Below are 71595 nucleotides of genomic sequence, written 5' to 3'. Positions count from 1 at the left end.
GCCCGCGTGGTCATCTATTGTGTTACTCACGATCTGCTCCTGCACAACTGGCAACCTTCGACACGGATAATGTCATTCTGAACCACATTGGCCACTCTCCACCTGATACGTAACCTCTGTGCTCGATTTCATTTCTCGTTCTGTGACGTTTGGTCGCCCCAACGCATGCAGGGTTCTTCCTGCACGAGGTATGGACTTTCCATGTTGTCAACGTGTTTTCTGCAATCGTGACTTTGCGACAGGTTGCATAGATCTGTTCTTCATCATAAGTCCATGGAGAGACCGAAATCACCTTCTACCGCCTGTTGTTTCTTCTGGTCACGATCCCGTTGACCGGAACCGCAAACCAGATGCCAGGACTGTAGCCTGGCTTAGACACAGGCGATCTTGCGATGTACTCTCGGTCCATAGACAACGCGGTTGAGTGATCAATAACTCCGCCAACGCCTATCCTTGGATCTTCCCCTCCAGATTTAACTCGACCGCCGAGATGACCGCAACCCACCTGGAATATTCGACCCCCTCGGATCCACAGGTTGCTTGTGATCGATTGAACAATTTTCTTCAACGCTTGCCAATTCTCCTCTACGACAACGGATTCCTACCACAAGCTTCGGGAGCATAATCTACAGGTCCATTTCTTCCCATATTTTTGTAGTATTATTATCTCTTTCAGTGCCGATCACCGATTGTTCTTTTGCCCCGAGTGAACTTAACTGTGTTAGACTTCACCATCATTCGCGTGTTAAGTAAATCTTCTTGGCGGTGTTGGACTAGTGTCACTCTCAGTGATAGTGTGGACGCTCATAGATGATGAACGTCCACTACACCATTGGCCTCAATCCGAACAACCGGATCATTGGGAGCCTGTCCGTATCATAACCTGTCCGATGTGATCCTACCGATTATGTCTCGGATCAACCGAAGACTGACATACTTCTCGTTGTTATTTTCTCAAATCATAAACATTATCTCACGACATTAACATCACATTTAGTGTGTATCCTCTGGACGTAACACGAATTGTCAATTCCGACCGTCGTGTTGTATCAAGTACCCTTTGAATGGGAATCTTTTAGAATATATTTAAAAACAAGTGATCACTATAAAAGGGTTGCATAATAATTAGTGTATTCACTAAAGTTGTTCACAAGGTACATCATAAGCATCACACATGCGTCATAACAAATATATTGTATTAATAAATATCACAATGAGATGCAGAATAAGTGTAAGGGTATAGAGGTTGATAATAGACTAATATTTAGATTAAAATCATCAATTTTACATATTTGAAATAAGATATCTATATATGAATTTTATCAAGCTTAAAATGGCTAATTCAATTTATAAAATGATCTTATGATTTTTATGAATTTTGGGTTTTTTCAAAACAAAAATTTCATGGTTAAAAAGAAAAATTATATATGTTAGACATAAATTTGTAAAAAATATCAACTTTGTAAGTCTGAATATAATACAAACATATTTTTATAATTGCATATATATTTTATATAATGATTTGACACAATTTTCTAGATTTATCAGGTTTATTCATGTGCCTCCACATGTAAAACTCTTGTGAATTTATATTGTGGCTAATTGTGGCCACAATCAATCATGGATGCAGAGAATGATTCACAATTCAAATATTCCAAAATTTTCATTATGGAATCAAAATCATGATGCCATAATTACTAATAAAGCTGACACTTTGTTCCCTTTTTCATTTGAAAAGAGAATGAGGACCAGTTAAAAATAACATGATTTAATTTGCATTTTAATGAAAATTTGTAATTTGAGAAAGTGTATATACGTGGGCACATGAAAGTTTTTATATTATAAATGATGATCAATATTTTTTTGAATCTTAGCACATACATGTGGCATTATTTGAGTTTTTAACAAGGGAATTATGCATATCATGATACAAACTTTCTCAGATTACAAGGATGTATTTTGTGGATGATATACGTGCATGATTCAATGATTAAAAATGAGGTCAAATGCATAAATTGACATAGAATCACTTTAAAATATTTTTTAATTACTTAAAATATTTTTTAACTTTAATTTACTCTCCATTACTTACTCTCCTCGTTCATTCAACCCCTACCCTATTCTAAGTAAGGGAAATTTATAAATATTTTTGCATAAATCAGAGCCTTAAAAGACTTATTTAACACAAATTCTGATTTATCAATATTATTGGGTTTTCCTATAAGTGTATCAATGAAAAATGATAAATATATTTTTACTGATAAGTAATGAAAGACACATGAAAGTTATGGTTGGTTTACAGGCCATACATAGTTTGATCATTTAATGTCATTTAATGATGAATATAATTTAATAATAACTTTCATTTAAGACTCATAAATGGAAAACCATTGAAAATATTCACAAATTAATGTTAATAAGATGTTCGCATAGGCACTCAAGGGATTGCATCATGAAAAACTATATATGTTATCACGACATATCATGTTAGTTCTATCATTGAAACAAATCCCTATCTCGCGGTAGAACTTAACCTTGTCAGCAAATGCCTATTCAAGATCCTCTGGATGATTTTTCCCCTTAACACATAGATCAACTAGGAAAATAATGGTTTTTTTAAAACTTTTTATTCAGCTTGAATAATTGATTTAAATCTTGGCACATAGGGATGATTTAGCGAACCCATTTCTGTTGTCTAAGTCCTTGCCAATGGCATTGTAACACTGCCTATTGTCCCTCTTGGAGACAAACCTTTGTCATGACCAGCAATCCAATGCACATGAGGGGTAGTTGTGCTTTCTTGTACATGATGATATCATTCACCTCAGAGAACAATTGTTACCTCGAAGCACTCACATTCACTTATAATAGCTCTCTTGTCATAAAGGAGAATACCAATATTAGGATGGATAGCAATATCAGATCAATGTTGTAGCAACAGATATCTGATATCATCATCTGATCTCTGAGGATTGATAACATGCATATTTAGTATGTTAATTTCATCGCATTTACATGTCTATTTGCATTAGATCACTCATATTTGGATGTTATCAAGCTTAAAATAGTTTAAGCTATTTTTAGAATGAATTCCTGAATTTTCTACATTTTGTGTATTTTTTGGGAATTTTCTAACAATAGATTCTAAAATAATATAATTTTTGAGGCAGAATATGATTTTTCTGGAATTTTTTGACTTTAAATTTGGAAAGATATGAATTTTCTAAGTCAAATATAATATATATATATATATTCATACATATTTTTGGGGATTTTATTTTATTTAATATGAATTTTCAAAGTATTTTTTAGCCTTTTTATCTGCGCTGCCACGTGTCTCCATTCGATTTGTCCAACAGCAATGAATCAAAGCACCCGATGATGATTGGCACCAGCTAATCATTAGCTAAGTTAATGATTGGCATTAGCCAATCATTAACCAAGCAATCAACGCTTTGTGATACGTGAAGGATTATTGCACAATCATTGCTTGGCGCAGGGTGACGTGGAGCGCTCGTGGCCACTCGTTTAAAACAAAAGAAAAAAGATGAAGAAGAAGAAGAAAGGAGACGTGGCGTGCTGACGCACTGCCACGTCAGCCTCAAGAAAGAAGGTTCTTTCTCATTTTTTATTACTTTGTCCCTTTCTTTATTTTTTGTCTTTTTGTCAGGTACACGTGGCATGGAAGATGAGAAGTCAAGCGCGGAAGGCGAGGAGATGCAGAAACCTTGAAGCGACGCAACAATTTAACCAAAAATGGAAAACGAGGAAGTGAATGATGAGGAGAGAGGAAAAAATCAAGGGATAGGATTGGCTCAACTTCAAACGGCCATAACTTTTGATCTACAACTCCGATTGACCTGAAGTTTTCAGCATTGCTTCATCTTCCCCTCCTCTTTCCATTGTGAAATCATCTTGAAATTGATTTGTACTGCGTGTGGGATGATTGAAAGATACTAAGTTTTGAGATCCATCGTGTTCTTGGTGTTTGGGTGTGTGGGGAGAATCATTGGAGAAGAGGGGGAGCTTACCAACACTCATAAATCACCGTGATCCTGGCGGAACATAAGGATCTAAGGTAAGTGTCTTCGCCTTACGTTGTTTCTTTTCCCAACATCATAGTTAGCTTAATTAGTGTTCTTCACTCACATGTTACTTCTTTATATACTCTTCTCTCGTCTCTCTATCCTCTCCATCATACTATTCTACATTCAAGTACTACCATCGACAATCATCGTATCCTTCACGTTCACTTACTCTTTTCTTTAAGTTAAATTAATATATGACTTACATCTTTTTACTCGATATCACTAGCTCACATTCTCTACTCTCGTCTTCATCTCTTTTCGCATTGATCATCGCTATCATAAGAAATTAATTCCTTAATCATTGTTCCTTGTGGAGACGATCCACACTCATCACTAACTAAATTTTCTTAAGTACAGTTAAATATATTTTATTGAATAATCTCAATTACAATCGACAAATTAGAACCCCTCAAATCGAGATTATCTAGGATCAATAAAGGCAGTTATCAGATTTCCCATTTCTGATACCCTGTTCAGCAATTACCTGATATCATTATCTAGATGGGTCAACCCCAAGAAATTTTTGGTGCATTACAAGACATTATTATTTCAGGACACAACAAATGAAGATCATATTCCCTTGTCCGGGCTGTAGATCTCTCATTAAAAAAACACTAAGCCAATTTTCATGTAAAAATTGGGGGGACTATATGGAATGACAACCACACAATTTTTTAATATTTTCTTAAGATTGATTACTCAGAAAAAAACAAGATGCTAAAAATCTCATTCAAACTTGAAACCATGAGAGGAAGATCTCAGCTGCACAAATTTCGCTGACCCTGATGATACATCTTTTGAAAGATCCAGGCCATCCAAATGCACACTTCCTCTATGGGACAAAAAATTCCAGGCAATATCTGTTTCCATAAAATTATCTTCCATGGGACAAAAAAATCACACAAATGAATACACAAGGTGTATGTTGTCACACCCACAGCTAGAATAAACAAGCTAATATCTCGAGCCAGCTTGGCCCTCCAGAGTTTATGTAGAGGGACATTAATGAAAATAAGGCAGTCTATTTCCTTGAAATTATCTTCTCTGGGGACTAAAGTATCTCACAAGACGCATGTTATCAATAACCGTTCAACTTTAATAAATAAGTTAACTTTCCAAGAAAAACCGCCCAAGGGGCGACGTGGAAAGATCCTGACCGTAGAATATCCTGACTGATCTTACCCATCCGATCCATTGCTCAGATCTTTATATCAGGGGAAAGAGAGTTCTAGTCTTAGTTCTTGACAAAAAAATCTGGCAAAATGGAGGCACAAGATGTATCTTATCATACCCCTTCAACTTTATTAAATAAGCCGATATTCCAAGCAAAACCACCCAAGGGGGGACATGGAAAGATCCAGACCGTACAATTTCTTGAAAGATCTGAACCGTCCGGTTTTTTTGTCCCCGGACAAAAAATCATCCTGTCGGCAAGGTTGGACGAAAACTGGGACGGAATTTCATCCCCAGATGAACGAACGGGATTGTTTTCGTCCACTCAGACGAAAAAACCGTCCATTGCCGTCCCATCCGCATCCCTGCACTGATTTCGGACGTCCGATGGGACGATCTTCGTCCCGTCCCGTTCATCGTTCACGTCCCGGAACTATAATTCATACCCCTTCAACTATATTAAATAGCCAAAATTCGAAGCAAACCACCCATGGGGGGACGTGGAAAGATCCTGACCGTACAATATCTTGAGAGATCTGAACCGTCCGGTCCACTGCTCGGATCGTTATACATAAGGGGAAAGAGAGCTCATGTAGCAGTTCTTGTTAATTCTTCTTCCCGATCGGCTGGGAAGAAGAGGAAGAAGGAGAGATTTCGCGCTAGGGTTTCCAATCTCCGCTTCGAGATGCCGAAGAACAAGGGAAAGGGAGGGAAGAACAGGAAGAGGGGCAAGAACGAGGCCGACGACGACAAGCGCGAGCTCGTCTTCAAGGAAGACGGCCAGGAATACGCGCAGGTTCTTCGCATGCTCGGTAATGGACGTTGCGAGGCGATGTGCATCGACGGCACCAAACGGCTGTGCCACATCCGAGGAAAGATGCACAAGAAGGTCTGGATCGCCGCCGGTGATATAGTTTTGGTCGGTCTTAGGGATTACCAGGATGATAAGGCCGATGTGATCTTGAAGTACATGCCGGATGAAGCTCGCCTTTTGAAGGCGTATGGCGAGCTCCCGGAAAGTACCAGGCTCAACGAAGGCATCGCCGGTGGCCTCGACGAGGAGGATGATGGTGCCGGCGATGATTACATCGAATTCGAGGACGAGGATATTGATAAGATCTGAGGTCGGAATCAGCGGCGATCCGGTCTTCAAGCTCCGGGCTTTTCTTTTTTTTTGCGGTATTTGTTGAGAATTGAGTCAATGACCTTGATCATTGACGAGATATGAGGTGGAAATCGCCGGTCGATTGACCTTCTACTGTTCGATCTATTCTCTTTTTGTTCCAACATTTTGTTGAGAATTGAGTAATTGAGTGATTGATCTTGATCATGGACGAAATATGAGGTGGAAATCACCTTCTACTATCCGATATTTTCTCTTTTTATTCCAATTTTTGTTGCGAATTGAGTAATTGAGTAATTGATCTTGATCATTGACGAAATATGAGGGGGAAATCGCCGGTCGATTGACCTTCTTCTATCCAATATTTTCTCTTTTATTCCTATTTTTTGTTGCGAATTGAGTAATTGAGCAATTGATCTTGATCATTGACGAAATATGAGGGGGAAATCGCCGGTCGATTGACGTTCTACTATCCAATATTTTCTCTTTTATTCCTATTTTTTGTTGCGAATTGAGTAATTGAGCGATTGATCTTGATCATTGACGAAATATGAGGGGGAAATCGCCGGTCGATTGACGTTCTACTATCCAATATTTTCTCTTTTATTCCTATTTTTTGATGAGAATTGAGTAATCGAGTGATCGATCTTGATCATTGACGAAATATGAGGGGGAAATCGCCGGTCGATTGACCTTCTAGTGTCCAATATTTTCTCTTTTTATTCCTTTTTTTTTTGAGAATTGAGTAATTGAGTGATCGATCTTGATCATTGGCGAAATATGAGGTGGAAATCGTCGGTCAATTGACCTTCTACTATCCAATATTTTCTCTTTTTATTCCTTGTTTTTTTGAGAATTGAGTAATTGCGTGATCGATCTTGATCATTGGCAAAATATGAGGTGGAAATCGCCGGTCGATTGACCTTCTACTGCTCGATCATTTCTTTATTTTTCAATTTATTTGTTGAGAATTGAGTAATCGATCTTGATCGTGGACGAAATACGAGATGGAAATCGCCGGTCGATTGACCTTCTACTATCCGATCTTTTCTCTTTTTAGTCCAATTTTTCGTTGAGAATTGAGTAATTAATCGTGATTTTTTTAAAAGATCTGAGCTTAGAAATCGCCGGTCATTAGCCCTTCTACCATCCGATCGTTTCTCTTTTTTTTGCGATATTTATTGAGAATTGAGTAATTGATCGCCATCATTGACAATATCTGAGTTTAGAAATCTCCCTTCGTTAGGCCTTCTACCATCCGATCGTTTCTCTTTTTTTGCCATTTTTATTAAGAATTGAGTAATTGATCCTCATCATTGACAATATCTGAGTTTAATAATCCCCGCTCGTTAGTCCTTCCACCATACGATCATTTCTCTTTTTTTGCCATATTTATTTAGAATTGAGTTATTTATCGTGATCATTGACAAGATCCGAGATCGAAGACCGGTAATCAGCCCTTGTACCGTCCAAACTTTTCATTTTTTGCGATATTTACTGAGAATTGACTGATATACTGTGAGCATTGACTAGATCTTTTCTTGTTTGTGCGACTTTTATTGATAGTTAAGTCATTAATCGTGGTTGTTTTGACTTTCTTGATCATTGACAAGATCTGTGTTTTAATTCGTCGGTTATCAGGTCTTCTACTTCCGATCACCACCTTCAACTATCCAGTCTTTTCTTGTTTCTACTACATTTGTTGGTAATTGTGTAATTAATCCTAATTATTAGGACGATCGCAATGGTTTCAAACTTCCTCTTCTCCGAACATATTTAGTCACGATTCAAATCTCCTCTTCTCAGATGGAATTCTCTGTTAGTACAATATTAAGTAGTGGGTTTATGTCCCCTATTCTACACTTTTTCTAGAGAATTTAGTAATCTGATTGGAATTCACCATCTTTATGAAAGGTCATCATTTTGAAGAACTAACTGTCTCAGAGTAGTGCGACGGCAGCGGTGGCAGCCAAGAACAGGGCGAATGCGACGGGGGAGGCGGCGGCGCCGCCAGCGCTGACGATTTGCACAGGGAAGAGGCAGGCGCCACGGGACGCGTTCTTGGTGGAGATCTTCGCCAGCCCCTGGAACTCGCACGCCCTCACATCCTGATCCTGCATCTGAAAATACATGTTGAAGGCGTACGACACGTTCCCCTTGGTGTCCAGCGCCCCGCACGAGGACCCGTACGCCAGCGCTGTGCAATCGCCCCGCGTGCAGGCGTAGTCCATGTTCCCCTCCAGCAGAGCCAAGTCCTTCGCCGCCTCGTCGAACACGCACCACTGCCCCGGCAGGTACTGCACCCCCTCCACCCCCTTCAGCCAATTGCCGTTCCCCGACAGGTCCACCTTGAACTTGGGCCGCCCGTCGTAGCCCAGTATCCCCCAGTGCCGCTCGAACCAGCCCGGCTCGATGCTCTTCATGTCCTCGTCTATCAAGCTGAACACGTACACCTCCAGCCTCCCCGGCCGCATCGGCGTGCCCACGCCTCCCGTGAGCTTCTTCATCAGCCCATTGTAGAACCTTTCCGCGAGGGCCGGGCTCGCGTTCTTGTCCCCGTCCGTCGGCCAGCCCACTTCCCCCACCACGATCTTCATATCCCCCGCCCCGGCCTTCTTCAACGACCACACCAGCGTGTCGAAATTCGCGTCGAACACGTTGCTGTATGCCCGCCCCCCGTCTTGGATCCCACCTCCCGTGGAGCCAAAGAAGGCGAAGTCGAAGGGGAAGTTCTCATTCTGGTAGAGGCTCAGAAAGGGGTATATGTTGACCAGGAATGGTGCGCCGTTGACTTTCAAGATGTTGACCAGGTCAACCATTAGGGATCTGATGTCGGCACGGAAGTTCCCTGCCGAGGGGACCGGGTTGTTGATCGGCGAGTCGTATACGTCTGCGTTGAGGGGCACCGTGGCTTTGACCCCGTGGACCCCGGCCTCGGTCAACGCCCTTTGGATGTTGGTCAATGCCGGGAGCGTGGTCTTGAGGTAGGAGCCATTGTAGCTCCTTAGGAAAGGCTCGTTCCCGACGGCCACATACTTGATGTTGACTTTGCCGGCATGGCGGGTGACGTTCTTGTTGACCCAGGCCTTGGCATGGCTGTAGTCGCCCATGCGATGGAGCTGGTCGTTGGGGATGGCGAGCATGACCTCGATGTCGCTCCTGGCGAGGGAATTGACCGTCCACTCGTCGGCGTCAAAGAGTTTGACTTTTTTTATGCCGTTGACCTTTAACATCTTGACCACATCGGAGGGCTGGATGGGGTGGGAGGTCATGGTGCCCCAATTGACCCCGGCCAGCGCGTCGGTCAACAGCGGCGCCGCCAGCCATATGATCATTGCCGCCACGCAGAGCCATTTCCCCCTCACCATCTCTTTGTCTGGGGAAAAGATAGAGAAAGTGAAGAAAACTGTAGGGAGAGATGCACAGGGTGGGGGAAGATGAGAGAAGAAATTCTAGAGAGAGAAGAGAGGAAAGGGTAGAGAGAGAACGCAGAGGACAATTGTAGGAGGGATGAACAGGACAGAGGAAGAGAGAGAGAGAGAGAGAAGAGGTGCGAGAAAGAGAACGCAGAGGACAATGGTAGAGAGAGATACACAGAGTGAAGGAAGAGAGAGAGAGAGAGAGAGAGAGGGAAGATGCCATTTTTAGAGGGGGGACGAGAGGCTGGGAGAAGAACAGCTAACGATGAAAGGGCACGTCGGACCTGTTTAATTTGGACGATGACGTACGACGTTAACGACTTTCTATCGGTCACCCTTTTCAGAGACGGCAGTTCCGCTCCGTTTCCGTCCCATAGCTGCACGGAACGGATGACGCGAGTGAGGACGGTTGCAAACTCTTAAAATCATAGGCACCGATGACGCTTCTCATTTCTCTCATATCTCTATCTCTCTCTCTCTCGTTTATCATCTCTCTATCTTTCTCTGTAGTTTCAAAGCTCTCTCTCGTTTCTCGTCTCTCTCTCTCTCTCTCTCTCTCTCTCTCTCTCTCTCTCTCTCTCTCTCTCTCTCTCTCTCTCTCTCTCTCTCTCTCTCTCTCTCTCTCTCTCTATGTCTCTGTAGTTTCATATCTCTCTCTCGTTTCTCGTCGCTCTCTCTATTTATCTGTTGTTTCATATCTTTTTCGTTTCTCGTCTCTCTCTCCTCTATTTATCTTTTGTTTCGTGTCTCTTTCGGTTCTCGTCTCTCTCTCCTCTATTTAGCTGTAGTATCATCTCTCTCGTTGGTCATCTCTCTCGTTGGTCATCTCTCTCTCTCTATTTATCTGTAGTCTCATATCTCTCTCTCGTTGGTCATCTCTCTCTCTATTTATCTGTAGTTTCATATCTATCTCTCTCGTTTCTCGTCTCTCTCTACTTATCTTTAGTTTCGTATCTCTCTCTTGGTCATCTCTCTCTCTCTCTCGTTGGTCTCATCCCTCTCTATCTCTCTGTAGTTTCATATCTCTCTCTCGTTGATCTCATCTCTCCCTATCTCTCTCTCTCTCTCTCTCCCTATCTCTCTCTCTCTCTCTCTCTCTCTCTCTCTCTCTCTCTCTCTCTCTCTCTCTCTCTCTCTCTCTCTCTCTCCCTCTCTCTCTCTCTCTCTCTCTCCCTCTCTCTCTCTCTCTCCCTCTCTCTCTCTCCCTATCTCTCTCTCTCTCTCTCCCTATCTCTCTCTCTCTCCCTCTCTCTCTCTCTCCCTATCTCTCTCTCTCTGTCCCTCTCTCTCTCCCTATCTCTCTCTCTCTCTCCCTCTCTCTCTCTCTCTCTCTCTCTCTCTCTCTCTCTCTCTCTCTCTCTCTCTCTCTCTCTCTCTCTCTCTCCCTCTCTCTCTCTCTCTTTCTCTCTGTCTCTCCCTCTCTCTCTCTCTCTCTCCCCTCTCTCTCTCTCCTATCTCTCTCTCTCTCTCCCTATCTCTGGCTCCTATCTCTCTCTCTCTCTCCTATCTCTCTCTCTCTCCCTATCTCTGGCTCCTATCTCTCTCTCTCTCCCTCTCTCTCTCTCCTATCTCTCTCTCTCTGTCCCTCTCTCTCTCCCTATCTCTCTCTCCCTATCTCTCTCTCTCTCTCCTATCTCTCTCTCTCTCCTATCTCTCTCTCTCTCCCTATCTCTCTCTCTCTCCTATCTCTCTCTCTCTCCTATCTCTCTCTCGCCCTCCCTCTCTCTCCTCCCTCTCTCTCCTATCTCTCTCTCTCTCCCTCTCTCTCCCTCCCTCTCTCTCCCTCCCTCTCTCTCCCTCTCTCTCTCTCTCTCTCTCCCTCTCTCTCTCTCCCTCTCTCTCTCTCTCTCCCGCTCTCTCTCCCTCTCTCTCTCTCTCTCTCTCTCCCTCTCTCTCTGTTGTTCCATCTCTCTCTCTCTCGTTTTTCGTCTCTCTTGATATCTCTCTGTAGTTCCATCTCTCTCTCTCTCTCTCATTTTTCGTCTCTCTTCATATCTCTCTGTAGTTCCATCTCTCTCTCTCTCGTTTTCATCTCTCTCCTTATCTCTCTGTAGCTCCATCTCTCTCTCTCTCTCGTTTTTCGTCTCTCTCCTTATCTCTCTGTAGCTCCATCTCTCTCTCTCTCTCTCTCTCTCTCTCTCTCTCTCTCTCTCTCTCTCTCTCTCTCTCTCTCTCTCTCTCTCTCTCTCTCTCTCTCTCTCTCTCTCTCTCTCTGTCCTTATCTCTCTAGTTCCATCTCTCTCTCTCTCTCGTTTTTCGTCTCTCTCCTTATCTGTCTGTAGTTCCATCTCTCTCTCTCTCTCTCGTTTTTCGTCTCTCTCCTTATCTGTCTGTAGTTCCATCTCTCTCTCTCGTTGGTCATCTTTCTCTCTCCCTATCTGTCTGTAGTTCCATCTCTCTCTCTCGTTGGTCATCTTTCTCTCTCCCTATCTGTCTGTAGTTCCATCTTTCTCTCTCGTTGATCTTCCTTCTCTCTCTATTTCACTGTAGTTTCATCTCTCTCTCTCTCTATCTCTCTGTAGTTTCATATCTTTATGTCTCTCTCTCTCGTTTCTCATCTCTCTCGTTTCTCATCTCTCTCGTTTCTCATCTCTCTCTCTCCTCATCTTTTTCTTATCTCTCTCTCCCTTTGCTTATCTCTCCCTTATCTCTCTCTCTATCTCTCCTCATCTCTCTCTCATCTATCTCTCTCTAGTTTCTCGTCTCTGTATCTCTCTTGTCGCTCATATCTCTCTCTCTTTCGTTTTCTCAGTCGTCCCTCGCGGGCGGTTTTGAGCGGTGCGCGGTTTGGATTTCCGCCCCTTAACCGCGCATCCCTTACTCCCGAAGCAGCACTAATGGGCCTGGCCCGCTGACTAATGGGCCTGCAGAAGATTACCCAACAAATAATTAAATCTAAAATAAAAAAATTATACGCGAAATTCATATCCAAACTTTATTTATTTTTTTCCATCTGTTATTATAAGAGAAGTAAATCGATGTTCTTCGTCTCGCTGCTCCGTCAAGCTTCGGCGATCGAGAGGGAGAGGGCAAGATGAGCGGTGGAGTGAAGAAGGTGGTCGATCTGGCCACGAAGGCGTCCAAATCGGTGATTGATTGGGACGGCATGGCCAAGATGCTCGTCTCTGATGAAGCTCGCAAAGAGTTCGCCAACCTCCGCCGCGCTTTCAACGAAGTCAATCAGACTCTGCAGACCAAGTACAGCCTGGTAATGCAATTCGAATCCTTGACTTTCTTTTTCTTTACCTTTGTTTGACGTCTGGATGGTGGATTTAGGGTTTTGATTAGGGTTATCGGTTGGCATCCGCCGGATTAATCGGTCTTTCTGTTTCTGTTGCTACTTGAATTCATGATTGATCCGTGGATGGATGGTTTTGTGGAATTTGTAACATTCCAAAAAAACATAAATTTCTTTTTTTGGGGGGCCTGCGTTTGAGTTTTTTGTTCGTTTTTAAGAAATAGTCACTTGAAACGCTGATTTTTCTTTGGTTTTTTATCTTTCTTGGGGAATTTTCCTGTTGGTACGGGATTCAAAAAGTTAGTACATCACTCAAGGCAGCATCAAAATATTTGTACTATTATACGCAATAATTATCTGTGTCTCGTTATTTCTGTCTTTAATACTAGTTTATTTTTCTTTGGTTTTTTACCTTTATTGGGGAATTATGCGTGTTGGTACCGGATTCAAAAAGTTTCTACACCACTCAAGGCAGCATAAAAACATTTTTATTTTTATTAGCAATGATGATCAATCTTTCTGTCTGGTTCTCTCTGTTTCTGTTACTGCTTGATTTCACGAGTAATCCATGTTTGGAATTCCAAAAAACTTGAAAATTTCTGACGGAGTCTTTATCTACGTGTGCATTTTGTTCATTTTTACTTGGAATAGGTCATGGAGAAATAGTCAATTGAAGCACTGATATTTTATCATCATAAGTAATAATTATCAGTCTTTCTGTCTCGGTCCTTCTGTTTCTATTATTCTTTGGATTCATGAATGCTCAATGTTTAGATTCTCTAGTGGAATTCGGAACATTCCAAAAACTTGAAAACCCAACTACTAATAGACAGGTAGCGTAATACGAATTACCTCTAGCATTTTTCGCCGGCATTTGCTGCATTTTGTTCATTTTTACATGTAATTGATCATGGAGAAATAGTCACTTGGAGCACTGATTTTTCTTTGGTTTTGTGTCTTTCTTTTTATTATTCTAACTATCATTTTTTTTCATTTCCGCAATGGATTTTAGGATCTATTGGCATAGGATCAGTTGATTCGGTGAAATTAGTTTTCTTTTCTGGTTTTTCCTGTATAATGCATTTCCTTCAACATAATCCCTGCGTTTTTAGCTTCAAATAGTGGGTATTGATAAGAGGAACTGGAAAGTAAGATGTGGAATATTGTAGGATGGTAGATTTAGTGAAAACTTAGATGGGTGCAATATATTTTGGTTTCTTTACCCGTGTTTCTACTTAGAACGTATGTACCAGCAAGAGCGATGTTCTCCGAGCACCTACCAGGTATCACTTATGTATCTTCTCTTTTTCCTGCACATGGGCGTGGACGTGTGGGATCCGAGTGTTATTGGGATATTTATGCTCGCTCCACGCCCATAAACAATCTACATATATAGAATCCCCCTGGGTATCATCCAGGGCACAGCTGGATCGGTCTAGGGGCACGACCGCAAGGTTGGACGTACCTGGCACCATGTTTTTTGCCAATCAAAAAAAAAAATTAGAATGTATGTAGGTTAACTTTTGGATCTCTAGGCATGGGATCAAATGTTAAAGATATATAGTTTTCTTCTTTTTCGGTGAAAGCTCAATGAATTTTGAGGTCTATAGTCATGGGATCAATTGATTCAGTTGAATTAGCTTTTTCTATTCTATTTCATCTTGCAGTATGATTTCCCCGACTTATTGCGCATTCTCTGCTTCAATTTAAACTTGGACGGGGTCAATGTATGTTGGGGTCTATATGCCTGGCATCAGTTGTTCAAAGATGCAATGAATCAGTAGATTCAGTATAATTAGGTTTTATTCATATTATTATATTTTCCTATTAAATCCCTGGAGTTTTAGCTTTTATCACTGCACATTCATCGCAGTTTGAAATTTTTTTGATGTGCTCTAGGAACCGGAGCCTATCGATTGGGAATATTATAGGAAAGGAATTGGCCCTCGCCTGGTGGATATGTACAAGGAGGCGTATGAAAGTATGTTCTGCGAAATTTAGTACTGTTCTTAGCGCCAGTTCTCTCCATAGCGCATCCGATTGTTTATACGTTAGTAAATTATACTTTCTAGTTTCTGCCCTTTTATTTTTTCTGGGTGAATCTTCTAGTTTTCATTTTTTCATTCATAGATTCATCCGAGTATCTTCTACTTCTTTTCATAGATTAAGGTTTTAATGACCCGTTTCTCGCTCTTCAAAGGCATCGAGGTTCCCAAATTCTTGGACACGGTGACCCCAGAATACAAACCTAAGTTCGAGGCCATGGTGAGGCTTCAATTTGATTGATTATTACGCTATATTATAACTCTATAATCTTGAGTTTTTTATGGGTCTTTCGTTTTCTGTCAGCTCGTCGAGCTAAAAGAAGCAGAGCAGAAGTCGCTGAAGGAGTCGGAGCGGTTGGAGAAGGAAATCGCCGAGGTTCAGGAAATGAAGGTGCAACAATCATTAAAAATAAATAAATATGAATTAAAGAATCTTGTCTAACAGTAAGATATGGGTCTTCCCTTGATTGAAAATTTGCTTTTTCCTTCATGGCAAGGAAAATTCTTATATTTATTTTGTCTGACATAAAATATTTTGCCCAAATTGTTTGATAATCATTAAATTTTACATGCTTTGTTTTCTCATGGTAAAATATTCGATTACCTGCTAAAAAATAAAGGAGAAGTTAAGAGCCTCATCTTAATATGAAAAAATTATATGCTTTGTTCGAGATGGGTTTTCCTTTTTTATGAAAAATTGGAGACTAATTCATTGAGAGGAAAAGGCCTGGCTTTATTTACTAGCTGAAAAAAATAAAACTTGAAATTAATGCCTGTTTATTTTCTTTTACTTTGCAGAAAAAGATCAGCACCATGACTGCAGACGAATACTTTGAGAAGCATCCGGAGCTCAGGAAGAAGTTCGACGATGAGATTAGAAACGACTTCTGGGGCTATTGAACTGGTGATTCAGATTTCCACCAGCCCTTTTAATTCCTGCTGTTTTTTGAGGTCTTTTGCCATTTCTTCTCTTTGAATAAAACAAAAGAAATTCGACACTTGGATTCTTGGGTCACATGACTAAACCCTATTTGGGAGCTTTAGTTAATATCCGAGATCATTTGTAGTTGAACAAATTTTAGTATTTTCTGAATAACTTAGTCAATCATTTGGCCAATCAAGTGTTTTATAGATTAAGGTCAAAGAACGTTAATAAAATTGTTAATCAGATCAGTTTTAACTATCTTCACATGTAACTCCGGGTGGATACTGCTCTGTCGGGTGACCGCCTTAAATAACTTTTCAAAAAAAAATCTGTTAATCAAATCAGGTTTCAGTCTCTGGTCTGACAATATTAATCTTGTGATTCATGTCTGAGATCCCCTGTAGTTAAATAAGTTTTACGAGAACAAATCAAAGCTAAAGAACATTTCGTCAAATTCTTGCAGCAGATCATGGTTCAAGTCCCTGCTGTGGACCTTTATTAAGGAGTTTTAATTTAATCCGTGCTCAGACTTACTGTTTTTTTAGATAATTAAAATTTATCATCAGTGGCCAGGTTTTACCCTACTCTGGGGTATTAATTCATATCTGAAATAGTTTAATCATATAAAAGCTACTTATCATTTTCAACAAACTTCATAAATAATTTACCAACCGAGCGTTTGACAAGAATATTTCTTCTAGAAATCTATTTACTGTTAACAAAATTATTGGCACAGAATAGAGAGAGAACCTCTATTGACTAGTACTCGCTCTTAACTTTCACCTCTCCATTAGTTAGCGAGCTGCCTTGTGCTTGTGATGGCTGCTTCCTCGTTTCCTGAATAAGGATGATCAACAAGTTCAGTTTTTTGAAATAAGAGGTTGTAATTCAAGTTTAATCAAGATTATATGGTTAAATCAAGATTAAGTTAGAGGAATTACGGCAGCGGAGCTAGCGCGAATCTCCCGGTAGGACTCGACCTCGTCAGGAAATGCCTGTTCCAGATCCTCTAGCAGGTATTTTCTCAGCATCTAAACCCATCAGAAATACAATATCAGTAATAAATTTGAATTAATTCTTTTAAAAAAATAAAAGATTTCCAAACGGTTAAGAGAGGTCCACAAATACCACATTTTAACCAGGATTTTCTTTTCCAGGCAGAACGATCAATCAACTTCATGATATGAAAAAAACTGGTGATTTGTTTTCCAGACACGTGCGTTTAGATGTCTTCTTCAATAGAAGTCTACCCTATATTTAGATGATAAACTCTAAAGCCACATAGAAATATCAATCAACTGCAAACAATAAAATTATATTCTCTTCAGGCCTGCATTTTGATCTCTTGTTCAAAGAGAAGCAAATGAAACGCTTTCATAAAAATTCTTGTAAAGTCGAGAATGAAAACTTCATTCTGTACATGCCAGATCATGAATTAAATGAATTAGTAACTGCATCCAATCGCCGGAAAAGTCCCAATTGCTTCGAACTTTACGAGAAATTACACTAAATTCAAGAGATATTCAGTCACCGCACCTTGAAGGCATCTGTTTTGCCCTTTGTGATCTGGTTCTTCGCAATACAGCTATTGAAGACGTCTTTCGTGAACTCATCTGGGTTCTTCCCATCATCAATCAAACTGATCACACCCATAGAAAAAAATAACAAATCAATCAAATTAACACATAACCCAAGAATAATCTAGAGCCGACTCACTTGATAACTTCCATGGGGATCTGGAAATTACAATTTCCAGCCAACTTCTGCATCGTGTCAAATTCAGCGACGAGGGCATTCCTAGGATAAGAAAAAGTTTGAATTTCAATCCATAGAAAAAAAAACTGGGAAAGAGCAGATTGAAGAAGAAGATTAAAAGGAGAGGATATGGTTCTTACAGTCGTTGTAAGAGGGGAAGTTGAGAAACAGCGTTGAAGGAGGAGACAGTGAGGTGAAGTTGATGAAGCAGGCCAAGTGTTTTCTGAATGGAATTGGTGATCTGGTTAAGATTCTGCTTTGATTCGTCGTCTTCGTTGCTCGGCGTGTTCTTCGATGAGTCCATTCAGCCTGAAATTTTTTCTTTTTATTTTTTATTTACTTTGAAATCCTTTTCTTTTCCTCTGCGATTCTGGCAATTTGTCGATCAATTGTTTCTTCAGGCTACTGTTAGGGAAGATGAAGAATGAAACCTAGAATTTTTTCTGCGGAAGTGCGTTTAGAAAGCGTGATTTTATTTTCCGATAATGAATCCGATATCAAATCATCAAATGATCACCGAACTAAATTATTTCTATAGCCGAAAATGAAATCTCCAAGACTAAATCATCAAATTACACCAAAATAGATTCTTCCCAACCCCTGAAACGAAAATTTCTGAGATCGGATCGTCAAATAAACACCGAAACCAAGCATTTCGACAGCCTGAAAATAGATATTTGAAATAAAACCATCAAATTACGCTGAAACCGACTGCTCGCAGTCTAAACGAGTTGCCGTTCGCTCTTCAAATAAGCACCGAAAACAAGTATTTCTATAGCCGGGAAAGAAAGATATGAAATCAAATCACCAAATTACGCTGAAGCCGACTGCTCATAGTTCCGAAAGAGATGCTATTTGCACTCAAACAGTGATTTAAGATCGAGGAAAGATGTACCTTTGTTCTATTAAACTGCTGATCGCGATCTGCGACGGAAATCTGTCTCCCCTTTCTCGCGATCTTCCAACTTCTGCCCTATGAAAGAATTACATGAACAAGTATAGTTTATACTTCATAGTTTATAATGACAAATATATTTTATATTATTCATAAATTGCGAGTGCAATTGGATCGGGCCCAAATAAAGTATTAACGATATTTTTTATCAATTAAAACACACTTATTACAACAATATTCAGAAATATGAGCGTTATAATTAGCACACTTAAAAGTTTATGGCATTTTTGTCAAGGGTAACGTATATTTTTTTTATAGAAGCAATAAATTCAAGTGATTGAAAGTAAATATTGGTAGATTTTTTTTTGCTCTATGACATAATTCTTTAAAGAAATTAGATCAACTAATAAATTTCTCTATTAGTAATTAATCTGTAGTACTACTAAGGGCCTCCTTTTGAGGGGATAGTGTAATACCAATCATGGAATGTGGTTTCTACTACTCAAGTTCATTGAAAAATCATTCTACCATTAGGTTTCTATCATGAAATAGGTAAAATAAAGAAACCAAATTGGAGCTATTTTTGGAAAGAAAAATAAGGTCTAGGAATTTGTGGCTAAACTATGAATAAATATGTGTATTCGTTGGCCAATTTGGATAAAGTGTGTCAAATATCACAACTACTTTGGTTAAATTTTATATAATTTTCAACTATGTTTATCTTATCATTTTTACTGAAGCTATTTCTTTGTAAAACATGTATCTTATGATTTCAATCACTTTGTGTTGTAAACTTCAGTCTCTTATGATTTCAATTATATTTTATAAATTTTCACCAAAATATGTTCGTACGTAATTAATCCACAGTTTTATGTTATGTTTTATCGTTGATATTTCTCCATATAACTATATTTTCAATTAAAGTAGCAGATAATTTTTTTTAACCTGACAAATGAGAACCACATAAATAATAATCTAAAAATAAGTTAAGAACTATAGGGATTTATACCAAAATTAATATTTCATTCCTCAAAGTAAAATTAAGCAGTAAAATATAAACCTTCATTTTATCAGTATAATCATGGTGCCCTCGACCATTGAGTGAGTGAGTTATTTTTCAAGACAAGTGACATTAGTGTTCCACATAAGTATTTCAGGCACAATATGGAGCCCAAAAATTCTCCAATATTCACATGGGCATGTGATAAACCATAATTTGGGTTAAACAAGTCATCTAAGGCTCTGATTTATACAACAATATTTATAAATTTTTCCTTACTTGGAACTGGCTAAATAAGGGTCAAATCAACTAGGAGCAGGTAATGAGAGAGTAAATTCTAATTAAAATATATTTTAAAATAATTTTTTTAAGTAGTTTTATATTTTTCTGGATTTTTAACTACTGTCTAAAGAGCAAATCAACATAATCAAGGAAAACTAGTCAAAATTATTTTAAACAAATGAAAATATATATTTATTGTAAACTATAATAATTTAATGTAATTTTTAGGAACCTTTTGGAATTTTTAGGCCAAGAAATAACATTTAAGGTTAAAGAGAACCTTTGTCCGCAATTTGCAGGCGATGACACTTTGCCACGCGGCACAGTTTGGCACCAACAAGTCGTGGATGAAAAATGCTGTAATTTTTACTACAAGAGGAATTTTGGGTGTCGTTTGATGTGTGGAAAATCTTAAAGTCTAGGTTATACAATGGAATGTTTATCTAGATAAGAAGGTATGTGATGTCAAATCAAACATTCAAGAGATCAAATGAACCTTGTTGTCACTTACCCCAAAGGCCAAGTGATGCTTTTTATCCAAGTATCTAGATCACCCTTGAACTCTCTCTCCCACAATTTTGTAGAACAAGAATGGATCAAAGGGATATGATGCACTAGGCCTCCTACAACAAGTTGGGAGCAGAAATCTAAGATGAGATACATAGAGAGGGGATAAGTGATTTAGTTCTAAGGGCTTGGAGGGGAAGGATTACTTTATTTCCAGCCTAAATCCACGCTCCCTCCTCTCCAGATTTGAAAACAGGCATTGCAAATTCAAATTGTGGTTCAGTTCCACAATTCTTGCCTTTAATTGACCCGGTTCTTAATGAGATTTGAATGGACTTCTAGAGTGGGCTTCTTGTGTATTAGGCATCTTCTTATCATCTATGAGACGGTTTGGGTTCTCCTTTTTTCCCATTTGTATCCCAAATTTACCATTTTATTTACCGAAGTCCTATATTTCATAGAAAAGTCCAAGAAGGTGTAAGAAATCCATTTGACTCTAAGGAGTCAAGTGGGGTTAGTCTCAAAAAATAATAAATACATCAAATTTCATCCTATGAAAATAAATCATAAATTTTTCATTTTATACTTAAGTGGTGAAGAGTGCAAGTGACAAATATAAAAATAAGTGGTAAAAATGAAGTATAAAAGCATATTGATCTAATTTGATGTTATCACCTACTCATATAATGATGTACGAGAGAAACACCCATGCAAGGACCTGAATCATTAGCGAGAAATACCCCTATAAGTATCTCCATGGCCCCCCTTATTCTTTTCATATTCTCACTTTAAAAATATTTTTGAATTTCTTGTGGCGCTGTTCGAGAGGAAGGGAACCAGACCTAATGTGTTGTGGAATGTGTGGATACATTTGAAGTTCAGAAACACGTGTGACTTGTGACGACTCTTTTAAAGAATATAACAAAAATGGATTCAATTTTACACAATGTGATTTGGTATTTAATGTGTTTCATTTTCTTAAAGGTCTGTCTTGATTCACATTATGTTGCACAATCCTCATCTCGACGTGTTGAGTTGGATGAACCAATGACAAGTGAACAAAAATAAGATCTAGGATAGGACTAATTAGCCTTATTTTAAGTGCGTCATAGAGTTAAGAGAATTTTAGGGTTTATAGGTATTATATGAATTTTTTTCAGCATTTCTTCTGGTATCACCTTTTCTTTAGCTAAGTCACTTGAGAAATGTCATTTTGGCTGGTTAAAGGAGACATCAAGCAAACCCTTTTGCTTGAATCACAGCGGAAAGAGTTTTAACAAAATTGTAATGGCATCATTAATATATGAAATAAATAACCTTGACACATATTGCATTTGTGATTCCTTTGATCCTTGAGGGAGTCGTGTAGAGCTGCTCATGTGTGCATCCTGTAAACGTATTCACATTGCTCATTTCTTAGTATACTAAAATAAACGCATTTATTTATGTTATACTTACACAGGCAAGCATATGCGTGCAGGAAGATCTCAACTACCTCGGGAGGTAGTTGATATCTACACATACGCGCAGTAAAAATATCTCTACCTCATAAGTTTGGGTCGACGCCTGCCTCCCCCCAAACTTTACTTGCAAGTTTCCCCGCAAAAAGCTTTGGGCACCTACTCTTATAAAGAGCACATGATCCTCAACACATCAAATCTCTTCCTTAAGCTTGATGAGCTCCATTCAACCTCTAACGTCGTTGTCACATCGTCCTGATCGCATTGGGAATGGAGTGAATTTGTGGGTAGAAGGGAGAAGAAGGGGAAGACCCTTGAAATATTCTGGCATGGGTTAATCTTTTTGATAAGCCAAAAATAGGGGTAAATTTTATGCAATTTTAAACCCTTGTCGTTGTCAATTTTAGCTTATACAATAAAATTTATAAAAACTCTACTTAAGCTGTGAAGTGATAAGTACGAGTATCGCCCAAGGGGAGCTAGTAAGGAATCCAATTGATGTTCTTCTTGAATAACTTGAACCTAATTCGGGTTAATTTAATCTTCAACGGAGATAAAATTACCCTAATTAGAGGTGAAATTTAGAAAGGGGGTAGACTAGATGAGAGGAGTAGAAGAAATAAGGGGCTCTAAATTGAATTAATTGATCCAATTGAAAAGGTCAAAGAATTCAATTAGAGAGATTAAGAAGAAAATTTCGATTTGTTTTGGTTGGTTTTTCAGGTTTGATAATTCAGGAATAATCACACTATTGGATAATAAAATGGGAAACCTAATCTTGTAGAAAGTTAACCCTTTTATAAGTTTTTTTATAGTTTTCTTGATATGCACTTGGAATAGCTAGGTAAATCTTTCAATTTCTCCTCTTAATCCTAGTCAGGGCTTGTACATGCCGCTCAAGCCAAGCGATTTAGAAGTTCAGACAAGGATCCAGAAGAACGATTAAGAAATTCAACTAACAACATCCAAAATACTCCGAAAGTTCAAATACAAAGAAGAAAAAGGTACCAGATAGGTTGATCCAAGCTGGAGCTCCTCTCTGTCTTGCAGATGTGATAGAGCACCATCAAGAATGAGCTCCCCTCTCAAAATACAGCTTTTATACTTAGGTTACATGGTAAAATTACCATCTTACCCCTATTAGGTAATTAATTTTTATCTATCAATATAAGATTGATATGAATGATCCAACCATACAGATAGAAAGAGGGTATCAAGACGAGCAAATCCATAAAAAATCGGACTTCGGGATCAAAAGTTATTGATCAATGAATTTTAAACCACTTTAAGCTATTGGATTTAAATTCATTTATTTATTCATTTCTTTTTTAACATGCCATGATGTGTCGTCCTCTCATTGGCGGGCGCATTTTGAATTCTTGTTTTGCACATAAGTCCTTTAGAAAATGTGGAATTGCTGCTGAACGCCGCCCAAAAGTAATTGTGAATATGCCCCTTGCGCATTCTCTCTTCTCTGATTTTTTCCTGAAATCACAAAAAATACCAAGCATATTTTCAACTAAATCCCTACAACTTTACATAATGTGTCTATGCCACTACCGAGAGCTGATTTTAGGGATATAATTGTAATTCATAATTACAAAAAGCCCCTAAAAGAGTAAAAATTATTTTAAAGCTCATTTTCTCCTTATAAATATTCCCTTTTCCTCTTGAAAAATTCATTTCTCACTTAAATAAATCTCACGAAAATCCAATAAAATCCTAAAAAATTAGAAAATTTCAGAAAATTCTAGAAAATTCAGAAATTCATCCCCATACTAATTAACCTTGACTTAAATATTAAACCTGCCATTTTCATGTAAAAATAATTATTTCAAGTTCAAATAAATCCCTAAAAAATCATAAAATTAACAGAAAATTAGGGAAAAATCAGAAATTACTTGAAAACATTAATTTCATGTAAATATATGATAACAAACACTTTTAATCTTGTTAAATGTATAAAATTGTGCAAAATTTCTTGAAATAAAGACCGAATTTAGGGTGTTATCACTTTTTCAAGCATTCCCCTCTTTACATTAAGTGGGTATTTTTCATAAAACCCCTAAACTCTAAGTATATCTTTCGACATCCAAAAGGCCATTTGCATATGACCCTCTAAGGCCATGTATCAATCCAGTTAACGACTTTAGTAGCCCAATAACCTTCATTTGCCTTCCAAATAAATTAAATATGTCATCATATAGATTAATAAAGTCAGATCAATTTAACCCAATTGATAGTTTGAGTCTCCAACCCGTGGGGTACCAAGCTATAACTCGTGCTCTAAAGGAGTGTGTATAGAGTCACTCATGGAACTTTTTTGTCATTGGTTACTGTGTATATATAGTCCCTCATTCATTTGACGCTCTTAGGATAACTTAGGATATGGTCAGCTCTAAAACCCTAATCGATAACCCAAGTTAATATTGATGCTTTGGAGAACTCTTCTCTAATATGTCATTGCATTAGCCAAGGACTTCATCGCATCGTCTTCCTTGAGCTGTCACCTCTTATACCGAGGGTGGATGATCCCATCTTGACCACTCAATGGTCTTCATGAACTTCTTGATGCACCCGAACTAAGACCGTTTAGAATTCCACGATTAGGGACACGTAGGTCATAGTCAAAATACAATTGTCCGTCCACAAGATGTCTTTGGTGTGTCAGGTCTAAGGACCACTCACACAAGCGGGACGTGAATCGACCTGATTGATAGTTTGGTATAATACTATTCAGGGATTCATATAGATCAATTCAGTGAACTATTTCCACTAAAGAGCACCCAGTATCTATCCTTAGTGTCTTCATACAAATGGCTACGGGACCTGCCATATCATACGAGTGAGGCTAGATAACGCTATTCTATCTAGATATTTTGATGTCCTTCTCGAGTATCCTTTGAATAGGAATATTTAGAACACATGCTTAAAGACTAGTGATCTTGATATTATGATCTCATCATAATTCACAAAATATGATCATGTATTCGTGGACTTCACTATAAGGATGACATGTGCACCATAATGAATATGTTCTATTAATGAACATGGAACGAGATATGAAACGTGTGATTGGCTTGTTGGCCACATATATTTCCATCACTAGGACCATGATCAGCATAAAATAATGATGATTCATGTATCAAAAAAATATACAAAATCATAACAACACTTCAAACAATGTTGGAATCACCTTTGAGCAAATTGAACCTACAATGTCTTGATTTCTCTAGAGAGAAATGTTGAGCAGTTCATACGCATCATCAAGACATGTCTATGTGATCCACCATTGTTGTTATTGATCACAATGATTCCCACTGTCGATCCCTTGCAGTCATGACATTCTGTTACTGTCATTAGTTAAGGGGGACAAGATAATAAAGGATAACAAGGTTGGGCACCTACAAATTTATAGCCTAAGTGAATTTTCGGGCCCTCTCTTGTTTATACTTCAATTTTTCATAATAAACCTAAATTTAAACTAAGTTTTTCATGTCCAAAATGCCATTTTCATCTAACCCTCTACGCCCATGTATGAATCTAGTCAATAACTCCAATGCCCCAATAACCTTTTATTGACCAACCTAATTCATCATTAATATCATCATATAGATTAATTAATGACAGATCAGTTTAACTAAATTATGTATATCTCATAGAAACCTTTCCATCATCAGTTACCTTATATGCATATTTTATGATATGCTTAATGCTCCTAAGATGACTTAGGGCATGTTAAAGTGATAATCCCTAATTGGCCATCCAAGTTATGACTAGTGCATGCATAAATCATCGGAGAACGCTCCTCCAATATTCCATATCCTTGGCCAAGGGCATCATCACATTGTCTTTCTTGAGTTGTCTCCTCTAATACCATGGCTCGACGATCCTAACTTGGTAAATCATTTATCTTCATAATCTTTTTATTGCACTAAAGCCAAAAAGGTTTAAAATTTCATGAAAAGAAACTCATTGGTCGTAGTCAAAGCACAATTTTCAACCCACAAGATAAATTTGGTATCTCGAGTCTAAGGACCACTTACAAAACTGTGATGTGAATCAACCTGATTGACAATTCGGTCCTTATGAACTCAAATTTAGTGTAAATAATTTACCGTCACTTATTTAAGTTGATCAATTAATATTTACAAACCTTGAATCATAAATAATTTAACTTGTAATCGATGAGTACGAGTAGTCTCTATAGGGAACACAAATCAGGGTTTAAAGCACATTTTGTGGTGATTAGGGGATGAGAGTAGATGTGTATAATAACAGAATAAGATGAGATGAGAAAGGTAATCAGTATGGAAATATAATTATATATGAAATAATGTGTAAATATGTATGATGATAATTTATGGATAGAGATGAATTAGTGGATGAAGATAGCTAAGTGTCGATTGATGAATATGAATGGATTGATGGATGGATGTTGAGAATTTAACAATGATGTTAGTGCAAGGAGGCTCACTATAGACCCATATATTCTGCCAAGGTTAAGATAGTTTGTAACAGTGCGAGAGCCCCTCTACTTCTCCTTCATATTTAAACTTTTGAGCCATGATGGGCACGAAGAAAACTTGATGGAACTCGGAATTACTTCTTTCATTTAGCCTGGTAAAGAAGTTATTCGAAGCTAATCTTTTCAAGAATCAAGGTAAATTTATAAATACAATTATATGAATGGATAAAGGATATAGATACAAAGCTGCCCTAAAAATTCAGCCCGAATCTCCTTCTAGATCATCAAATATCTTGATTTGAAGTTGAATCATTATCAGCTAATGGACTCTCTCTCGTACACATCAGACCACCATCATGACACAAAATCTTCAGAAAATCTGAAGAATTTGCATTTATTATTTTGAATCATTGGTTTAAACCCTCAATTTTTGTGTTTCCTTGCTTCCTCCAAAAAGATGGAGTCATAATTCGTGTCATTCTCTCTCTGCAAGTAAAAGACACCTTGTGTACGCATGTTGAATCATTGGCTTACACATTCAAAAATCAATGTAAAATTTATAAGATATATATTCAGTTAAAAGTTATTGTCTTTGTGAGCATGATGTCAGAAAAATCCATGAAATACCCAAAATCCAGAAAATTTAGAATATCATTATAATCTTTGATTTAATCATTTTACGCATAGTGACACACATATGTAACTATTTTAGTATAAATAAAGATAAAACTAATGATACTAATCAGTGCATTATCAGGAACAATACCATTCAAAAATTCATAAAGATCAATTTAGTGAATTATTTCCCTGAAAGATCACCCCTTATATGTCATCACTGTCTACACTAATAGCTACGGGATCAGCCGTATTTATCATATGAATGAGACTACATAGGGCTATTCTATCAGGATATTTTGATGTCCTTCTAGATTATCTTTTGAATGTGAATAAGTGGAACACACATTAAAGGAGTAGTGATATCTTCATAATTCACTTAGTCATATGATGCATCCATGGTCATCTTGTTAATGAATGTATTGTATTAAGGAATATTGCGCAAGATACATAATGTCTGACTAGCTTATTGTACACATAGATGAGAGGATCAACAAACATAAACAAAAAAAAGTCAGACCAAGAGATATGATCTCCAAAAAAATTATTTGTATTTATACAATTTTGCTTGATTCGAGCCAGGATGGGCCGAGCTGTGCCCTAGACATCAGACATTGACCACAATGTTGACTAATGGTTGGCTGACAATGGTTTCACATCAATGTCAAACTTCTACGAGTTAAAATTATATTGACTTGGACAGTTAACATTGATGTTGACGTCAACTGCAAGCCATGTCCCATCTATGTTGATCTACAACAGTAGCCTTCTTAGTGTCATCATTGTCGTGCTTGTTAACAACAAAGTTGACATAGGGATTCTCACACCCAAATGACGATCTAGATAGATATATGATGAATTCACTTGGACAGCCTTGTCTGCGTTAGGCGTAGACACATTAACATTTTCTATCTGTAGAGTCCCTAAAATTCTTTGTCATTAGGCAACATCAACGTCATCATCAACATCGACCACGACAGTCATAGAGGAAAAAAGAAAGGTCAGGACTTGCAAACTCAAAGGTAAAAGAAGTTGGGACTGTCCCTGTCAGTCCTACCCGGAGTCTCTCTCTGCCATCCCCTATCCTGCACGGAGAACACTTGGATGGTTGTATAACCCTCACTATTTCTCTCTGCATTGCCGGATCAACCATCGCCCATCACTTGAAGCCGCCTCACACCACTTGATACTTGTAGACAAAATCATTAACATAGCATTTTTCGACAATATAAACTCGTCATCCAACGACGACGACGACAACGACGCCTTCATAATCATCGAGGAAGTGATCTGTCAACATCATAAAGGGCATTGACTGATTGTCGTCAACATAAGAGGATGACGAAGGGACAGATGACGACAAATTCCTTTCTTCAAGTGAAAGACGATGATAAGTAGGAACGGATGACGAAACATGATGGACAGTGACGTGACAAAACTTTCGTCACGTCACTGTCCCATCACGCGTCCCAGCATATGCAAAAAAACCATCACGTTCCCGTCACCGTCCCTCCACAGGGCATCCCGTCACGTCCCGTCACGTCCCGTCACCGTGACGTGAATATAACCCTACTTGAACGGAGGGGTATATCTCCAATTATTTATAGATGGCAGCGGTTTGCGTGCGCAAAAAACAAGGACTTATGTGCAAAATGCCAGGAAATTGAAATGGCCACGTCACGTGGCAAAATCTCAGCCGTCGGAAAGATTAAAAAGAATAATTTGTATATATTTTTTCTATCCGTTTTAACTTTTCAAAAATTCCATCACGGCCATCATCCGTGACGTCCGTTGTGTCACGTCACACGTCCTGGGCTCCCCGTCACCGTCACGTTCCCATCACGACCACTTCGTCATCCGTCACCATCACCGTCACGGACCCCTAAAACCGTCATCCGTCACGGTGATGAGTGATGTGACGGATGACGTGTGCCGAACTCTAGTGATAAGTAGGTTGTGGTGTAGGGGATGACGGCAAATGTTTCGCCATCGTCAACCACAGTGGAGTATTCCAGTGTGTATATAAACGCAGTCTTATCCGCTGCAGATCTCGAATTCGCTGCCCCCAAATTCCCTTCTTCCTGCTCGAATTTCTCTCATCGAGAATTCGAGATCGGCCAAGGAGAGATCTGATGATGGCCATGGCTTGCACAATCCCATCAATCAAGCCGGCAATCTCGCCGATCCGTGCGAAGCCCAATTCCAGCGTTGTGAGGTGCTCCCAAGCCGAAGGCCCTCTCAGAAGACCGTCGGCCCCCACTCCTCCTTCACGGCCGTCTATCTCCGCCACGCCCACGCCCAAGTCCGCGGCAACCCCGCCATTGGTTTCTTCTACGGTGACTTTGGAGTACCAGAGAAAGATGGCAAAGGAGATGCAGGAATATTTCAGGCAGAAGAAGCTCGAGCAGGCTGATAAAGGTCCCTTCTTTGGCTTCTTGGCGAAGAACGAGATCGCCAATGGCAGGTTGGAATTGAAGTTATTCTTTTGCGAAATTGTGAATTTATTGTTGGGTTTGACTGTTGTGGGTTTTTCGCAGATGGGCTATGTTTGGATTTTCTGTGGGATTGTTGACGGAGTATGCGACTGGGGCGGATTTTGTTCAGCAGTTGAAGATCCTTTTGTCGAACTTTGGGATTGTGGACCTGGACTGAATTTTCACGGTTTGTGTTCGAAAGCTCAAATACTTGTCTATTCTTTCTTCTTAAATACCCATATCAGTCTTGTGTAATTCTCGGAAAATGCAAAGAAATGGTTTTGGTTCATTGTCTTCCTTGTAGTATGATCAAATCAAAGCATCGTCTTCCTTTTACTTTTGTTTTTTTCTTCTTTTTCTTGTCTGGGCACCCTTCATGACCCAGTATACCCGCCAATTTCAAGTGAGCGATTATGTAATTTTAAGGTGTTAAATGCTTCCAACGTGCCGAACAATGTGCATTGTTATGATGATTCTTGGCTCACCAAGTACTGGGTCAAATTCATCCTCTGGAGTTCACAATCATTGATTTTTCCTTTCAAAAAAAAAATTATTTCCAAATTTTTTATGCCTTGAAGAATGAGGTTAATTATAATACCCTGTCGACAGATGTGCCAGAGATATTCGTTATGTCTGAATTTAAACTGACCAACCTTTGTTGAAGTGATTTCTGATGTTAGGTCATTGAATAAGATTGCCATGTAGAGATAATGTGGTTAATTACTTTGCACAGAATAAGAACTGACCAACCTTTGTAAATTTTAAATGGTGTATGGTTGGAGTTCATCGAACTCCTTTGCGAGACAAATACTAAAGATAGATTCGGATGTTCATTAACTGAATTTAAACAATAGGTCGTGTTGAAATATAATAAGATTTACACATTTTGAGAAGCTATCGGATTATCATGTCTGATTTAGTACCATGTACAAAAGCATCAAACTCCGTACCTTGCTTCTATAAGCTAGTTAGGGTTTGCTAACCATCAATTCTTTTAGTGTCTGTATTGTTGACGCTTTTTTGAAGAGAATAACAATCTTTAGGACTAACATATTTTTGGGCGATTTTTGAAGAGAATAATAATGTTGCCTCCCAATGAAAATCTAGTTAACGTCCATCCTATGGCTATTCAAATTTCAAAATGGGGTTCTCTTTGTAAATTCATAAGACAGTGAGTTTTATGGACAAGCCAAATTATCTAAAAGATCACCTGCGTGTTTTATATTTCTCAGATGATATCTTTGCATGAGTGATAAATAAGAAAAAAATCTCAGTATCAAATCCAAAACAATATATTATTCAGTAACAATGGCATGAATCTCCAAACCTTGAGTAGTATTCTGTTGTAAATTAAATAATTTAAAAGTTATTGGCTTTTTAAAATTCATTCAAATAAATTATGCCAAATATTAATGGAAGAGATGACTAAATTGAGAAAAAACTTGACATAATTTAGAAAGGACAATGTTAAAAGAAGTTGGGCCTTCTAAACCAAGACAATTTTGAAGAATCAAAATATGTCACCAACTTGCATTGAGGGATATTGTGCCTTTCTCCCGTTAAATGTACCTAAAAATCCACAAATGTGTAAGCCATCAAATAATGTAATCATTAGACTCACATGACAAATTTCCAAAAGCACCTAACAATATTCAAAATGGATTTACATATTTATAAATTAGGTTTCAGACATTAAATATTTTCGGAGTGACATGACATCTACAATCAATGCATGGAAACTTAAAAATTCATGTTTTAGTTTATGTTGTCAGCTGAATATCGAAACCTAGTCATTTAAATTTATTATTTGCTTAAATTAGGCTCAAGTGGGTAATATGTTTTTAATTATTGAAATTTTGAATTCTATTTTGGACTAAATATAGCTGATGAATCATCCTCAATAAGAAACTTATGACTACTTTTTCACTAATAAAATGAATGACATGTCAAAGCATAGATACAATCAAATTACAATTTGTGTTACTTGGGCCATTAGAATGATTTAACTTGTTCACTTTCAGCTCATATAAATGTGATGCAAATATATGTGGCCGGCTAGCCAATCATGTGTTCCATATCTTGTTCCATGTTCAGTAATAGAGCATATTCATTATAGCGTGCACGTGATACTTATAATGAAGTCCATGAATACATGATCCGACTTAGCGAATTATGATGAGATCGTAATACGGAGGTCACTTTTCTTTGAGCACGTGTTCTAAATATTCCTATTCAAATGATACTCTAGAAGAACATCAAAATATCCAGATAAAATAGCACTATCTATCTTCACTCATATGATGAGTACGGCCAAACCTGTAGCCATTAGTATAGATGCTGGGTGCTCTTTAGTGGAAAGAGTTCACTAAATTGATATGTTCGAACCCCTGAATAGTACTATACCAAACTGTCAATTTGGTTGATTTACGTCACGGTTGTGTGAGTGATCCTTAGACTTGAGACACCAAAGACGTCTTGTGGATAGAAATTATACTTTGATAATAGTATATAAGTCTCTAATCATGGAATTCTAAACAGTCTTAGTTCGGGAGCATCAAGAAGTTCATGAAGACCATTGAGTGGTCAAGATGGGATCCTCTACCCGCGATATAAGAGATGAGAGCTCAAAGAAGACAATGCGATGAAGTCCTTGGCCAACACAATGAAATATCATAGAAGAGTTCTCTGATGATTTCTGAACACATCAATACTAACTCGAACGATCAATTAGGGTTTGACAATTGACCAACCCTAAGTCATCCTAGGAATGTCAAGTGGATGAAGGATCATACTTACACGGTGGCCGATGATGAACATGTTCCATGAGTGAGTCAATATACACTCCTTTGTATCTTCTAGAGCACGAGGTGTAGCTTGGCGTCCCACGTGTTGGAGACTCAACTTATCGATTGGGTTAAATCAATTTGATATTCATTAATCTATATGATGATATAGTTAATTAAATGGGGAGGCCAATAAAGGTTATTAGGCCATTGGAGTCATTAACTGGATTCATACATGGACCTAAAGGGTCAAAGGCAACTGGTCTTTTGGATGTCAAAAGATATACTTAAGTTTTGGGGGTTTTATGAAAAATACTCACTTAGTATAAATACCGGAAGCCCCTGAAAAAAATTTACCAATGCCAGAATTGTTCAAGGGCCTTCCCCTTCTTGTCCCTTCTTCTCGCACCTCCTCTCCACCCCCAATTAGATCGAGAAGACATAACGACGATGATAGAGGGTGAACCAGGTTAGAAGGGTGAAGGAGGAGTTTTAATGTGATGAAGATTGTGTGCATACATCTAGAGGCTGCACACATGAGCAGCTCCACTCACCTCACTCGACGATCCAAGAAATCACGGTTGCGATCTGTGCACAAGTTCTTCATTTAATAATTTTAATGATGCCCTTACGATTCCATTTAAGTCTTCAACTATATATTTTTTTGATTTATTCATCCATATCAAGGCATGTAGAACCCGACAATGGTATCAGAGACACTTTCTGCCTTGATTTGGCTGAATAACGTCATCAAAATTGTCCACAATGAAGTGTAAAAAGAAGGTTTTTACACTAGTTTGGTTCATCTCCATTTGGATGGGTTCCCCCTCCCATTCTGAACTTTCTATAGCTTGAACAGACCCTGTTTAGTGGCTGAACGAGGTTTGTTCAAGGCAGAATGGGCCCTTGTTCATCTTGAACGGGCCCCCGTTCATCTTTAACGGGGGCCTAAGGCCTGCCGAGGGCGGAACAGGACATTTTTAGATGCCTTTCTCGCTTCTGAACAAATATTTTCTGAAATTCAAAATTAATTTCTCAACAAAAATAATGTCAAAATTTTATGTAAAAATATCTTACAATTTGTAAAAAATCCTAAAATAATAGTAAAAGCTATTTTTGTCAATTTAAACCATGTTAACATGCAAATATAGACATTATGATGCAGATATTTATGTAATATGCATGAGTTTTTGAAGTTATTTTGCATGTTATCAGCCCATAGATTTCCAAAATCAAAGAGCATGTCTCAATGAATCCAAGAATGCATTATTTACCAAAAGGACAATTTTTGAAACAAGATTATTGTGGCATTAAAATTTGGAAACTTGTGTGCATAATCTCCATTAGATACAAGGAACTAGTTTTCCGTTGACACACTGGAAATTTGTAATGTTAACTTCAAAAATAATGAGAAATAATCCAACCACCCATAAGACTTTAACTATAAAATGAAATGTCCAAATATCCAAGAGTTTTGTGATGAGTTTTTAAGGGTGGCTTCATCTTTCTCTCCTCTATCCATCTTTGGCCTTGAATAAACAAATAAACCTTTGCATCTATGTAAAAATACATCCTTCAACTCTATATCAACTCTTGATTGGTACCTGATTACATATGTTTTTTTTGTTTCATTCTCCCTATAGATTATCATATTGAGCGAGACATGACCCAAATATGTTGATCTAGAAGATAATAAGAATAAACATCATTTCAGGCCCTAAAAGGTGTGATGACAAGGTCATTGCATTAAATCTATGTAATCACTATGTTTATAGTGCCTACTTCCTACAGTCATCACCAATGATTATCTCAGAGTGTCTGACCCCATCTAAGTCATGTCAAATTAGTTGAGCCAATTAGCACGACATCTAAACTGTCTGATACCAGTTTACAGATTTTAGACCAGCCAAAACCCACTCTCACTTCGACCCTCGTCCATCACATCCTTGCCACTACACACTCCTCCATCTCACGCCGACCAGACATCAATCCACATTTGAAACCACGAGTTCAATGGTGTACCAATTGATCGAAGCTAACTATAATATCAATATCTTCAATTTATAAATGTTTTACCCTAAAATGATATCATTTGTGTGACATCAAGCTTAAATAATAAAATCTACTTATTCATTAATGATTTTCTGATTTTTCTCTTAAATTTTGGTATTTAAAGAATTTTTTGACATCATATTCTTATAGAAAATGAATTTTGGATCACATTTTTTAGGAATTTTCTAAAGTTAAATCTATTTTTTGAATATTTTATGATTTTGGTTTTTCAATATCCTTTATGAAATTTCTGACATCATATCAGCAAATCAAATAATTTTATAAGTGGGGGATATAATTTTTACACTTTTTGGCATTATATTTGGAGATATGTTATTTTATTTATTAAATTTATTATAAATATTTTTTAAACTAAAACATATTTTCTAGAATTCTTAAAATTAGTTCATAATTTTTCCTGGTTTTTATAACACCTCGCATTGTCTCAGAATCTTGTCTATTTAGATGACTAACAATGGCTTATTTACAAAAGTCATTAATTCACTGATCATGCAAAAATGGTGTCATTATGACACCACAAACTATGAGGTAATTATTGGCCAATCATGAGTGGCCACTTTATGTTCATTAATGTGTAGAGAGACGTGGATGATAAAATAAAAGATGAGATTACAATCACAGTAAATATGAGAGGAAAGCCACGACGCGTGTTGTCTGGAGAAACATGTGAATGAATTTATAATGTATGTACCGTCTAAGTGTAAATTGAGCAAGACTTGTGGCGATTCATCTGTGTAGAAGAGTATCAATGTTGATCACAAAGTGTAATTTTTGGAGAATCTGAGAATGTACCTTTAAGTCATCTGACGTGCGTTAAACTGTGGTTAAAATACAAAATATGAGGCAAAATATTAAAAAATTGAAGGATCACATTACACAGTGTTGATCCAACATGTGAATCAATGAGGATTGAAATTTTAAATAGCCAATAATGATCAAAATTCAACTCGTGATATCTGTTCTTCCTGAAGTAGTTTCAAGCTGAAATTTTGAGGGTATTTTTATTTATCTTTATCTCCTCCATCCATCCATACCTTTTGACCCATAAAGAGACCCCTCTATCCTTAAAAATTTGCATTGGAATTGCTCTTACATTTTTGGGCTGAGTGAAATAAAGTGTTTTCATCATCCATCAAGATTTTTGGTGTCTTCTTAAACAAAGTTAGAAGGCAAAAGAGAAATCAAAGGAATCTCCGGATGTCCCAAATCTCTTTGATCCTAGGATAATATATGGGTCTACACGGAGTCACTTTGTGCTTACTTTGTTGTCTTTTTCTCAACATATTTCTATATACAACCATAAATCCACTCTGATATATGAATACTTATCATCCACACAAATCAATCTCATACATATCATCCATACATGTCGTACATCCATGTTTAATTTACCCATCACCGTGCCCTCCTTATTATTGGGTTCCATGCCTTTGATTGGTTAATTGAATGAAAATTGAATTCATAATTGATCTATTAAACCCTAAATCGTATTATCGCCTTGGCATAAACTGATTCCACTCTCATTTCCTCAATGGAAGATACTATTCAATCCATTAATGTGTTCGACCTCCAGACATATCCACAAGGTTGGTGCTACTACAAATATCTCTTGATCTTATTCAATCTTCCTTAAACATATAATGTATCTTCTTCCCATCCATCCTCACTAGAGGGCGTGAGGTTTGAATAAGTGGGGAAGAAAGGGGGCTTCTAGATCTAGCAATATGGTTACCTAAAATTGGTGCCCCTATATCCATACTTTATTTTATAACTTTTTCATAAAAATCCATAAAATTTAAGGATATCCACCAACATCCATAACTTTTGTATGTGACCTTCTAAGAAGATGTATAGGTCTAGTTAATAATTTGAATAATCCAATAATAATGTTCATATAATATCTTTAATTACCCATATTAAGATATATAATAATTAAGATAAATTTATGCCAATTGATTGAATTAGTTTCATGTCGGTGGGGTGCGACGCTACACCTCATGCTCTAGAAGATGTAGAGTAGTGATTTAACTTTATCTTACAAAATTATCTTCATCAATTAATAAATACATAAAATCCTTCATCTGTGTGAAACTCTTGAATCACTTAGGGTACTGTTAACCATCAAAACCTAATCTGTTATTCTAGTTAGTATTGGTGCGTCACGGAGATCAGTGGAGAATGTACTCTCAAATTTCTTCACTAAAATGAATAGTTATTTTTTGCACCCCATTCCTTGGGTCAATGTCCTCCTATATAGAGGGAAAAAATCCATCTTGACCTCTCAGTCCCCTTCATGTACTTATCCAAGCGAAGACTAATTTGAATCTTGTGATTAGGGCCTTGTGGGCCTTACTTAAAATTTATTAATCCATACATATTGTCTTTGGTGTCTGAAATCTATGTGCCAGTTATAAATCCATCTTGAGATCTCAATTTCCTTTGTGCATAATTATCGTCATATCCAAGCCCAAACTAATTTAAATCTTATATTTAGGGTGTTGTGACCTTAATCAAAAAATATTTTTCCATCCACAATATATCTTCGGTGTTTCATATCTGTGGACAAATAACATTACTGCGACATGAATAAACTTGATTAACATTTAGGTATAATACCATTCCAGTATCCATATGGATCAATTCCAATGAACTTTTTCCCTAAAGATCTCCAACTATCTATCAATAATGTCTTTATACTAATGGCCACAAGATCAGCCATACTTATCATATATGTAGCATTTGATAGTGTTATTCTTTTTTGATAGGTTGATGTCTATCTGAATTATCTTTTGAATTAAAATACTTAGAATACATGTTCAAAGACTAGTGATTAATGTATTATTACTGCTTCATAATTCAATAAGTCATTGAATATTATATGGAAGTGTAATTGATTTGAAGGCCATATAATATACATCACTTATTCCATTTCCTAAATGCTCACATCCTATAATTATTACACATATATATTATTATCATCCTTCCCATCTCACCATAGTTCTTCTTTTATAAAATATATTCTCTAATCTCCAAATTATCATTTTAAAACGCATGATATTTCTAAAATATTTACCCTATGTAGATGACATGTGTTCATCGATTTCTAGTCATAATATTTTAATAAAAAGTATTAAACATTTTATAATTTAACTCAATTATTAATGACAAAATAATAACCTTAAGTTGAGTTCATTTCCCACATTAATACCCTACCAGTTCAAGTTGTTGAGTGGATCTCCACTGTTTGATCTCCATCTAACTCTGTCATGTGTCCTGCAAAAGAATCAAAATTGAATTACCCCACATGAAAAAATGATTTTTGGATACAACTATATAAACTCCATTTGGTATATGTTTTAAAACCCTTGACAAGCAAAACTATATCCATTACACCTTAACTGCATTTGTGAGCCACCAATGTGCCATCTTTGTACCAAGATCATATCGCACTTGCACCCATGTTTCCATGCTGGCTTTGTGGGTAGCCATGTCACCTGTTGTCATTGGCCGCAAACCCTTCGTGTCCCAAGTCCATATCACACTTTGCACCTGTTGGATGTCATTTAACTATTTGAAATGTTTAAGTTAATACATAAGAATTCACATTGTGCTTTTATATCCAAATTCATTGGTTATATTGCAGAGAGTAAAGATATAACATAGATTCATTTTATTTCAAATAAATGGTGATAACTTTAAAACCATAAGGTGCATGGAATTTTTTAAGCCAAATTCCTTTATTAAAGGCTATTATTGACTCCATCCTTTAAGTTGTTTTTAATGAAGGGAAAAAATTTTGTGATATATATTGAACCATATTGTGATTATTATTTATATTCAAAAAAAAATTCCCCATGAAATATATTGAGTGATTACTTCTCATTGAATATCATAGAATGTCTATGTGGATGAAATTATTTAAATACATGTGAGTGTTTGGATTAACTCAATAAAAATAATTAAAGTTGAATCTAATAAGCTATGGGGGCCAACTAGGTGAATGCTTTAGGATCTAAACAAGATAAAACTTTGTGGGCCAAATTGAAGGAGGTCAAACTTCTTCATTCCGGTTAGGAATTTGGGTCAAGGAAACCAGAGATTTGTTAATTTCTTTTATTTTTTTGTAAGATTTTTCAAAACTTAGTTTCAAGCATTTTCTTGGAGGGGCATTCACACCAACTTGGTTAGGACTCGTCATCACCTTAAGTTGGAAATCCCCAAATAACATTAGGGACCACCCTAATCTGTCTAAAAAATAACTGACTGTCACCATCTCTCTCTCTCTCTCTCTCTCTCTCTCTCCATCCCAACCATCATTTCACCATTATAATCATTGGTGATCCCTTAACTAACAATTTCACCAAGTAGCTGTTCTATGAAAATTCTCTGAGAAAATTTTGCATGCATTCATCCATTGCGTAATCTGAAGGATTTTTTGTTCCTAAAATTTTAATTAAACTCTAGATATTTAGAAAATTTATTAATGCATCAATGTCTTGGAAAATTTTTTACCAAATATATATCCCAGGTAAAACACTAATAATTTTATTCATTTTTCTATTATGTATTTGGAAGTTATAACTTGATCACTTTTACCTTGCCACCTGACTCGTTATTATTCTTGAAGGTTATATTTCTTATAAATACACTTTGGTGAACATGAGTAATAACCTATGAATATTTTATAATTTAAATATGTATAAATGATGGGAGATTGTCCACTCACTTTTTAGCATCATATGTAAAAACATCAGTATGAGTTATCACAAACTATATTTGATGAATTGTATGTGGTCTTCAAGTCAATCACACTGTAATACCATATTTAGATTCATTTAAATAATTTTTCTCTTAATTATAAAAATTATAAGGAATTCCTTGAATATGGTAAATGTGAAAGTCAATTAGGGTTTGACAGTCTCGGTTTGACAGTGCAGATCCAGTTCGTACTTTTATCAAGGACCTAAACCTTACCTAACGATAGGTCTGGTTCCGATCCGGTCCCTGGCCGGTCTTGGGCCGGTCCCAGTCCGGTGCCGATCCAGTCATGTTGACCAGTCAAAGTCAAAGAGCAAAAAGTCAAGATAAAAAAGGTACGGACTTCTCATCAAATAGAAAATTTATTGCAAAGTCATCTATAAAGTCCATCTTGAAAAATGAAAAGAAGAATAAAATAAAAATAGAAAAGAAAATGGAGATTGAAAGAAGACTAATTGAACAATAAAAGAAGAATTAAAGAAGAATAAAGGAAGATGAAAAGAAAGAATGTAAAAGTTGAAGAAGATAAAATGGTTAGAGCTTTGTTACTTAGAAAGGAAGGGATACATGCCCTTATATAGGGCTGAGAGAGAGTATTAGAGATTTATCCATGTGGGATTAAGAGAGGGAACCCTTAGTGGGCTAGGGGATGTAGGCCATATAGGCCTATATGGGTAGGCCCTTATCGGGCCTACAGAGTATACTCCAACAGTAAAGAAACATAATGAGAAAGAATAAAAAGGAAAATGGTAGGAAAAAGATAACGAAGAAGAAAAAGTAAAAAAAATACCAGAAAAGGAGAAGAATAATAATAAATTAAGAAGAAAAAAGATAGAAAGAAGAAGAATAATAGTAAAAAAAGAAGAAAAGAAGATGGAAAGAAGAAGAAGAAAATAATAATAAAAAAGAGGATAAAAATAAAATAAAATAAGAACGGATGATTAAAAGAAGTGTAAAATAACGAGAGATGAAGACTACAAGAAATGGAGAAAACTTGACAGAGTAGAGTATAGAGTGATAGGGATAGAGAAAGAAACGAGTAAGCTGAGCATAGCTTGAAATACAATGAAGAAAACTTGACAGAGTTGGAGGAGAGAAAGAAAATAGGATAAAAGAAACATTCTTGAGATTGAGAGCTAGAAATAGGGACTCAAAGGGAGAAGAGAATGAGAGAGAGAGAGAGCGAGAATGGGAGAGAGGGAGAGTGAAAAAGAGATAGCGTGAGAGAGAGAGAGAGCGTGCAAGAGAGAGAGCATGCGAGAGAGAATGTGAGAGAGTGTGTGTGTGTGTGTGAAAGAGAGAGACAGAGATAGCAGGAGATAGAGAGAGTATGAGAGAGAACACGAGAGAGAGAGCACGAGAGAGAAAACAAGAGAGGGAGGGAGAGAGAAAGTGAGAAAGCCAGAGGGAGAGGGGGGGAACACGATCCGTGGGCTTGACCAGTGAAGTGGGGAGAGGGGAGCACAATTAGGGGGAAGTGAGGATCACGAATATAATATTTTATAATTTATTATTTAATCCGGTCGCGGTCTGGTTTGACCACCAGACCGGTTCTGCCGTGACCAACTGGTCCACCCCAAAATGGTGGACTAGCAGTTCTGGTTCAGTCAGGTCCAATCTGTCCCCAGTCCAAAATGTCAAGCCCTAGTGATAAATATTCTTTAAAATTGTATTCTAAACATTGAAATATCCAAAAATTATAGTACTATCAAATGTTACTTACATGATAAGTATGGCTCATCTTGTGGCCATTGTTAATTAATCATAAGGTGATGTGGCAGTGCATTGCATGTACTGCATCACTACTTTCTCTTTTATTTTCTTTTTATTAAATGACACTATGACACATGTCATTTGAAACAGAAAAGACAGGATTCCTAATGAGTGTGTGATGTAGTAAGATATTTTTGCGTGCCACTCCACCTTTTAAACAATTGTTGATTTAATGTGCATGACACATGTACCTCTACAAAGTATGACTTTTCAAGCATTAAATGCAGATTTTTTTTATTATTTCTTCTCTCAATCTTCGAATCAAAGTCATCATGATTTAAATATGATATTTTTCTATTGGTCCATGTCAACCCTGTGAAGAAAAAATATAAAATGTATTTTCCAATGATTGGCCATTTTGGCATCCTGATTTGTGATGCCATAACAGCACCTCTTGTAATAATTAATTGTACTATTATTGTGATGCCAATCAATTAGATGCCATAATCATCCAATCTTGATTGGTTGCCATTCGATTAGATCGAATGATGATACATGGCAAGGCCCAATTTTAAGACTGGAAATACATTAATTAATGTTTATAATGTAAATCCTATGTCATAAAAATATAATAAATGTACACTCTTCCTTGGAAAATTAATATCCCCATAAATGGAAGGTCAAAGAATTCATAAAAATAAAATTTGAATCACAAAATTAAATTATATAAGATTATGACTTTAGAAAAATCCTGAAAATACCATTAGATCAACAAAAATCATAATTTCACTCTAAAATAGATTTTATATTTTTAAGTTGATAACACGCTTATATTATTTTCATGCATAAAAATATATAATTGCATAGAAATAACCCAATAATTTGTGTGTTAACCACCATTAAGGTAGAGACACTAAGGATGGATTGAAGGTGCCCTTTAGGAAAAGAGTTAAGATAATTGATCTGTTTGAATGCCTAAATGGTATTATACCTTATTCTCAATCAGGTTTATTCATTTTACTGTAAGACATGATACCGGTGGTAAGTTTATACCTAATAAATTGAGTCTATTATTTGTAATAATATGATAAATTTAATAAAAATATGATTGTTATTATTTTAATCGTCATAATCAATCAGACAACATGCTCTTAACTATATAAATGATATTATTAAAATTCACTAAAAGTTCATGTTTTATGAGTTATTTATTTTTATTGAGATTAAATAAAATATTTGACACTATATCATGCGTTTGCAACCTAAGTTTTGGATCTTCTTCAAAGTCACATGATCATCTTAAATTAAATTTTAAATTAACCTTGTTTGACTTCTTATAGGTCAGAAATATTTATTATTGATGATTATTTTCAATATCTATCTTATTCACTCCATTTATATCATTTTTTTGAATTTTCAAATATCTTCTTCCTTTTGTAACTTTCCCCATCAGAAAATTCTGTAATAATATAATTTTCTGGAGAATTCCATGTAAATAGTTTGATATTTTATTCAGCATAATATTTTTTCCCAAAGTCTATACAATCTACTTGACGTATAATTGTGTTATTTAATCGATGATTGAAGAAATCACCGGCGAGTGAGAACAACCATGATAAATCAATCAGAAATACCATATTTGCTAAGATCAACTTATGGATATTATTCATTTTGCTTTATGAGTTTTCATTGAATATAAAAAAGATGTTCCTAAATTTAAGATGCATCCATAGGGTTTTCGAATGTATCATTTGGTCCAGGCATAGAGAAGATAGTTCAACTGAAATCTCAGGAGATCAAAGACATTGATCAAACATCAGTTGGAGAAAAACATGGAAAAGAGAACCAGATGTAAGAGCAGAGAGATGAAGGGGATATACATTTTCAGGGAAGTTAATTTTAAATACATATATCTTTCAGATACCTGATCTGTGGATTTGTAACCTCATATAATATAAAAAACTTGACGACAAATATTGATAAAGTTGACTGATATATATTTATCCAAGTACTTAAGTAACGTCATGTTGATTTCAGTTTAAGAAATACCTGTCTGGCTAGAGTATGAGTGACAATGTCAGTCGATTGAAATATTATTTGAATTAAAATAACATAACTAACAAACCTTCTTGAATAGAAAAGTTTAGACACCGATTCTTGTAATTCCTAGAAGGCTTTGGGGGTCAATACAGAAGAGGCTTCAGAGCTGACTTGGATGAGGTGGAAAAATGATCATTTACTGAAGAGTTTTTATTTTGTGGCATCCTTTGTCATACCCTTTTTCCCAAGTGTTTCGGCTTGGGGCCTCATGCAAACTCGAGCTAGGCCTTACACAACACATGACTAGACTAAACTCATTAAAAATAACTTTCCTATATAGAAATTATTTATGTCACCTTGGGAAAGAGTTTGTATGTGTTCCATTTTAACAATAATACAATTAACCCCCCCCTCCTCGTGTACACCATACCATAGCCACATAAACCAAGAAATATAATTGGAACTTTGTACAAAGCTTGAAGGAAATGGGGTGCGAAAGAAGTTGATGGAAAATTGGGGCATGAAAGAACAAGTGTTTAGACTGGATTTGCATATGTTAGTAGAGGGATGTGACCACTGAGCCCACTAACCTTGGGTTACCTCCTCGAAATAAATCATAAAATTCAACTATTGAAGCTCTAGATTATTGCCAAACCAGTAAGGAATGGAATGAGAAGGAATTGAGAAAAAGGACTGGGCACTTTAGTAAAAAGCCCAATATATAAGAACTCTCTTTGTACCTCTCTCTCTATACTCATTCCAAAATTCTCCAAAACAGAAGCTATCTATAGGAGAAAATCATTTTCAAAGATCTGATTGACACTCTTTGTTGAGTTTTTATTCATGAAGTTAATTGATTTTTTTATTTTGAATTCTTCCTTGCCTTTGTAGAGTGCTTGGTGCGGGAAGAATAGTTAGGTCCTTGGAAGATTTCTTCTTGACCCTAAGAAACTTATGTTTCTCTCAATATATTTAAAAAATACCAAGAATGAGTTTCCTTCCTTATCGTTTTCATGTTGTTCAATAAACATAAAACCTGATTTAATTGTCACCATCAAACACACCAGTTTCTCTGACCTCAACCTTTCATGCACTTAGTCGCATGCAACAGAGCTGCATATCAGTGCATAGCCACAATAAAGTATTGATTTTTTGGGCTTGATACCACCTACTAGTTTGCCATCTACCATGTTGTCGACATGTTAATTGTAGTGTGTTCTGAAATTCCCTAGTCCCAGCTTCCCATTTCCTTTCTCGGTACCATTTCTCTTATGTTAAGAAAATATTATACCTATTATCACTTATTCTAAATATATGAAGACATAAATTTTCTTTCTCCTTGAGGTTTCACTACTTCTATCTATAATTATTATAAAGTAATCAAGGTGAGAATGAGAAATTATTATAGAATAAGGATCAGTTAAAGCAACAGGTACATATTTTAAATTTGGATCAATTTATTGTCAAAGTTAAGCTTCCCCTCACACGAGTTTTTTAACTTTTGGCCCTTTGAGCTTATCTCGTCTTTGGATTCTCTTTTATTTTATTTTTATGAGTTATTAATAATGGGTTCCATATCCATCAGCCTATTTTGTATTCACAAAACAAGCTGGACCAAAAACTAGACAGATCATAATCATCAAACACACGGTCTTGCGATCTTTTTTTACTTATCATCTTCCTCATTGAATGATTCTTGATTTATTTATGTAATTTTGTATATTTTAATTTAGATTAAATGGATTAAGGTTATATGCTTCTATCATATATTTTATCAAAACAGAGCTATGTTGAAAGTGTTTTACCTGTTTTTGTATTAACATCAGATTTGCATCAGTCTACAACTGTGTAAGTTTCTTCCTACTTTATTCTGATTAAATAGAAACATAGAAAAGTACACTTTCTTATAGTATCTTAGTGATCTCCATTTAAAATTTACAAAACAATTGTGCTCTTTCATTTTTGTTTACAGCCGATGGATTATCATCTGATCAATATAATTTGTTTTTGCATACTCCCACACATTTCATTAGAATAAGATTTGTGTATGTGATATAATCTAGATCATTCTTAGGAAAACTGGACGCAGTAATAAAAAATGTTAGACTAGTGAAATAGTGTTCTGTGAAGAGATGGCTTAGTCTTGGGATTAGCACCGCACCACCAAAGTTCAATTTTAACATATGAAAATAAAAATTTTCTCTTGTTGTGGTCTTAATCAATGGGATAAGGACTGCGTCAATGATTCCTTGGCCATATTTGAGCTTATAACATACAAATATAGGGGCAAGATACTGTATATTACTCCCTAATTCTCATATGCTCATGCCAAAACAATTTTTTTTTTCTTAACCTCTTTTTTATCGTAAAACATCCAAGGAATCATTGGCTTGCGGTTTATTCCACCTGTGAGAAGTAAATTCAGGTAAACAAAATATTTCCCCAAAAACAATTTTTTTTTCTAAGAGCTAGGGAATAGCAAATGTCATTTGTAGCGTCATTTGTCATAGTGACAGATTTGTGACAGATGACATGCCGGGGATGATGATTTTTATCCATGTGATGGTGACACCTGACATGACGAAGCACCTGTGACAGATGATGAGGCAGGACGACCATCACAAAGAACAATTGTGGCAGAATTTTTAATGATATAAAAAGGGGAAAAAAGGAAAAAGAGATAGTAGGAGAGGGGGAGAGAGAGAGGGAGATCAAAAGAGGGAGAGAAGAAGAGATTGACTGATAAAGGGGGGCATTCGCAAGAGGGAGAGAGAGAGATTGACCAAGAGAGAGGGAGAGGGAGAGCCCAAGAGAGAGAGGATATTCGAAAGAGGGAGAAAGAGAGAGATTGTTCGAGAGAGAGGGAGAGGGACACAGAGAGAGGGAGATCAAAAGAGAGATATATATTAACTGAGAGAGAAGGAGAGGGACAGAGAGAGAGGGAGATCAAAAGAGAGATATATATTTGATAGGAGTTGTAGCGAAGGAGAGAGATTGAGAAGAAGAGGAAGAGGATCAGGATTGAGGAGGAAAATCCCATAAGAACAACAATACCCAAAGTTCGGTATATATAGGGGAAGAAAGCGGTAGTGCAATGAATGCTATTCTAACTGTGATGTTCGTCATCATGCTGTTGAGCATGACGACGGACCCAGGACGGCGTCTCTAATCCTGACGGCAGGTGTCCAGCACATTGGGAAGATGCGCCAGCCGTCTTCGAACTCTGGACTTGTGTCCCATCAGGGGACACAACACGGCTGTGGCGGCGTCCGTACGATTCGGTGGAGGCTCTGTTGATACGCAGTGCCGTGAGCCATATGAGATCCTAACTTCTATGGCCAGGTCATCATGACCACAAGAAGGCGGCATGTCATGATTATTGGACATTCTGACGGCATGTCCATCATAACACCAGAATGGTGGAGATGTCTGGCGGCGCGATTCTCTGACAGCTGCAAGTGTCCAGCATCCTGATTCTCTGACATTGACTGAGAGAGAGGGGGCATTCGCAAGAGGGAGAGAGAGAGACTGACCAAGAGAGAGGGATAGGGAGAGCCAAATAGAGAGAGGGCATTCGAAAGAGGGAGAAAGAGAGAGATTGTTCGAGAGTGAGGGAGAGGGACAAAGCGAGAGGGAGATAAAAAGATAGATATATATTAACCGAGAGAGGGAGAGGGACAGAGAGAGAGGGAGATCAAAAGAGAGATATAAATTAACCGAGAGAGAGGGAGATCAAAAGAGAGATATATATTAACTGAGAGAGAGGGAGATCAAAAGAGAGATATATATTAACTGAGAGAGAGGGAGAGGGACAAAGAGAGATATATTAACCGAGAGAGAGGGAGATCAAAAGAGAGAGATATATTAACCGAGAGAGAGGGAGATCAAAAGAGAGATTTATATTAGCCAAGAGAGAGTGAGAGGGATTGAATGAGAGAGAGGGGGAGAGAGATTGACCAAGAGAGAGGGAGATTCAAAGAGGAGAGCGAGAGAGGAGACTGAACGAGGGAAGGGGGGGCGTGGAGACAGAAAGAGAGAGAGGGATACTAACAAAGAGATGGAGTATGAAACGGAGAGAGAGGGAGTCGGAGACAAAGAGAGAAAGAGAGAGGGATACAGACAGAGAGAGGGAGTATGAAACGGAGGGAGAGAGGGGGTCCGAGACAGAGAGAGAGAGGGGAGTCCAAGAGAGACAGAGCGGAGTTTGAGAAGAGAGAGGGGGAGACATACAGAGAGGGAGTCCGAAAAGAGAGAGAGGGAGGGAAGCAGACAGAGAGCGGGAGATGGAGGGAGACGGACAGAGAGACGGAGTATGACACGGAAAGAGAAAGGGAGTCTGAGTTGGAGAGAGAGAGATATGGAGACAGACAAAGAGAGGAAGTCTAAGAGATGGAGAGAGAGAGGGAGATGGACAAAGAGAGGGAGTCTGAGAAGAGAGAGAAAGAGAGAGGAAGACATACAGAGAGAGTTAGTATGAGAGAGAGAGGGAGGGAGACAAATAGAGAGAGAGAGAGGGAGATGGTGGTGGGGAACAGCCAAGAAGTGGACGCTTGCCCTAATGTAGGGAATGGCTGTTCGATACATGATATCAGACATCCGATATCCGTAAAAAATCAGGACGATGTATGATACCGGATATCGGATATCGAACGGATATCGACAGTCATGTGTCAAAAAGATATCGGGACAGATCAAAGAGGCAAGGACGAGGCGGATATCAGATACAAGATATCGGCTTTCTATGGCCGGATAACGATATCAAATATCAGTACTGTATCAACCAATATACGATATTTGATTCAGCATCCGTCCCAATACTGTAATCCGATGTTGGTGTCGGGAAGGACGAACACTACCCTAATGGTTGGCATCATGACGCAGAGCAGAACATAATGAGCTTTTTAAAAAAATATTTACGGTTTTTATCTGAATTCAAAAATTCACAAGGGAAAATGCTATAAAAGCCCCTTACCTTGGTGTAGACATTGGTAAATTTTGAATAGAGAGACTCTTCATCTTCACTCTAGGTACTGCCTTTGGCTTAGCACTGCTTCCACTGCCTGTAGCCACTGTTGTGCCTAGCCAGCCGCCCGGAGGATGCCAGCATGTAGCTGGCACATGCTTGCCAGTAGTGAATATGTTGCTACACCTCCGCCCACACGCCGTTCGCCAGTAGCAAGAGCATCGACCCACAACCCTCACCCTCCACCATCTGCCGCTGTCTCCCCCTCGGCCTCTCTGTTGGCCCTCCGCCCATCACACAACTGCTGCCACATTTGCCCGTCCATCTCTAGACATCACAACCACCATCGCTCTCTACTTGCCCCCCCCATCCTGTATCAGACTGGCAAGAGCGCGGGCGCGTGCTGATGCCTTGTATGAGAGAGAGAGAGAGAGAGAGAGAGAGAGAGAGAGAGAGAGAGAGAGAGAGAGAGAGAGAGAGAGAGAGAGAGAGAGGGATGCTATCTGGTGATGGGACGAGGACAGGACAACAGCTAGAGTTACAGGTTACTAAATTTCTCAAAGTCATGTGCTTTGTGACAGGACATGAGATGTGATGAACTCAACGTAACGGTCTAATCCATCACTACTCGTCATCCGTTCCGTCACATCCGAGCCGTCACGTCCTGGATGTGCCGTTTCGTTCCCCACTCAGAGCTACTTATATTCTCTTCCCAGGCAAATCCTTAAAATGGGTTTAGGCCCAAAAGTCCCACTTTATCTACTCCACTATTTCTCTCTCTCTCTCCCTCAATTCGCGCCTCCTTCCATGTCCTTCTTCCCTCGTCTGCGCTCTCTTTCCGATCTCTCCTCTTCGTACTTGCGCGAATCTCCCTCTGCAACTCCTCTCGTAGCGTGGGTTTGCCGAAAGACTTGTATTTGGCGCACTTCAAAGCCCTTGGCCAAGTATTTCTTCATTGATTCGACGTTGCATCCACAAACTACGCTTTGTTATTCCGATTATCGACGTGGGCATTCGTCAAAATCTCGAATTTAGATCTGAATATCTGGAGAGTTTCTTTCTCTGCCGATTAACCTCCTTTTCGCCCTTCAGAGACTCCGCAGACGACGCTCATCAGGTCGGTCGCGCCTTTAATTTTTTCTTAAAATTTTCTTTTTTCTCCACGAAAATCTTGTTAATTTTTATTTTAAAGCTATATCATTTGAAAGATTTATCGTACCTTTACGATTCAAAAGTTGTGCATCTCAGGTTGGCATCTGCTCTGATAAAGTTTAAGCTTAACATATCGATTAAGTCGACTCTATGCTGTTGGATGAGATTTGGGAAGTGATGAATTGCACAGTTTTGGAGAAATCTCTTGATTAAGCCTTTCATTCTCGTGGGCTGACTTGTGAAGTATGCCTTGGTGTAAGCATTGCCAAGAGGTCTGCCCCACCGTGCGGGATGACGACCGAGGTTATGTGTAAGCCTTTCGTTCTTCTTCTCTTAACCTTCCTGCATCCATTTCTTCAAAAAAAGAAATAATCCAACATTCATTTTCAGGAGATCTTTTTATACAAATCAGTAATTAAGGAATCTGCGGATGATGATGAAGTCATAATCATCATCATGATCATTTCACATAGTAACCATCACAAGCGAGTGTGAGGGTGAAAATTTGTCATTGTCATCCGGGTTGCAGTCGAGTGATGATGATGATGATGATAATTTTCTCATCATAATCGTGGATCGTTGAGTGATGAGGATGATAATGGCTCTTAGTGTCCTCTCATCATCTTCATTAAAGAGTAGAAGGTTGACAGCTGGGACTGGGTCAAAGGCTGGTGATGGCGTCCATATTGGCCATAGATCAGTGGACAGGTGGGCATGGCAAGGCTGAAGCCAACAGAGAAGATGGCGTGGTTGGCTATGGTGTGGGAGGCACCAAAGCAGCAGTAGCAGAAGGCAGCCGCAGCTCGCAGAGGAGCAGATTTGTCCTTTCATCATTATCTTCATCATCTGCCGCAAGGATGCCAATGAAGATGATGATTTCACCATTGCATCCTCGTCACCGACGAGTGACTACTACAATTATGACTCTCTTGTCGTCATCATCGTCATCCTGCTATGGACATTTTTGACGAGGACAATGATTTTTTTTTTTTTAAATGACGAGAAGATGAAGGTTCTTCATCATGAACTTGATTGTCCTTATCATCCTGGGCCCAAATGAATGACAATAACAATAGAAACATTGTCATCCTGTCATGGACAAATGACGAGCACAACTCTTCGTCGTGGGATAATGAACTCTTCATTGTCTTCCCACCATTGTCATCAGGGATGTCAAATCCTAGTCAGTGCGATGTTTTTCTCGTTGTCATGTTCATTGCATTGTCATTGTCATCATCCTCGCATGGATGAATGATGGGATAGATGGCGCCCCCTCTTCATCCTCTCATTATTGTCATTTGGGAGGATAAACCCTAATCAGTATGTCATTCATTTCATTCTATGTCTCTTGGACGAATCTTTGATTTCATGATTTTTTATATCCCAGATGCTGTCAAGGTTGTGGACGTGTCTTAGATCAGGACATTTACCAAAGTGGTGTTACTTTTGTGAAAAGCAGCTCTGGTCAGGTACCTCAGTTGAAGTGTTTTCTCTTCAAGAAAGAAAAGTCTCAGTTGAAGTGTTAGTAGTGTAATATCTGCAATTTTTTCACGTTGTCTTGAGTATTACTGTCCTCTGGTTAGGTCTACTTAATTTTTTTGTTTCTATTTTCACTCAGAGCCAACTTGCTGGTACCTTTATCAAGAGTGTCCAGAGTGAGTATTCTTTGTCCCACGAGAGGACACTGATGAAAGGTAGATTGCACAGGGGTACTTTGTATATATTCTGCCTTACTTTGCCTAGTATTTATTTATTCATATATTCGTCTGTTTTTTATTTTTTATGTTTGTTTTCATTGAGGAATTCTCTAATGCTGCTTCTAGGATCGCTAACCTCAGTCAGGGGGCTGTTTGCTCTTTTGGTTTTAACATTGTTACCTGTAAATACTTGTAGCTCACCCTGAAGGAGGGAAAACAAGAAGTAATTCTTCCACCGTTTTTCTACCATTCCCTCTCCCAACATTTCTGATCGTCAATGCAGACCTACTCTAGGTATCTGATGAACACTTCAACAAAGCTTACAGAAGGCGTCGTTTCTGGAGGGTGGAAAACGATGCAGGGAGTGCGATTTGAATTCGTCCCAAGCACCTATAAATAAGACTGCGAGGGAGGAAGCAGTTACGACATCTTGTTTCAAGAATCCCAGGCAGCGGGCGGGAACTGGAGCAGTCGGAAGGAGCATTCCCCACGGCCAGAGGAAGATCGAGATCCGATCTTACCCCATTATCTTCTCTTCCCCTATCTTTCCATTCTCTTTTTTTCTCCGATCTACCTTATCCCATTTTGACTGGTGAGCGAATCGGGGAAAAACTCTATTGCTATAGTTGAAGCTATATCAGTATCTTTCATCAGAAGTCATCGAAGCAGCTTGTCAGGTGCTTGGATGATTAAAATATGATAATATGATGAAGAATAGAAAGGGGACACAAAAAAGGGATAATCTAGTGTTCATGTGAGTGAAGGCTCTCATCATTGTCATCAAGGACAAAATGATTAAGAGCCTTCCCTCACTCACAGGATTCCCCGTCCTTGATGACAATGATGAGAGGATGGCATGACCCACTCCCGAAGCAACATACCTTTATCCACTTACACCCACTGAGAGGGGCACTTGGGGGTGGATAGGCACATCCTTTTCTGTCTGGGATGCTTACGCAAGGCTCAGCCTCAGACACATAGTGGAAGAAGCGAGGATCATCTGCTAGTGTTGCACCATATGGAAACAAAAGATATCCCTTTAGGTGAGATTCTTTTGTTGGTTGTTCCTTCAATAAAGAGGGGTGACAAAGGTAGTCAGGAAGATGTGGCTCCTGGAAGCATCAGCAGAATATGTTATGTGCGCAAAGTGGCGGAGAAGACTGCACCCATCTCTTCTTCAAATGCTCGTTTGCCCAAATAGTGTGAATCCACCAGCCAACCACAAGGTGGACGTATCCTCAGAGGAGACCTTCTGGTGATGACAATGGCCAAAAAAATTATTTGATATTTTTTCCCTCAAAGACTGACTCTCCCTGTCTCATCAGCTGTCTGCATGCAGGATGACGATGATGACCTTATCATCGTCATTCATATGAATCTAGGATGGTAATGATGCTCTGGTGGATTACATCTGCGTTGATGAAATCATCAGTTCCTGTATCCCAACCCTGGGGAGTATGTGACACATTTCTCACACGAAAATATCAGAGAGAGCCCAAAGACAGCGAAAGTTAGTTATCGGCACACGTGGGGCCCACATGTGAGAGACCCTTTAAAGAAGCAAGCTGAGCAAGAAAAGGAGGTTGTTTTACACGATCAGGACGGTCGCAGAGACCGGAGGCTGGAGCAGTGGGCGTATGTGGCTGGAGGGGAGAAGATCAACCTGGAGGGACATCCTTCTCCATCTATCTGCTCATCGTTTTCTTCTTCTGTTCGATGTGACATTGATACTATTCATTTTTTTTCGATTCCCTATTGATCACGCCCTAGAGGATTTGCAATTCAAGATTTGTTCAAGGTTGTGGTTAGACTTCGATACACTGTTGTGTATCAGTATGATCATTATAATTCTTTTGAATTTTGCATACATATTTTTTTTTGAAGAAAATAGGGCAGACCACCCGAAACCGGTGGCCCACCTGATACTATTAAAAAAACAAAATCATGTACACATCATTTACAGATTGACCACACATCCTGCTTTTATCCCCCTACCCCCCAAAAAGATATTAGTGCCCCAACGTCAGATATGGCACTCTCGACTGAAGCCTTTCCTCCCTTGAACACTACTTCGTTTCGGTGCAACCATACTGCCCACAGTATTGCGAGAATTCTCCCCCACTCCATTCTGCTCCGGTATCCACCCGTCGTGACTGATGCCCAAAAATCGTCGTCCGAGGAGATATTCACCCCTAAAATCTGTTGCGAGGCCCATACTCCTTGAGCTAGGTGACATGTGAAGAAAAGGTGTGAGCAGTCTTCCTCGCCCCTAGCGCGCAAGGGGCAGTCGACGGGCTCTGCTGGTGCCCATCTCCGCCGATAGACCCGGGTGACGAGTTTTTGTCTCCTCAACAACCAGCCAAAAATTCTCACTTTAAGAGGGATCTTTAGTTTCAGCATTATGTGACATGCCTGCCTGACTTCTGGGTCATCTCTCGCCACCCCTCAAATCTTCAAGTATGCATCCTTCGCCGTGAAAGGTGGCCCCTGCCATACCCATCCGTCTCAATAATCTGCTGAAGGACTGAAAGGTAGGAGGATCTCCTGCATTCCCAACAACTCCTCAAACCGAAGATCTGATAATGTCTCAGAAAGGGTTGGGACCCAAGCCCTGTCCCAACATTCGCTGACCGTGGCAGTTGGGTTCCTTGCTAGAGCAAATAGTCTGGGAAATTTCAACTTCAAGGGGCCTTGTTTGGACCAGTTATCTTGCCAGAACAGAAAGCCTTCTCCATCACCCAGTTTGGCATCAAATAATTCACGAATGTGAGGGATGATTTGACGCAGGCTGCTCCAAAAAGGGGACTCCCCCCTTCTTCTCACCCATCGCCTTTCCCAATCCATATCATGGCCATACATGTCTCTTAGGACATTGAAAACCAGACCCTCCGCAGGTGTCATAACTCGTTCGACCCATTTAGCCAGCAATGCCGAATTCATGGATTCCAAGTGGAGAACCCCCAGCCCTCCTTGTTTTAGAGGTCTACAGACCACATCCCACGCTACTAGGGGTATCCCCCTAGGATCCCCCTCTCCCCCACCTCCCCAAAAGAACCGCCTCATTAATCCCTCTTGCCGCTTTGTCACAACTGCCGGTGCTTTATATACTGACAAGAAGAATATAGGGATCGCTGAGAGCACCGACCTCAAAAGTACTAGGCGACCCCCTTGGGATAACACCTTGTTCTGCCAGCCCTCCAACCTGCGCTCCACCTTGTCAATCACTGGCTGCCAGTCTGCAGCTAGGAGGCGTCTCCTTGTCAGCGGAAGACCCAAATACTTCATTGGTAGCGAACCTCGGGGTGTGCTTAGCGCATTAGCGCATTGGATCTCCTCCTCCAACGACAGGCCGAATCCCACAAAGGCTGACTTTTCTCTGTTGAGACGCAACCCCGAGAAATCAGCAAATAATTCTAACATGGATGATATGATGTGAGCTTCTGTCGCAGCTCCTTCCATGAAGAATGTTGTGTCATCCACATATTGGAGTAGTGGAATACCCCTGGGGTAGCTCGCCGTGTGAAAGCCGCGCAGTACGTCGTGTTCGCACGCCTTAAGGGTACATGTGGCCAAAGTGTCTACTGCAAGGACAAACAATAATGGGGCTAATGGGCAACCTTGTCTGACTCCTCTCTGTGGGCGGATCCATCCTCCTGCCCGGCATTGACCAAGACTGAGAAAGAGTGGGGCGTAATGCAACGTCGCACCCATGCCACCCAGTCCTCGGGAAATCCTCGCTTTTGCATGACGTACCATAGAAATTTCCAATCGAGTGAATCATAGGCTTTTGCAAAATCCACCTTCCAAATAAATCCCTTCGTCCCGTTTCTTTTCCAAGCTGAAATGATCTCCCCCGCCACCACCGCACTGTCTTGCAATTGTCTTCCCGGAATGAAGGCCGATTGAAAGGGTCCGATTAGGCCCCCAATCTCCCCTCCCAACCTGTTAGCCAACACCTTGGCGATGATGAGATAGATAGAATTAGACGGAGCAATGGGTCGGAAGTCGCCCACATTCACCGCTCCCGAGCACTTGGGCAACAGAAACAAATGTGACCGATTCAGTCTTTTCATGCCAAAGTTACCCATCCGGAACTCGTCCAATGTATCCATCACATCTGAGCCTACAACATCCCAGAATTCGCTGAAGAAGAAGACTGGGAGTCCATCAGGGCCGGGGGCTCCTTCTCTATTCAAACCTTGGATCTCATTTCGTACCTCTTCCACGAAAAAAGGCTTCACTAGCTCAGCTTGTTGTGCATGTGATAACCGAGATACGCTTCTACCTTCCCATCTCCACTGGTTGCGAGCCCCCCCGTTTGGTGACTGTTCTGAAGTGATTTGCTAGTGCTTCTCCCACCCCTTGTGCCCCCACAACTTCATGGTTTCCCACTTTCACACGTGTTATATAATTCGACCTTCTCCTTCCATTCATCACCATATGGAAGAACCGTGTGTTGGTATCCCCCTCCTTCAGCCAAAGCTGCCGCGACCGCTGCCTCCAATCCATTTCAAACTTCTTATCCTCTTCCTCCACTACCTCTCTGCATGTTTTTCTTTCCTTGAGTTCGGAGTCGACCAAACATCTTGTATCTTCAATGGAGTCCAACTGTTGGACTCGTGAAAGGGCTTCATCTCTTCGTTGGCGTCTTCCCTCTCGGATCTTTTTTTTCACCCCGATGAGGTGTTGTCTTAGACCTGCCAATTTGGTGGCCAGCCTCATCGTGGCTGTGCCCTGTACTGATTGACTTGTCCACCATGTTATCACTTCTTCTTTGAATCCCTTCTCACGTAGCCACGATCGATCCAACTTAAAATAGGTGGATCTGTTTTGGCCAATATTAGCTTGCCAGATAATTGGAGCGTGATTGGATAATGGTCTTGGAACTGCTCGTACATCTGCCAATGGATACTCTTCCAATAGGTCCACCGAGCAAAGGAATCTGTCCAGGCGAGAAAATGCTGTAGGGCCTCTCGTACTTCGCCTGGTGTAGTTACAATTTTTCGGTCCCATTTCGTGTAACCCCGTCTCGGATATGAAAGTCCAGAAAGCCTCTGACCCTGGATACTGCCCTCCCATCCCATTCGGTCTATCACTTGACTCTAATGTCACGTTGAAATTGCCTCCAAATAGCAATGGTATCCCGTGAAAGAGGGAGACTACACTTTCCAGCTCCTCCCATAACCTGTGTCGATGGGCTGCAATAACAGGGCCGTAAACCGATGCCACCATGCATTGAAAACCATCGCTCCTTCTCTTCATTTTAACTGCTGCTACATACTGTCCCGTCCATGACCCCTCTTTAGCAAAGGTCGTCGTATTCCATGCCACCAATAGGCCCCCGGATCTAACTGTGGCGCTCACGGCCACAAAGCCCTCGAGAAAGCCTCGTCCCACCAAGTTCCATTCTTTCGTTTCACACCTCTCCAACAATTTTTTTTTTTTTTGCATACATTAATTGCCTATCATTATTCTGATGAGTTTTTCTTTTCTTTGTTATTATACTAATTACCAGTGGTTGTTTCTTATTGTTTTCCATGTGATACATCTCCATAGGAAGGGACGAAATCAGAGGAATCGTGTATAATCTTTCAGTCGCTGGTGGTGATTCGATCATCAATCAAGCTCATGCTTTTTATAAAGTATTCTGCTATTTCTCTATTTTTCGTGCCTCATAAATTATCATTTATTGAACATCTAATAGATGATCATTATTATATATTTTCTTTGTTCCATAAAGATGGCTGTCGAGCGAAACTTCACCAGAGGGCGGTCAACATCACAGGTTGCTGCTGCTTGCCTATATATTGCTTGTCGGTAATATCTTTGACCTTCTTCATGCTCTTCCCTTCCTGTATAGCTCCTAAATTCGTGTTAACTAGCGTCTTCCATTATTATGTTAAAACCCCTGTTGTCTGCTTTTATATTTCTTTGAACCTTTTTATGTTATTTATTTGTAAAGTGCCCTTTAATGAGCCCATTACTCATGAGACTACTTAAGGGCAGTTTCTGGGCCTGGCCCATTTACAAATGTAACTTCTATTTTTTGAGGTCATTATGAGTTAATGAAATAGTCTTCTTTTATCTTACAAACCGTAGCCGTCAAGTGTTATTAGGGTGGAAGAATTGTGTCAGATTTTCTGCCTGTTCTTGCTATTTGAGTCGCTTAATAAATCCTAGGAGAGGCCTCTCACTAACAAATTTCCCAATGTTCTCTTATCAATTTTCGTTAATCTTCAGTTACTTATACTCATTTTAAAGCTGCTTCAAGAAACCAGAAGGCAGGTTATGAGTTTCAAATAATTTCTTTAGTGTAGAAAAAAAACACACCAACAGACTAATAATAAATTTACTGAAATCCGGCATATTGATAGCTATGGATTTGCACACACATGAATTTGGGCCGTCATGAACTGAAAAGATATCCCGTTTTGGTCTAGTTTTTCTTCTATTCTCATGCCGTATATATAATAATTCTGATCTTTGCTGGACTTGTGGCTTTATAAGAGGTATTTCACTTCTTAAAAAAAAGATCTCGGTTCTAGTACTCTAAAAAAGGTTTTAGAGTGAAACGAATCTGCATCCTTGGAGTGAATATTATGATACGAATCTATCACAGTTACGGTATCAACTCCAAGAAAAGAGACAAGCCTGATTTGCCTATGGATAATCAGTCTCCTTCTGCAGGTCTGGTTCTTCTCAGCAGGCCCTCCGCGCTCTGACAGAGATCCTCAAATCCAGAATGTTCCCGTCCCACCTGTACTCTAGCCGAATGTAGCCCTGCTGCAAGACAACCATCGACCTCCCTGGTTCTTGAATCATGGCAGAAAAGCCACCTCCCCTCTCCTGTTCAATTGCCTTATATCCTTTCTTTAATTCTTCCTTACTGTGCCTGTCTTGACCCTTCTTAATAGGCCTGTTCTGTGCCTTTTATTCCTGAATCTTCACGTGTCATCCCCCATGCGCGACCTTTCTTTTCTCCATTGCTCAGTTAGGGTCATCCACTGCTGGACCCTCATGTTGACCCACATCGACCACTGCCTTCTTGTTACACGCCTCTTTCTTACTCAGTGTATCAGACCGCATCATATTCATGAAGAAAAGTTGTGCAATTTCCCCTGTTTTCAAAATAAAATAATTCAATTCTGTGCCACATTTATGGAAAACTTTCATCGTCAATATGAAGTTTGTTTCCCTGTGTTAGTGGGATGCTAACCAGAGAATGTATAACTTTTAGTTTTCTTTATCCGAGAATTTTTAACTATGGATTTCCATTTATAAATATCTCCTATCCATCAACTAATCGTTGGTTTCTAATACGGAGTTAAGGCAAAGCTTGCTCCATGGCTGTTCTTACTTAAAATCTCTGAATATTAAATGAAAATTCCACATTTATCCGGCACTCTGATACAGTACGTTAAAAGATTATTGACGAACTTCATTTCTCATTGCAGGCAAAATATGAAGCCGTACCTTCTCATTGATTTTTCAGATTACCTAAGAATAAATGTGTATGACCCTAGCCCCTAGTGAACCTTTATGTTTCTTAACCATGAGAAAATTTTATGTTTCTGAGAATGTTTTGTTTTTGTAGATATGTTTTAGGTGCTGTATTCTTGCAGCTTTGCCAGCTTCTTCGACTCGAGGAACATCCTATCGTCCAAAAACCTGTAGATCCTAGTCTTTTTATTCATAGATTTGCGGAACGTAAGTTTTTTTATGAATGCCTGGACATTTGTTTCTATTTTAGGGGATATAGTGTACTCATCATTTCTCATGCTTAAGAAACGTTCATAACTTAAAAAATGTTGATTCTATTGTTTCTTTCTCATATTTAAAATATTTTTGAGTTTATTTGAAAAGGTTCTGGAGGTCGCACTTGTCAATGGTTTTTTTGGTAGATATTTTTCTCGTTTCACAGTTGAATCGCTTCAAGTACTAACTTCTATGTTTGCTGGTTTTATGTTTTATTACATATCGGTCTATAATAACTTACGACTTACATGTAGTAATGGGAATAAAAATCATAGAAAGAATATTTTCTCATTTTTGGTTAAAAGTTTTCATGATGTGTATTATGCCTGGTATTACTCCACTGGCCTCTTCATCCCTGAAAATCAAAAGATAGCTCTTTGAGCGCTCTCCCTCATTCTACCTTTTTTTCCTTTTCAAAGATACAAAGCAAAACATGCCAATCATTGTTCGCACCATTTATTGTAATGATTTACGCAGTTGGCCATGAATTTTTTGCATATATGATGAAGCAAGTTATTTTTTACTTATGCCAAAATAATATTTTCTACTGCATTGTTTCGTAAAAAACGTTTTCTATGGTTTATTGCTTATTTTTGGGGCAATCTCTTGGGAATCCATTAATATGCATTGACAACGTGTATGATTGTTTTATAGGTCTGTTGGGTGAAAAGAACTCCGATGTAATTAGAATTGCTTTGACTATCATTGGTAGCATGAAGAGAGACTGGTTGCAGGCAAGCTTTTAAGTACACTTTCTCGTGTTCTTATTTCTCATAATAAACTTATCTTTCTGGTTGCTGTTCATGCACCTCACATCTATTTCATGGATTTATAGACAGGTAGGAAGCCAAGTGGACTTTGTGGTGCAGCATTATACATTGCAGCTCTTTCCCAGGGCCTCAAGTATTCGAAATCAGATGTGGTACTTAGTTATGCTCTCTCTTATTATTTTGTTGTTTTACCTCTGAAGGTTTTCTCCACTCACCAGATGATGAAAAACTGTTAGACAGCGTCCAAATTATTTTCTTTAATTTAAGTCACACTCTCTCGTTTTTTATTTCTTTTACCCCTGTCATGTATTTGTAAGTATGTCAATAAGAAGATCCATTTTATCTTCTGTCTCTCTGAAGGTCTGTGATGAGGGGGAGAGGGAGAGAGAGAGAGGAGAGGAGAAAGGAGAAAGAAATGAGAAAAGATAATAACGGAAAATGAGACACAATTCACTCTTCTTGGATGCCCTCCTAAAGGGAGGTCTGCTCTATTTATAGGGAAAGCATGTCAGCAAGCAAATGACAAAAATATCCCGAAAATACAACGGGGATCATATCAGTCTGGTACTGGGTTATGTCCATTATCCTGTAATCTGTAGTTATACAAGTCATCCTAAAGTATTGAGATCCATTTTTTCTGTGTAAGCCTAACCAAAGGGTGGCATGTGTCCGGGTCTGGGCTTCTGAGAATCCTGACAGAACTATATCAGATGTTTACATAAAAAAATTGTTGATTATAGATCTTGCTCTTATCTTTTGTCCTTTACTGTTTGTCTTCATTCCAGTACTTGGGCCACATTTTAGAGGTGGCCCATATTGTTTCTCTTTTATTAGATGTGGACCACAGTTTTAAGTGGCCCACATGACTATGAATCACATTAATAAGTAGGGGCCACAAACTGTCTTATTGGCTGGTATATAAGCCAACCTGTTGTAATAGAAGAATGATCTTCGGCTCATCCAAACCCCAGCCGCCAGTCAACTATCTGCTGCCACCATAGAGAGGAGCATGAAAGGAGAAGACCAATACTTCAGTAGTTTTTAACAAAAATATGTCCTCAGTCTTTTTTGAGCTAAACATTTATTTTTATGACCATTCATGTAGATCTACCCTGAAATCCTGTTCTTATTTTAATGTTGATTACTGCCAATTTAATATTCTCAGGATTTTGACTCTGCTTCTTCCAAAGCCTTCATGTGTTGGTGACGTGCATCAGTTTGTCTGCCGTTCTCATATTTAAGATTAGTCCAATAATTCTCATGACTCATATTCAAGATCCGTCCAATAATTCTCATGACTCATTTATATTCACCTCGGATCTCATGTTTGCGTATCAACCAAATCTACGTGCCAACAATCAACACTTTAGTTTTAAAGTGTGTTGTCATCTCTTGTGTTTATCATAATTTGTTATGTTTCTGTTGCTCAATTTTATTACCATGTCGAGGGATCTTAGTTTTTTTGGAGTATATTCGATAGACCCCTCGTACTCAAACTAGTACTTAATTCAATCAATTGTTAGTGTAGAAAACTATTCATATCATTGTGAAACTTCTGCGAGCTTCAAGATTGGACAACAAAGATAATTACTTGTTATGTGGTCTGAAGAACAGTTTCTTTCCCGCTCAATCAACTGTTACTTTTTTTTGCCCTGGGATTGCATTATGGCATAAAACTTTAGTTGATATATTTCAGTAATGTGTTGTTTTAACAAGTATGATGCCGCAAGAGATTTCAATTCACAAACTTTTGCTGTAAATAATGGGAAAATATGTTGGATTCTGCATTTATATTTATCATCCGATTTTTGTGGCTTTGACATGATATTATGTGTCCAGACTTTTCTCATCCTGTTTTTGGGCTTTGAAATCCCTTGAGCGAATATGTATTTGCTCTTTATGTCGCATTAGAATGGAGGTCTTGAATCACGTATGGTTTGTCCAATATGATCTTGACTCTGACCATTGCCCTTGATCATTTTCTTCCTAAATCGAGAATATTTTGACATTAAATTATGCTGTAGATTTTCTCTGTGAAAAAAATTATTTGGCGTCGAACAGTTTTGATAGTAGAAAAATCGTTTTTGAAACCCTTGTCAGAGTTTGCCGCATTAATGATAGCTCATTCTAGTTTGCCGCATCTTTTAAGAATTTTCTTCTAACTTGCTGGTACGAATTCTTTGATAGTCTTATTTGGATGCTTCAATGGAGCATTTAATGTTTTTCAATATTTCAGGTAAACGTTGTTTACATCTGTGAAGCAACACTAACGAAGAGGCTGATTGAGTTTGAAAGTACCAAATCTGGAAGTTTGACGGTAAGACAACATGCTTTGGTTTGAACATCTTATCAGTCTTCCATCAATACTTGCTGAAAATATCTCACTTCAACTCGTGTGTGAAAAGATTAGATACATATATTTTGGGATCCTGATCTTATCAAAGATCGCAATCTTATTGTTCTGATTGACATATGAGCAGAGTGTGATCTTGGGGTAAACGATCAATTAAAATTTTTGATTGATCGGAAGAATAAAAGAAGAATAATAAGAAAATATGAACTCTCTCTCTCTCTCTCTCCCTCTATCTTTGTCCTCACAACCACACTCCTGCTCTCTCCCTCCTCTCCATTGAGAAACAGCTGCTGCATAAAGAGAGAGAGAGAGCAATGAGGCCTCACTGGTGGCAGCGCATGATTGAATGGGTCTGCTTGTTCTACGTCGTGGCCTACCAGATGATCTACCATCAATCAACCCTCTTGAGAGAATTTTTTTGGTCAGATCCAATGCGAGGATCTGCGTTCTTTGGCCGATCAGTTTTTTAACAGGAAAAATCCCGTTTTATCCAATCCCAGACCAGTACGTATAGTCTGCTATTACATTCCACGTTGTAATCTAGTACGGGAAAACAATTCCTAAAGACTTTATACCAGAAGAGACATGTCTAATGATCGGAAATTTGAGGAAGGCATTCCCATCCCTCGTGATTGTCTTTACCTCACCATGTCCTCAGGTGGCTTGTCTCCACTCGATCTTTACCTCCTCTGTTTGACCTTTCCTCTGACCATTCCCATTGTACTCTCCAACCTAGGAACATCTACACTTCTCATCTATCCTCCTTCAATATGAACCTACATCAAGGTTCATATCACAGTACATTAATTGTTTTCAAGTGATCTGATCTGACTACTTACATGTCATATTTTTCATACTTAGGTGATGGAAGTCCTTTCTTAGGTTAAATGTAATGATTAGGTAGAAATAAACTGAGTGCACATTCTCTTTTTATTTTACATCCGACCAGCTATGGATGCTCAGAAGTGCTTAAAAAGATTCAGCAAAAGAGAGATAAAAAATGTTCATGAAAAAAGATCTGACTAGTTGTTAACTCCTTTCTCACCCATGAGAGTACTCGAACGTTTTTTTCTCAAAATAGTATTTTACGAATTCTTGAGGCAATAAATAAAGCATAATTTTCTAGTTAAAATATCTCTTAACCTTATCATTTTTCTCAAGCTATTAGTGGCAGAAGTTCAAATACCTTCAGTGTTTCACTTTCGAAAATAAGAAACGGGTGTTCTTCCCTACTTTTCTAAAAAATGAAAATAAAAGAGGAGAGAGAAACTGGACCAAAGCCCAAATACAACAAATTCATACGAGGCATCCAGAAGTGGAGAAAGTAGAGTGGAATTTGGAGGGATGTCAAACCAAAGTGCTGTCGAGGGGTTCAATTGGTGCTGCTTCGTCACGTGCTCTCAGCGATATTCATCTTCTACCTCTTGGTGCTGAAACTCCTAGTGGGAGGCAGGAAGCGTCTGGAAGGTGCCATGAGAAAATTTCTATGAAAAATAGGATCGGAGGGGGAGAGGGGATGGGCCTCGTATCGTGGAATATAGTGTGCAGACTAGTTCATTTTTGGGGGATGGGAGTACTGAAATTGCAAAATTTCAACTTATAATTACTGGCCAAGTGGGTGTATAGACTCATGGGACTGGATACAGCTATGGCTACATGGGTTATGACGTGGCTCCAGTCCGAATGGCCTGCGCATTTTGGTAAAGTCTGAGGCAGATGTTTCCTCAAGTCCAGGATTTCTTCAAAGCCAAGCTGGAGGATGGCACAACATTCCGTTTTTGAATGGACTCATGGTCCAACCAAGGCACAACCGAGACGAAATTCCTGCGCCTGTTTGGCCCTGCACGGAGCCCCTATGCCATAGTTTGGGATTAGTTGGATGGGGCATGGACTCCATGCCTGGGCTATACCCTGTCCGACCAAAGAGTGGCAGACTATACAAGAATGCACCCTAATACACTAAAATCCTCTAGGAGCGACAGAGGACAGAGGACGGGTGGGAGGGGATGGGCGCATCCTTCTCTATTGGGGATGATTATGAGAAGCTCAGCCGCAAACTCATGGGGGAAGACTTGAGGATCCTCCGTGCACGTCACATCATATGGCAACAAAAGTCCCCCCTTAAGTTGAGATTTTTCTTTTGGCTGCTTCTTCAACGAAGACTAGTGATGAAGGTCATCGAGAAGAGATAGCTCCCAGAAGCTTCGGCGGAGTGTGCTATGTGCGCAGACCGTGATGAGGGCGACAGCTATCTCTTCTTTGAATGCTCATTTTCCTGAGTGGGATGGACCCATCAGCCAATCATGGCGGCAGACATCTCCTCAAAGGAGGCAGTTGGGAACTCTGAGTGGTGCACTCAGGGGGCTGAGGGGCAGGTTCAACCCTTCGTAGTGCTCAAGGCATTATGGCTGCACAGGAATGAAATCATCTTCAGCAAAAAGGAAGCATAGATGGATGCTGTGGTATCAGCAGCCGTGGGTGTTTCCTCTGCATGGTTTGAATGCATGTTACCAAGGTCCAGTACAGACTTTTAAACCTTATGTATACTTAATGATCATATATTTTTATCTCATCGGGAGGGTCATGGACTTTGTGTGATCTTCTCTATCCTTCTTAAGAAAAATGGTCTGAGGACAAAGGAGAACGGAGAGACAGTGTGATGGAATGAAAAATGATGCAGAGGATAAATGAAAAATTAGAGAAGGATATATTGATTAGCCGGATCAGCATTGCCACCAGATCTGGGTGGGGAATGCTTCCCATACTCCAACCTGTCGTTGCAGCAACCATTTCAAGAGCTTCAAATTCCCTTCTGGCTTACTCCCGCCTCTTATATGGGGCCCGTTTTATTCAATGGGAGCACATGCGTCCTTACATTGATCTGCCCTTCTTTCTGGCTTACTCCCGCCCTCTTATATAGGGCCCGTTTTATTCAATGGGAGCACATGCGTCCTTACATTGATCGGCCCTTCTTTGACCTCCTGTAGGTTCGGGAAAGACCTGCAAAAGAAACATGAAATCTTCCCTGTGTATTCACCAATCGCATCCATTACTTCTGTTTGTTCTCAAGTATAGTCTTTAACACAAGGATGTTTGGAAGTAAATTATTTATCTTTCTAATATTTCCTTAGATTTCATTTTTTTGGGTATCCAGATAGAGGAGTTTATTACAAAGGCAGATGAAGAAAGAGACATGGAAGTTCAACCCCCAATCACGGCAAAGAAGACATCAGAAATGAAGGAATTGCTCTGTGAGCATAAAGACAGGGGTGGGGTTCATTTTGCTCACGGTCTCTGCAAAGACTGTTATGATGAGGTTTTTTTATTTTAATTGATTTATTTTACTGTTATGATGAGGTTATCTCGATTTCATCAATGTTTATTATAATGTGCATTACTACCCTGGGCAGTTCATTGAAATTTCGGGGGGAATCCAGGGAGGTTCAGAGCCTCCAGCTTTCCAGCATGCTGAAAGAGAGAGGATGAAAAAAGTTGCAGCAGAAGGAAAGGTTTGACAATTCCATCTTTATGGTTTTCCTTTTTGAGGACCTTTAAATGGTGCATTGTCCTGCTTAATTTCAAACGACTTATGTAATGTTATTTAGGGTTTGTGAACAGTGACGATGTTGTCATCATCATCATCAACCATCCATACCGTCATGACCATTGTGAAGCATGGATGAGAATGGATGATGACGATGATGATGACAAACATTGCGTGTATGACTTGTTTTAAAAAAAAAACACTGAGTGGATGACAATGATAATGTTACAACTTCAGATGATGAGGAAATAACTAAATGCCAGAAAACTTAAGTCTTTTAAAAATTTAAAATGTTTAAATTGCATCCTTTCCTTCTCCTTTTTCTACTCTCCTCACTACTCTCTGGCTCTTGCTTTTGCTCTCTCTATTTTTCTCTTGCCTCCCGCTTTCGTTCCTCTCTCTGTATGTATCTCTTTAGTTCTCTTTATTACTTTTATATCTCTTTCAATAATCTCTCTGCTTTCTTTATCTCTCTCACTACTCTCACTCTCTCCACTCTTTCTCCTCTCTTTTTCTACCCTCGCCCCCCCCACTCTTTCTCCTCACTCTCTGTACCCTCGCTCTCTCCACTCTTTCTCCTCATCTTTCTGTACCCTCGCTCTCTCCGCTCTTTCTCCTCTTCTTTCTCTACCCTCGCTCTCTCCTCTCTCTTTCTGTACCGCCATCCCTCGACGTTTCCAAAAGGAGGTTTCATGACAGTCAAAAACCTGCCCTCCCACAAGGAGGCCTACATCTATTAAAAGGGCTTACGAGACAAGGGAATAAAGACAGATATTCATAAATGCCTCTAGGGGGCCTTAAGATGCAAGAGGGATTGTATTAGGTAGACATCACAATATGTTGTTTACGACTTGAATTAGGGGCATTCTTCCATTTGGTAATTTGGCCTTTGAAATCCAGTCTTCTCTGTAACATAGTGAAAGTAGAGTTATATTATTCAGAAACCTTTTTTGTTTTCAATCTTTAAGATACATAGCCCTAACTTAGTGCACATGCATGTTGATGAGTCCTTACTCCTGTTTTTCCAAATGTAGAACCAAAAGGCTTTGGGTAAGCTGGATTCAAATGCAGCTGAAGATCCTCTTCTCCCCAAGGCTTATGGAAATCCTGGTAGACCCTGACCGTTGATGTCAGAACTTGCTGCATGTGACAAGCTGTTAAAGTATTTGTTTGTGGTGATTTCAGGGCCTCAGTATGCCAGTAGATACAGTGAAAAAACTTGTAAGGATTCTGGTGCTGATACAATTGGAATTGCTGAAGAAGAAAGTCTCTCTGACATTGATGATTTTGAGGTACGGCCATAAACTTCTGCTATAAGAGAAGTACCATTGTTGTTCCTTCATTTTAGTGTTAAACGGAACAAACCAAGCTATATTTTCTTCATATCTCCCAGATAGACTTTTGGTTTGTCATCCGTCTATCTTAAAAATTGATCCAAATAAAGTGATAATCAAAATATGATTCAATGTTAATTTATAATGTGTTACTGAGATTTTTTTAGTCCTAATCAACCATATCGCTATATAGTATTCATTTAATTTACTGTTCATCTAAAATTTAATATTCGTGCTTATCTTTATTTTAATTGTAATTTTTTTCAGTTTTTCCAAATATCTTATTCAATATCTAACATCTTATATATTATAATGAATAAGAAAATATAGTCGGAGAAAACAGTAGTGGAAATGACCTCCATTTTGACCATATCCTTACTTCTCTACTGATCTTTGCCCTTTTGACAGGTTTCTGGTTATCTTCATAATGAGGAAGAGAAGGAGTTCAAAAAAATAATTTGGGAAAAGATGAACAAAGAGTTCATTGAGGTGATTGATCCAATCTCATAAATTTTGCCATCTCAGACTGCATTCAAGGTTTTCTTTGTGTTAATGTTGATTCATTCAGGAACAAGCTGCGAAGGAAGCAGCTGCTGCAGCTGCCAAGGAAGCTTATGAGGCAGCATTTGCCAATTGTTCGGACGAAGTACGTGCTGCTCAAGAACTTGCTATTGCAGCAGCGGAAGCAGCAGCAAGAACCAGGAAGGTAAATTTTATTTTCATATACTATTTAAGTAAATTTTGTCTCAGACTGTTAGAAAGTAGAATTCCAAGAGGTAGATCTAATACGAAGACGGAGGCGGGTCTTAGAGAATCCAACTGGATCCTCCCCTTTCTGGATGGCAGGTGCTCTCCTGCTGCTCAAGCCCTTGGTTGCTCTGCCACCGACTACTCCTGGAGCTTTCTTGAATTAATTTCTGATTGCTCCTTTGCTCCCACTCCGAATTTATTTATAAGTTTTCCAAACATGGTTAGACGCATGTGTCTGTAACTGATTGGTAGTGCGTTGATGCTTTCGTTGGTAGGATCTTGTGGAGAATATAGCACATCTCACTTTTCTTTCAAATGCATAGGGCAAAGCAAAAAATTGTAATGTAGCCCAATCAATAGTTGAATTTTTAAGATATAAATCTGATTTTGTTGTTAATACCAATGAGGTATCGGATTGGAATTCCGAGGTGAACTTTCTCGAACAATATTTCCAAAAGTAGAAATTTAGCAAGAATCCAGGAGAAACATACAAGGAATTACAGTACTTCAAAACCAGATGGAGATCTGAGATGGTGAAGTCTCTGATAGTGATACTGTCATGGTATCAGATTGGTCAATCCTGTCTTGTACGCCTGTCTTGGAGGAAGCGAATACCTTACCAATGTAGTTCTTCAACTAGACACAGAGGGAGAGAGTTGATGGAAGAGAAAATACAGGAGATGAGAATACAAAGAGCAACAAGAACTAGAAGGATTGAGAGATCCGTCCCTCTGGATGCAGGCTTCTCCTGCTCTCCAGCCTCTGCCTGTTTTGTCTGAACAAGAAATAACCACTTCTTGAACATCTCCCCTTCGGGTCTCCTGCTCCCTTTATTTATAGGATCCCTTCACACAAATGTCCTGGCTTCACTGGCGCTGCTGCGCTGACAATACCTTCTTGAAAAGAACATATCAGATTGTGATGAGAGAACAGGAAGGTAGAAGATAGAAGACGAGATCAAAGATTGACAAAAGACAGACAGTCCTCTCTGGTCGCAGGTGTCTTCTGCTTCCCAGCTCCAAGCTGAAGCTGTCCAATAAAAAGCCCCCTTCCAAAAAATAGAATAACCCCTGTCTCCGCTCTCTCTATCTCTTGTTTATTTATAGAGACCAGTTATTGTTCAAAAAAAAATTTATAGACACCAGTCACTGTAAAAGGGGTTCCCACATGCAACATGGCGTAAGTTAGATGTATCCCTCTAATCCGGTACAGGTTTCAAGGAAAATATCACTTACTGATTCTGGGGGCTGATTTAAGTACCGGGCTTACATTAAGGTGGCCCAGGGTCTGCTTAACTTAGTTGCTTATTCTCCTTATGGTAATAAGTAGCTTACAAACAATTTTTATGGGCCTCTTATAATACTTGGCCTATTGACATAGAAGTGAAAATTTAAGGGAAGTAGCAATAAAATCCTTTAAAAGACTTGTTGTAAAGATAGAAAAGGAGCACTCCCCCGGCCTACCAGGTTGAGCCCAGATAACCACTGGGCCTAGCACAGCCTAAGGGCCCAAATGCTCTCTCTCGGGGTTTTGCGATAAGTTTCATGTAATGGATGATTAGGGTTTCCTTATGAAGATTTTGGTTGTTTTAAAATACTCCTGCCTTCCAGGAAAGGAGACAAAAACGCGCGGAAGAGGCAAAGAATGCACCTCAACCACAAAATGCTGCTGAAGCAACTCGTCAAATGCTAAAGCGGAAGGTAATGTGTCTTTCTTTTTCATACAGTAAGAAGAGCACATGGTAATTAATAGCCTTGTGATTGTAACTTTTGATGTAATAATCAGTCTGAATCATTGATATAACATTGATTTATCAGTGAATGATAAAAAAGTATTTGAAAGAACTGAAAAGCAGATATCAGTAACAACAGATTTTATTATGGTACGCATAATGATTTTATATGAGTTTATTAGGCATTTAGCAGAGGGGACACGAGTGTGTAAAAGAAAAGACAAATTGATGAGTATAATCAATTCCAAAACCAAAAGAGTGATTGAGTTGCAAAAACTTTGCTTTATAAACTTGTTGATTAGAGGCTGTCAGTCGTAAGTGTTTCCCGTTTTTATTTATCCTTATTTCGTGTCCTTGTATCTTTATTTTTCGTTTTTCCTTATTTTCCCCTTGTATTTAGTCGTTATCCAATAGGTCCAATAATATTTGGGCCCACTTGTAAACCTATAAGTATGGGAAGAACTATGAAGAAAGTAAGTTGTTTTGTCTTCTTTGGAACTCTCTTTTGCCCAAAACCCTAGTTCCTGCTAAGCTTGCTGCCAGCTGAAGAAGAGGCAGATCAGGCCAGTGCCAGATGCATTGCATTGTGTCGTTATTTTTATGTAAATGGGCCACATGTTATAAGTTGTGCATATTGTTATGTTGTTATGACTCCAAGGTTATAAGTGTCCCACTTGATTGTGTTTCACATGAGATGTTCCAGGAATAAGTTGAGTGAGTGCAGTCCACCGATCTCTTTTATGGGCTTGGTATTTAATCCAGCATGGATGGAATAAAAGTTATCCTTTTTTTGCTTAGTCAAACCCTAGCTGTCACAGGACTTTGACAGTCAGAAGGGAGGGGGGAAGAGATCAAGTTATTTTAAAACAAAACTAACATCATTTAAGTCAACTTGCCTCCTGATTTTTCACACCTGTCCTATTCTTTTTAATTGTAACGTTCTTGAAGATCCTAGGGGGTGATTTTCTTTTGAATCTATTCTTCTCTTGTTTTCCTTAACGCTTTTTTATTTTTCTTAAGATTCTTTTTACCTGATTATTGACGAAAATAATGTTAATTTACTGCAGACTTTTAGCTCAAAGATAAATTATGCGGCACTGGACGCCCTGCTCTCTGTAAGCACTCTTCCATTTAGTTTGGGATTTTTCATTTTATGAAATGTTTTCTTGCTCCATTATTACATCAATGCTGATTAGTTATCTATTCCCTTGAAAAAATTAACAATTATTCGTGTTTCTATTGAAGATAATGGTCATTTACAGAAACCTATCTGAAAATACTCAAATGTATCTATGTTCAAAGAAGTGCTAAGTAGATATATTCACAATACTCTATTTAGAAGCACAAGATCACGTTGTTGTCAGAAATCCTCAAACACGTTTGAGGATTTCCCAGAGCCTCCAAAGCCCCCAAACACGAATTAGGGTTTATAAATAAACATCATAAGAGTTCAGTTAGAGTTGCCACTTTAAATACTGGGTCTTTTACATTGGGGGGCCAAAGTTCAATCACAATTGAGGCATTATTCTCTATGCGAGCGTCGTCGGAGGAATGATGCATTCGAAAAAAATTATTCTCTATGCGAGCGAATAAGTGAAAACTCATGTGAGTCACATAGGTCATTTATTCTCGAAGGGGACAGAATGCAATCTGAACAAAAGGGAACGGAGAGGTGAGCCACTTATAGAATGTGGCTCATTTACAGCTAAATGAGGTAAAATGGAGATTAAATTAGCAGAACTATCTAGCAATTATTTTCCATCGTCGAAAATCTATGTTTATTCTCTAAATATGTTATCCATTATTCTAGTATTGCCATATTTTGCAATACTTTCATGTTTGGAAATTTTTTAAATATCTAAAAGTATTTTCTGAAACCTGTGATGGTACAGTCGGATGAAGGGGGAGTGAAGAAGCAGCGGTCTGAAGCGGATGATGATAAGCAAGTCTTAAACAAAGAAGAGGATGGAAAGCATAAGCAGGATGACACTGTGACGGCTGACTACCAAGAGGAGCATGATATGGACCAGGAAGCATATGATGAAGAGGGCGATTATAATGCTGGTGATTATGATGGTGGATATAATGGTGTAGAGAATGAGGAATTTGAGTATGAATTTTACTGATAAAAATATTTTTTACTTGCTTGTAAATTAAAATTTTGCGATTAGAAAATTGTACCATATTAAAAAGTTTATCGAAGACCAAAGCATTTTACCTCCCCACATTAACATTCATGGCATTCAAGAATCCACTGGTATTAATTTACTGTTACAAAAGTACTCTGAGATTAATGATGGACTTGTGTTGTTTGCACTATCCTTGGTGTGGCTTGTCTATGTTAATATTTATTTATCAAATATTTTGTTGGCTGCTTTGAGTTTGACATAACATTCAGATTCTGATTTACTATTCAGCATGGTGATCAAAATTCATAACTGTCTCCACACAATTTAAGGTCTCTATAGAGGATATATTGTGAATCACCCAGTGATCAAAATTTTCATGAGCTCCTTTGAGTCTGATATCATTTCCTTCTCATGTACATTCAGCCTGTTAACTCTTTTATATCAGTCTGCACAGTGGGCAACTATTTAAACCCTCAATGATTAAAATATTAGTTAGCTGCTTTTAGTTTGACATTATTTTCTTCTGATGAACATTCAGCTCTATGACTCTTTTATATCAGTCTCCACACTATTTAAGGTTTT

The 71595-nt window shown here is 38.6% G+C and overlaps 4 protein-coding genes and 2 pseudogenes across 7 annotated transcripts; 4 read left to right on the top strand and 2 right to left on the bottom strand.

Annotated features, from left to right (window-relative positions):
• The first annotated feature begins 5864 nt into the window (after positions 1-5864).
• LOC144700543 (eukaryotic translation initiation factor 1A pseudogene) lies at positions 5865-6591 on the top strand (annotated as a pseudogene).
• Positions 6592-8227: 1636 nt separating this feature from the next.
• On the bottom strand, positions 8228-9671 carry LOC144701460 (glucan endo-1,3-beta-glucosidase 8 pseudogene; annotated as a pseudogene).
• Positions 9672-12779: 3108 nt separating this feature from the next.
• On the top strand, positions 12780-16203 carry ATPQ (ATP synthase D chain). Of its 2 annotated transcripts, none has more exons than XM_078571961.1 (5): positions 12780-13011; positions 14941-15022; positions 15242-15306; positions 15391-15477; positions 15885-16203. In XM_078571961.1, the coding sequence occupies exons 1-5, from the start codon at positions 12838-12840 to the stop codon at positions 15984-15986; spliced, it is 510 nt and encodes a 169-aa protein (XP_078428087.1). In that variant the 5' UTR covers positions 12780-12837; the 3' UTR covers positions 15987-16203. The 2 variants fall into 2 exon arrangements, with proteins under 2 accessions (XP_078428087.1, XP_078428086.1); XM_078571960.1 differs by having other exon boundaries at positions 12792-13011; positions 14941-15091; positions 15205-15306.
• Positions 16204-16645: 442 nt separating this feature from the next.
• Positions 16646-18787, bottom strand: LOC144700539 (mediator of RNA polymerase II transcription subunit 10b-like). Its single transcript, XM_078571959.1, has 6 exons — positions 18662-18787; positions 17907-18075; positions 17728-17808; positions 17548-17650; positions 16953-17042; positions 16646-16848 (listed from the first exon to the last, which is right to left on the bottom strand). The coding sequence occupies exons 2-6, from the start codon at positions 18068-18070 to the stop codon at positions 16771-16773; spliced, it is 516 nt and encodes a 171-aa protein (XP_078428085.1). The 5' UTR covers positions 18071-18075; positions 18662-18787; the 3' UTR covers positions 16646-16770.
• Positions 18788-29033: 10246 nt separating this feature from the next.
• LOC144700538 (light-harvesting complex-like protein OHP2, chloroplastic) lies at positions 29034-29756 on the top strand. Its single transcript, XM_078571958.1, has 2 exons — positions 29034-29457; positions 29531-29756. Exons 1-2 carry the CDS (start codon positions 29126-29128, stop codon positions 29643-29645), a joined length of 447 nt encoding a protein of 148 aa, XP_078428084.1. The 5' UTR covers positions 29034-29125; the 3' UTR covers positions 29646-29756.
• An 18780-nt stretch (positions 29757-48536) lies between these two features.
• Positions 48537-71109, top strand: LOC144700537 (Cyclin/Brf1-like TBP-binding protein). 3 transcript variants are annotated; one of them, XM_078571956.1, is made up of 20 exons: positions 48537-48914; positions 49140-49259; positions 50337-50418; positions 50568-50643; positions 56203-56288; positions 56387-56463; positions 58101-58157; positions 58241-58353; positions 59056-59135; positions 59237-59323; positions 61408-61488; positions 64679-64840; positions 64935-65033; positions 66103-66178; positions 66254-66360; positions 66811-66891; positions 66971-67108; positions 68763-68852; positions 69952-69999; positions 70777-71109. In XM_078571956.1, the coding sequence occupies exons 2-20, from the start codon at positions 49195-49197 to the stop codon at positions 71008-71010; spliced, it is 1839 nt and encodes a 612-aa protein (XP_078428082.1). In that variant the 5' UTR covers positions 48537-48914; positions 49140-49194; the 3' UTR covers positions 71011-71109. The 3 variants fall into 3 exon arrangements, with proteins under 3 accessions (XP_078428082.1, XP_078428081.1, XP_078428083.1); XM_078571955.1 differs by having other exon boundaries at positions 49046-49259; XM_078571957.1 differs by having other exon boundaries at positions 48538-48914; positions 49046-49252.
• Positions 71110-71595: the final 486 nt, after the last annotated feature.

Source organism: Wolffia australiana, chromosome 3 (assembly GCF_029677425.1).
Source record: "Wolffia australiana isolate 7733 chromosome 3, ASM2967742v1".
Lineage (NCBI taxonomy): Eukaryota > Viridiplantae > Streptophyta > Magnoliopsida > Alismatales > Araceae > Wolffia > Wolffia australiana.
Note: the sequence above shows the minus strand (reverse complement) of the source record. Positions and strands in the feature narration are given on the sequence as shown.

Excerpts from the sequence above, each read along its gene's own strand:
- ATPQ (XM_078571960.1), top strand. The coding sequence starts at position 12,932 with ATGAAGCTCGCAAAGAGTTCGCCAACCTCCGCCGCGCTTTCAACGAAG. Across the intron at positions 15,307-15,390 it reads AACCTAAGTTCGAGGCCATG|CTCGTCGAGCTAAAAGAAGC; the intron begins GTGAGGCTTCAA and ends GTTTTCTGTCAG. Across the intron at positions 15,478-15,884 it reads CCGAGGTTCAGGAAATGAAG|AAAAAGATCAGCACCATGAC; the intron begins GTGCAACAATCA and ends TTTACTTTGCAG.
- LOC144700539 (XM_078571959.1), bottom strand. The coding sequence starts at position 18,070 with ATGGACTCATCGAAGAACACGCCGAGCAACGAAGACGACGAATCAAAG. Across the intron at positions 17,651-17,727 it reads ATCCCCATGGAAGTTATCAA|TTTGATTGATGATGGGAAGA; the intron begins GTGAGTCGGCTC and ends GGGTGTGATCAG. Across the intron at positions 16,849-16,952 it reads TTCGCGCTAGCTCCGCTGCC|GAAACGAGGAAGCAGCCATC; the intron begins GTAATTCCTCTA and ends ATCCTTATTCAG.
- LOC144700538 (XM_078571958.1), top strand. The coding sequence starts at position 29,126 with ATGATGGCCATGGCTTGCACAATCCCATCAATCAAGCCGGCAATCTCG. Across the intron at positions 29,458-29,530 it reads AACGAGATCGCCAATGGCAG|ATGGGCTATGTTTGGATTTT; the intron begins GTTGGAATTGAA and ends GGTTTTTCGCAG.
- LOC144700537 (XM_078571956.1), top strand. The coding sequence starts at position 49,195 with ATGCCTTGGTGTAAGCATTGCCAAGAGGTCTGCCCCACCGTGCGGGAT. Across the intron at positions 58,158-58,240 it reads GATTACCTAAGAATAAATGT|ATATGTTTTAGGTGCTGTAT; the intron begins GTATGACCCTAG and ends TTGTTTTTGTAG. Across the intron at positions 66,179-66,253 it reads CAAGGCTTATGGAAATCCTG|GGCCTCAGTATGCCAGTAGA; the intron begins GTAGACCCTGAC and ends TGGTGATTTCAG.